This window comes from Hetaerina americana, unplaced genomic scaffold (assembly GCF_022747635.1).
Source record: "Hetaerina americana unplaced genomic scaffold, ioHetAmer1.1.p SCAF_5, whole genome shotgun sequence".
NCBI lineage: Eukaryota > Metazoa > Arthropoda > Insecta > Odonata > Calopterygidae > Hetaerina > Hetaerina americana.
In genome coordinates, this window is record NW_027287095.1 from 61,758,451 (window position 1) to 61,821,183 (window position 62,733).

Consider the following 62,733-nt stretch of genomic DNA (forward strand, 5'->3'; position numbering starts at 1 on the left):
CCTCGGAAACTGCAAATTTATCACGCTGTTCCTAAATCTCTGCCTTACCTTAATATAATCTAACTGATACCTTTCTGAGTCATCTGAAATTTTCCATGTACACCTACACAATTTGGGTTGTCTAAACCAAGTGTTGATTGATGCCCATCTCTCAACTCAACTATGGAAAATAGATATGATGCCGTACAATTGCTACTGATATCAGTAAAATAGTGATTTGTTTTGTACTTTATCAAGATATACTCATTCATGTGGTTTTAAAATAAATTGCTTTGTCTTGAACTTTCAATGATTTAGAATATTATTAAGGGTTAAGAGTAAAATCTGGAAGACATTTCTCACATCATAGAAAGAATCAGTGAAACTGTGAGGATGATGAAATATGTGATAAGTGAAAGCACCTGTGATTATCAATTTCTTTTTAGTCGATTTTGAACTAAATAACATGGCATTGATCATATATTTCACTTTAAACTACGGTTTCCAGGCAAGGAGTTCATATTTTGTTCGCAATAGGGTAAAAGATGAGTTAGCTGATAATGCTCTTAGCTACTTGTTTAAAAATGAGAATTGTAATCCTATGGAATTCTGCTAAATATTAAAAATCAAACAAAATAAATTCCATTATGCTATGATTATAATATGCAATTGGTAAGCACAAGTGTATATACATTAATACGTAAGCCACAAGAAATCACAATTTGTTGAGTAATTACCTCCTTAGGTAATTCAAAAATACGGGTTTTGTTCAACCACAGGCTTCCCAGTCCTTTAAGATATCCTATCTCTGGTGGAATGGCATTCAAAGGATTATGACTCAGGTTCAACCCTGATAAAGTATTTCCCAGACGTTTAATTTCCTTTGGAAGAGTTTGGAGATTATTATAATCCAGTCCAAGGAATAACAGGTTCTAAAGAGAATGATGCTTAAAATTAATTACTGGGGCAATTTCAAGTCACATTATGCACGCGAAAATTGCTCAGAACGCCAAAAGGTGGTTTAAAAATTGTAATAAGTTTTGACAGAATTTCCTTCAAACATTTCAACGACAAATAATTTCTCAAATGACCTTAAGGTTTTTAATTTGTGGGGATATTTCACGTATGTGATTGTTCTGGAGATGTATACTCTCTACGTTCTTCAACTCGTACAGTTGAGGTGGTATTGAGGTAATTTCAAAATGGCTAAGATTAAGGGTTAATATCTTCTTCTCTGCAGCTAATTCCAAAATAGCTCTGACGTGCAGCTCCCTCAGGAAATTGTACAAGCCATCCATGTATCGTAATGCTTTAATTGCAGGACTGAGCGTTGGTAAAGAAAAGCGAGTGGAAAAAAAAATTCATTTTATTAGTATCAAGCAAAACATTAACATGGAGGTACCTTGACACTTATGTACCCTAGCTTTGATTCCAAGAACAATAAAAACGCTGAAAATTAAAGTCAATTTAAAACACCTTCGGAATGAAAGTGCTCATTATCTTCGATTGATTGAGGCTCAAAAAACTTAGTATATTCGGTTTAATGTGGAATAATAGAATACGTCAAATTTCATGTAATTGTTGCCATGGGTAACGCCACCACAAATATTGACACTTAGAAATAAACGTGAAAATATGTCTCAAGTTTTATTGCAACAACTAATAATAACATCAATGCAGTTTTCAATTACCGTTAAACATTCAACAATATCTAATTAACAGACTACATATCACTGTCTACATTCTCTCTTTACGGATTTGTCATCCACCTAATAGCACCATCCACATGACATTCACGTTACACACGTAATTATGTGAATTTAGCTCTTCTGTTGCTCCCCTTGCAGTTTTTTCACGAAGTCCTCGTCTTGAACGGAGAGCTGGGTGAGCTTCTTGCCGATCCTCTCGTGGACATCAAGATATTTGGCAATGCAACGATCAAGACACACTGATTCACCTTTCCCAAGGTCCGCATCTAAGTACTTAGGAGGAATGCATTTCCGATGGCATGAGGCCGTCATTCGATTGTACATGTCGGACATCATTTCTATTTCCAATTCCTGCACCAGTTGCATTTTTGCAACATCTAGTTGCGGCAAACCTCCGGCAGCCATTATTAAGTCTTTTAGGAAACACAAGAAATTATTTACTTAAAACACAAAGTCGAGAACCACGTGAACACTTCTTAGCCGTTAAACTTGCGGTAACTCTCAGGGTATTCTCCGAAGTTAGCCTTCCTCATTCGGTCCCTGGCTTGCATATTCTCCAACCTTTTCTGGTCAATGCTCTTCTTAGAAACTAAAAATGCTGATAGACCACCGGCGATCACAACCACCCTAGAATGATGATTTATTTTTAATTCACGAGTACTAATACAGGTCACTTTGAACTTCCCATGTGCCGGTTAAGTACATACCATCCAATAGCTACTTTACCGACGGTAGAAACCATAACTTCACTAGATGAATATTAGCATGATTATTAGCAGGTAAAACGGCCAAGCACAATGAATTCAACTCAGAACTCGGAATGTGAGTTTTTGATAAAGCTCAGTTTCTTACACAATTGTAACAATTCACATTCGTTACATCTCTTATAATATCGATGCTTTCGATAGTTATCACATCGATGTCAATATATCGCCTATTCTGTCTGTAATATATCGATTCTATCGACATGTTTGTGTACAACCGGGACAAAAGGATGTGTGGTTCCGGCGGTGTTATGATTGTATTTTCGTTATTGCATTTGTTATAAATGAATAAAGTTATTGAGTTATCCTTTAATAATAAATCCATTAGGAATTTTTTCAAATTGTAACCGGAAACAGTTAATGTGCTTGACTGTAGTATTTAAGTAGGTTTGAAAGTCACATTGCGTTTGCTGCTTGGTTTTGTTAAAGTTAATGCCTTATATTCAGTGAAGTTATTTATTGCGTTAGTCACAAAACTTTCGCATTTGCTTCCAAAGTAAACTGTTAGTCCCACGGACACAATGTTTTCAATCTGCAAATACACTCACCCACCCACTGCAGTGGAGCATGCCATTTCATGTCACTTTTTTAATAGAAATGAAAAATCTCTAGTTGTTGCGGGTGCTAATATAATCAGGGTATTCCGATTAATACCAGATGCAGATCCAAAGAAGAAGGAGATGTTTTCAGGTATGCTCATTTTTTGCCAGATTATCGTCTATTTGATGCATTACCACAGAGTGTAACCTATATTTAGTATTTTGTTGAAATACCACTCAATGCATCGTCCCAAAGATCATGCTATTCACATCAGCAATATTTTTTGTTGCTTGTTATCTTTTATTATTTAAATATGTAGTAGCTTTATTCGGGGCGACTTTGACACATGAATGCTTTTCATGTTCAGCAAAATGACTGCGACACCTGTAATAATGTATATTTTTTTCTAGTTAAACATCCTCCAAAGATGAAATTAGAGTGTTTGTGCACATTCTCATTGTTTGGGAATGTTATGAGTATTCAGAGTGTCGCCTTAGCTTCTTCTCCGCGAGATGCCCTCTTGCTCAGCTTTCGTGATGCCAAGCTGAGTGTGGTAGAATATGACCCCGAAGTTCATGATTTACGCACTCTTTCTCTTCATTACTTCGAGGATGATGAAATGCGAGTAAGTGGATACCATTCAATTATAGATTATTTGAATAACTTATTTTTTTGGGTGTTGTTACTTTCTGCAACATTTTTCTTGTGGTGAAGGGTGATTTTATATGAAATCATCTTTGTTATATGGTTGGCTTGTTTTTTGTGACGGAAGAGAAATCCATGTTGTGTTCATTGTTAGCATATAGAAGATACATACTATTTTCCTTTAAAGCCAGCGAATTTGTTCAATTTTTGTTATTTGTATGCATTACTCTTAAAACTTCAGTTTTAGTAATGGTCATGATATAACAATAGCTTGGTTATGTCTTCCATAAGAATTACCAATCCAACTCGTCATCCTTTAACTAGATTTCGACCTACCATGCTTATAGGGTGGTTGGACTCATCATCATCATATACCAATGGTACGTGTGGATCCAGAAGGGAGATGTGCCGTAATGACTGTGTATGGCCGGAAACTAGTTGTGCTGCCTTTTCGAAGGGATGTGCCAGCAGATGATCCGACCCACCCTGGGCTTGGATCATCACTAAATGACAGTGCAAACTCACCTTCACGGAACTCATCCTCATCATTTGGAGCTTCTCTTGGTGCTGGTGTTACTCCTTCTGGAACCTCGAAGGTTTGACATGTGTTAAAGCATCATTTAGTATCAGAAGTTATTGTTTTTGCCTTTAATTTCCCAGGCATGCTGATTCCAAATCCAGTCCCATTGGTTTCATATGAAAGGGTAATACAGATCATCTAGTACTTAATGCTTTGGAATGTGTGATGCATGTCAAGGTAGATAGGCCAATTTCTCCTTATGTACCACCTGCTGTTACGGAGAAATGTTTGGGCGTTATTTCTAAGGTATAAGTCGATTTTCAAGCCCTCTGTATGGTTTTGTTATATGAACCTTTCGAATTTGGATTGGGAAAAAATATTTAAGATTCATTTTAGGAAGGTAAACAATTCTGATGATTGCTATTTGAGCAGGTGATGGTAAATGGAGGTTGGGAAGATGCTGGGAGAGAGTCGGTGTGTACTCATTCTGATGCAAGTGTGGTGGTAATTTGCTGTTATCAGATGCTATTTTTGAAGAGAAGTTATATTTCTTCCAAAAATCAAAATTTTCTCAGAAGTAACTTGGGCTGAATGCTCTTGAGAAAGGTGATAAATTGATAAAAGTGCTTGCCAACAGGTTTCTGTCAACCCTGTTTGCTGAGTGAGAGAACCCATTTATGTAATGAAATACCAGTGTGGAAGCATTTGACAATCTCATCAACAATACCTGTTTTGGAAGCTTATCTCCAGAGAAGCTTTATTGCAATTATTCATTTTATTGGGTGAAAAAAAATGCATTGGTCTCCATTGTTAAGTTTATATTAAAAAATGTAGTTGAAAGCCGACCAGGAAGCCAGTTGTTTTTATCATTTAAATTTGAAAACCTGCATTGAATCAAACTTTTATTTGCTTATATTTTCTGCTTAATAATGATGTGTGGAACATGAAGTTTTGTGGTTCTTCAAGAATGGGAGACATTTAAATTGAGTGTGTTACTCACTCAAAGGACATTTAAATAAAATTACTCTTTAAAATGCAGCTTGTTTAAAAATTCATCATAAATGAATGAAGAATGACTTTGCAGATTTCATAGGACTATTTATTTTCCGGGATTGGTGTGGTGGCTATCGTACTGGCTTCCCACCCAGAGGGCTCGGGTTCAAATCCCGGCGGTGTTGAATATTTTTCAGTGGTATCGCAATCCCTACTTGAGGTGCTTTGTGGAGGGCACTTTGAGTGAGTACGCCATCCGTTGGATGGGACGTAAAGCATACACACCACAGTATACAGAATAAATAAAGGCTTTTAAGGTTTTGCCAAGGTCTTTCAAACTGCTGTCTGCATACTAAACTCATTTTCAGTCCATCAACCATTGGTTCAGCAATCACAGTTATTACATTCATAAATATTAAAAGGATATCATTTGAATGGATTCCAAAAGTGAGGGGATCGAGATGGTGCGGGGGCTAACGTACTGGCTTCCCACCCAGAGGGCCCAGGTTCAAATCCCGGCGCAGTTGAATATTTTTCAGAGGTATCTCGATCCCTACTTGAGGTGCTTTGTTAGTGAGTACGCCATCCCTCGGATGGGACGTTAAGCTGCGGACCCCTTGGCGACTTTCGTAAAGAGCAGGCCAATGCCGACGCCAGGTTTCTCTCCACCCTTCCCATCCTTTCCTGTCCATCCCCTATGGTGCTAATGACCTCAGCAGTCAGTCGCCTCCCCTAAATACTACCACTACTTTTTATTTTCCACGACCATGGTTTCATCGCATGACCTGATAATTTTGCCTTGCGACAAAGCCATGGTTGTGGAAAATAGAAAGCCCAGTGTAATATGGAAAGTTAATCTTCCTTCATTTACCATGAAAGACTTCCACCAAGTAACACCTGAGACAATGTCTTATGAAATTCCTTACTTTCAAACGCTTAAAGCATCCAACGTAATTGCAATACTCAGCTAATTGTGGTTACTTAATGCCTGTTTTTCAAATCTTATTATTTCTGAATTATGTGACGTTCTTCCATAGATTCTGATGACAATACAACTCTGCATGGTACCTCAGTAGATATTTGGAAATTGGAAAGGCCAGGATATTATTCTCTTTTTTACTGCTTCTCCCTATGGAATTGTTGTTGATCCTCTTTATTTAGTTGAATTCTTTCAACACAATCTTTGCTTATGTTTACTTTTTTGTAATCTGGCAAGTGCAGAAGGTTATTAAAACTGCCTACCTAGAACATCAGCCTTGACTAAATAGTGGCTGCATTAGGTGTGTGGTGTCTTACTACATTCAGCTGAAATACTTTATGAACACAACTCACAATATTTAACTATCTACAGGAGAAATTAACATGAACACCAATAGTGTTGGTGGTACTAAAGTATCACATAGTTCGTAGGTCTTAAATTTGAAGCCTTGCTCATCTAGTAAAAGGTACTGAATTGGCAGAAAGTATTACTTGAAATTTTCATTTAGGTCTGAAATTGACATAATATTTATATTAACTTGGAGGAATTTGTCATTCTTTTTCTACTAAATTCAGGAATGAATGAAATTGCATATGGCAGGCATAATAGTTTCAGGCTTAACTTTGTGGAATTCCTTCATGATGAGGGTAGGAAAAGAAACTTCTTCCACGTAAACATTTAATACTTCACACGACCATGGTTTTGATGCTGCGCATCATCATCAGGTGACATACATGAACATTTTTTCAACTTATATGGCCTGACTATAAGAGGGGAGGAAGGTAAGGGGGGGTTCTTTGGGAGAACAGTGGAAAAAAACACATTTTGTTCATCATTAAATGAGGGGGGGGGGATGTTTGTCCACAATGGTTTGATCCTCATTAAGGGACAGTCGAGTGCAAAGTTTCTTTTTCTACCCTTGTCATGAAATTGCATATGATCTGAAATTTGCCCCTTGAGTGCACATCACCTAAGTCTGGTGTCAATATCTCATTTGTTGTCTCAGGCGTAACTTTGTGGAATTTGCATAACATATTGAAATGTAATGAAATAATTACAAAGTCAATTATTTCATTACATTTCAATATCAATATCTCATAGTTCTCATGTTTGAAGAGTTAGTATTTTTTTAATCATTGATTGTGAGTATGATAATGTTGGTTTCTTTTGAAATGGTGATTTGCTCCATGAAATCCTTATCCTGCCATAATACACTTGCTGTCACATTTTAATGGGTATTAAAAGTGTATATTAATAGTTTTTATTGTCAATTGTTTAAAAAAAATTCCTTCATCAATTAGTAACTCAATTCACTTCAATACTCGAGTTTCCACAATCTTTCTTGGCACTTTTCTGTTTTTTTTTTGCAAATTCTGTGTTTTTATATATTTTTATTCCATTCTATATATTTATTTTTCAATGCATGGAAATTATTTGATGATGTGATTTAGGTCAATGCAGTTTTATTAGAAAGTGATATTCAGGTGGGTGTCAACTATGATGGCACCATAAAATATTCATTTTTAAGCTGCTATCATCCTCCTAAAACATTATTTTGTGTGCCATATAGGCATTAGACTCCAATTCTTAGTCCAAACTGAAAATTCCATCTGTGCCTGGGTCTTGTTACAATTGACAGTCCAGAAGGCTGACATTAATTATAGGACTAGATACATTAGATATTGGGGCTAGCTGTAATGAATTTCATACATGAATAAATTTTATGTAGTGCATTTCTTATATTTTGTTGAGGCAGGTTATTCGGGATATTTTTGATTTAAAAACATTTGATGGCATACAACTGCACTAGAGATAGGTTGAATTGAGTCAAATGGGTTGTGCTAAAGCATCCCATCACAAATGGTTCCACCCACTCTTAACTGTGTGTGTTAAAAGGTCTAGTGTGATAGAAAAAAACCTCAAGAGAGAAAGGAATAGGGGGAAGTAAATTAGTGATTTGATCATATTTGTGATGGGTTAGAGTGAACTTCAGATTAAAACATGATTTTGGCAATGGAAAATAATTATCTGAATCAAGCAAAAAGCTTCTGAACCTGATAATTTTATGAGTGCCATTCTAATTTGTTTACAATAATTGCTCTGCAGGTAATCATATCTTTCATACATAAACTAAGTGATTAACACAAATATCAAAAATATATTATTAGCCCAAATAAGGATGCATGGTTGCATTTCCCATTTTTTGAACTTTTATTAATCAGTCTGAAAGGTCATGTTATTGAAAATATTTAGAGTATTTAATTCTAAGAAAATTAATTTTTATTGGCTGACCACAATCTTTGATATAATCTTGTTTTAATAAGTTCCAAAGTTCTATTATTATCAGTTAAGATATGTCTTGTAAGTTTTTGAATAAAGCATGGCAAGGAAATTTACAAGAGCTAAAAATTGGCAATGGCTCCCGTTGACATAGGATGTTTTAGTATCAAAGTATTATTGCATGGCTGCCATCTTTTTTTTATGTGGGCCATTTTTTGCGATTTTTATATGCATTCCACAGTTATACTTAGATATATGTATAGTTGAGTGAACACATTTTAATATTTTGGTATTGAAAATTCACTACTGTTGATGCAAAAGGTTAGAGTATATTTACAAATGTATTTCCCATTAAATCCCTCCTCAATCCCAAAGAATTATCTCTTCGATGTGTCGTCAACTTTAGCTTTTGTGCCTTTTTCTCAGCAGTGCTTGTACATACAGTGTGCCAAAGATTGTTGTAAACTGCAAAATGACATGTCTTGATTGTCTGTAGGCCTAAAGTAGTAGTAGGCTTCCTTTTGAAAGTAGGCCTGGCTGCATAACTACATTCTTAGGGATGCTGTAAAATAAAAATGAAGTGAATCTGGTCCTGAATTTTGTAATATTGAGGGAAATTAGTCGGCAATTCGAACATATTTTCAAACTCCTGGATGCTTCTTCCTGAATGCTCATTAACTCCTCCATTGAATTTTCTCTCTCTCTGGAATGGTGGCAAATCTTTTACCCTTGAGCAGGGTTTTTAATTTGAGGAACAGGGAAAAGTCACATGGTTCAGGTCTGGTGAATAGTATGGGTGGGAAAGCACAGTGGTCTTGTTTTGGGCTAAAAAATCCAGTTCTGAGAGACGAATGAGCTGTTTCGTTGTCATGGTGAAAAAACCACTTGCCGCTCCTAAAACGTTGGAGCCATTTTTGCCTAATTACCTCTCTTAGGTATTTCATAATCCACAGGGAGTACTCTGTGTTGACTGTCTGGCCTCTAGGTAGGTATTTTTGATGCACAACCCCCTTTGCATCGAAAAAACGATCAGCATCACCTTTGTATTTAAGCAAACTCGTTGAGGTTATTTGGGGTGGGGTATATTTCACCAATCCATTGTGAAGCTTGCACTTTTGTTTCAATGTCATATTGATGAACCCATGACTCATCACCTTTATGATCCTGGACAAGAAAGTGTTATCCTCTTCAGCTCAATCAAACAGTTCCTGACAGACTCGAACTCAATGTTGTTTCTCGTCTGCTGTCATCAGGCGAGGCACAAATTTGGTGGCAGCTCAGTGCATCCTCAAATTTTCAGTCATGATTTCGTAGCACGAATCAATTGAGATGCCACACTGCTACGAGTTTCATGACAGTCAAACGTGGATTTTCATGAATGAGGTCGATCACTTTCTTAGTCTAGGGGTCATCAGTTGACATTGGTGGTCTTCCGTTATGCTCATCGTCTTCCATTGATTGCCACCCCTCTTTGAACTGAGTAAACCACTCATAACATGCAGTACATTTCATAGTGTCCTTACCATAAGCCTTGGGAATCAGTTCTAAGTTTCCTTGAAGGATTTGCAGAATTTCACAGAAAAATGCTGCTCCTTCAAAGAGCTCATTTCCACGGAGCAAATTTTTTCAGCATTCCACGAACACCCCTTCACATAAATGGGCGTAACTGATCAACCAAACAAGATATTGACAAAATGGTTGAAAGTGGTCATTTGGGAAGTTTCAGCTGAACCAATGCCTTCAAGCAAATTAAAAAATAACCAACTGGTGGCTTGCCATTCAATAAGTTCTGGAACTTTTTAAACAGTAGTCTTATCTTTACTCATTAGAGGTTTGTTTGGGGGACTCTATGTGTAGATCATTGGCATGATTTGTTTTCACAGCTTCTCCTAATTTTCCACAATTCACCCTTTATGCAGTCACTTTACCACAGGCTTTCACATGTATCGTTGAGGTTTTGGAAGTGTCCTGATTATATTTAGATGATGCACCAACTGCATTCATTGAAGGGTAATTTCACCTCACCATATCTAAGTATGCCTTAGGTGCCTAACACTGAACCTCACTGACAAAAGGGACTTGTTTTTTCATCTTAGCAGCATTGTTTGCATTTGTGACAAGGTCCACTGGCAACTTACTTAGGCACTAACTTCATTTTTGAGGAGCTATATCTGCAAAGATTGCATTTTCACAGACTCCAAATTCCGACTGAGTTGCCACCATGGAGTCAAATTTGTGGGTGCAATGTAAATTTGGCAGGAGGGCTGAATCTTCACATTGACATATTCAAGTGTGAGATGAGTTAGTGGCATTTTGTTAGAGTGATGCACTGAATGTGGAAACATGACATATACCATGTGGCTCACAGAGGAAAATTACAATATTACCATCAAATATTTCAGAGCAAATTTTGCACAATTCTAACAACATGTTGGCCATCTTGAAGAAACAAGGGATCCATTACTTTGTAATATTTAAGTGGAATACTGTTCAATTTAAACTAGTCTGGTGATTGTAATCAGATATTGGTTTCTACAGGCTACTCCAGTTGTGTTATCTTCATATCTAGTCGTTCTGAAAGACCTTGATGAGAAAATGGATAATGTGATTGATGTGCAGTTTCTCCATGGCTATTATGAACCGACTTTGCTGATCCTATATGAACCTGTAAGAACATTCCCAGGGTGAGTACAATTAGATAGGTAGATATATGATTTGTGACTCACTGTGAAAAATATATAGGTTTTCTATATGATGTTGCATGTTAATTTTGAAAATTTTAAAAACATTTAGCCAGAATTATATTTAGCCAAAATTTTATTATATCTCTGTATTTATGCAATTGTGTTTACCATTTATAGATGAAATATGTTAATGCAGTCATTTAATCAATTTTATTTAATAATTTTATTGCATTAACTTGAAAATTTTTTACCTAATGAATTTCACTCTTTCCACAGGCGTATAGCAGTGCGTAGAGACACTTGTGCTCTTGTGGCTATATCCTTGAACATTCAGCAGCGGGTCCATCCCATAATTTGGTCAGTATCAGGGCTGCCTTTTGACTGCCTCAGGGCTGTGCCTGTCCGTCGTCCCATTGGGGGGACACTAGTCCTGGCAGCAAATGCTCTGCTGTACCTAAACCAAAGTGTGCCACCTTATGCTGTTTCGCTTAATTCCGTTGCAGATAGTTCTTCAAATTTTCCCCTTAGTAAGTTATCTAATTTCTCATTCTTACTCAGTAAATGTGTTTTTTCCTTCGGCTAGAGAAGTTTCCTTCAGAGAAGGTAAAACTTTAAGCATGAAATTTAAGTACCTAACTTCTACATCTAGAAGGCTGGCTTAATTTGACTGCCATGATGTATAATACCAGAATAGATTCTAGATAAAAATCTGTGGTGAAAGTTTAATTTATAAAAGATATGAGTTACTGCCTTCTGTTCATTTTGTCTGATTTGAGAGGTTGTTCAAGATTTACATACTTCTTACTGAGGGTATAGGCCAGCTTAGGGGTTTCAAATAGAGTCAGAGATTTATTGGTATTGTTTGCAAAGAGCTGCTTCTGGTGTTCTGAGAGTAATTTTAGTAAGATAATAGTTCAAACCATCTCCTTGAAACTTCTAATGCCGTAGGAGTTATGATTTGCTGTAGGTTGCTGAATGGTCACCAGTAATTGAGCATCAGCCTGTTTCCTTTTGCGTACCATTTGGGTGCTTTCAGAATCTTTGAAGGACTTGGTGAGAATCACAATCAATTGCCATTGAAGTTTGGGGTTTAGGGATGTCACATCATAAGCTGTTTAAGAGGAATAGTCTTGAAATTACCCAATGACTTAGGAGCATGGAGACCAGAATAAGCAAAAACCAATTTTCCATTAATTCTTTAATCTTGATGTACAATTAACTCTCAATTATCCTCATTGTTGGATGCAAATGAAACACAGATAATTGAAAAGTAAAATACATGGAAAATATAGTCGTGGTATAAATGGATATACACGGAGACTCTCCTTTATATTCCTGGTGATTGATTTGCATTTCTGTTATGTGAATGCATCATTTATATGATGCACTTTTGTCATGTAGTAATTGATAGCATTTTTTTACAGAGGTGCAAGAAGGTGTACGCATGACACTAGAAGGAGCTCAGACAGCTTTTCTGTCCCATGATCGTCTTGTACTTTCTCTGAAGGGAGGTGAGCTCTATGTACTCACCCTCTATGCTGACAGCATGCGGAGTGTCCGCGGTTTCCACTTTGACAAAGCAGCTGCTAGTGTCTTGACTACATGTGTGAGTCCTATTTCTTAGGAAATCAATTTACAATGGAATGTCCTTTGTCTGGTCCCTTTCATATGTTGTGTAATCAGGTATGTGATTACAATAATTCACATATGGTGATTTGAGTTCCTTGTGCAATGCTCTTAGTATTACTGTAAACTAGGGTAATTTCGTAGTTATTATTGACAGTCCATCATTTAGGATAGTTTTTGGATGGGCACAGACCGATGATAGCTGCATTTCTTAGCTCTGTCTTAAAAGGCTACCTGGCACCGAACCCTAAATTTTACCGCTTTTCAATTCTGAATACTTTTCTATTTCCCTACATTCGGTACAACATTCCTATGCCTTTCCTCCCCCTACCTTGTTTGCATAACATCCTCCCCTTGCCCTCGTAAAGGGCTTATTACAGTCTTTGGCATTCCATCACCAATCAAAATACTTCATATCAACCGTCCTCCCCTACTAACCAGGGCACTTTATTGCTGTATTTCCTTTCTCTCCACCTTACCTTTTTATCCTTCTTCAAACCCACATTTAAAAAGCCTTCAATCCGTGCCTATCATATTGCTTCAATTACCATGTTTCTGCATGATACTAAATCATGCTCCATATCATAGTTTTCAGTAATGTTTTCTTAACGTCCATTCTCAACTACCTTGTCGTCAACTCTCTTCCTAGTGGAAGTTTCTTGCCCGGCTTTCTTTACCTAATGCGATTCTTCTTCTTAGTACTATTACCAACATGGTGCGAAATTTTGCCAAGATATGTAAACTGTTGCACTTGCTCTATTTTTTGGCCTAACTTCACCATTGATCACCTCTTCCTCAAAAACCTCATTACCTTTGTTTTGTTTACATTTAATCTCATCCCATATCTATCACACTGATTTCTTAATGTGCTCAGGTATGATTGTGACTTCTTGGCTGACTGGCTAACTAAAGCCTGGCCATCCGCACGTCTACTGATTTTATAAATATCGCTGCCCACCCATTACTGATTTTATGAATTTCTCATGTTCAGTTCTTGTCATATATAAGAATGACAATGGGCTCCCTTGTTTTACTCCACTTCCTAACACTGCCCACCCTCCATCCACCATATGTGAGCTGTGTGGGACATATACAGGTTGCAGATAAGTTGTTATCTCTCCAGTCCACTCCTATCTTCTAGAATGCATTCATCAACTCTAACAATTTACTCTATCAAATGTCTTCTCAATATTTATAAAACAAGTGAAAATATCACAATCATGCTCTATGTTCCTCTTTATTAGCAATCTCATTACTCCAATGGCATCACACTTTCATATCCTCTTCCTAAACTCTGATCATCCCTGATGTATTCATTTACCCTCCTCTCCATCCTCTATTGATGGTCCTAAGTACCACCTTAGTTGCATACAAAATCCAACTTATTGTTCTTTAGTCCTCACATATGGCTGCCTTTCCCTTGTTTGTGATAATGATTAACTAATAATGATCTGACAAAATCCTCTGCCAATCCCTGACTCATAAATTCTATGAATTAACCCACTCCATCTGAACTTTCCTAAACCCTTAAGCACTTCCTTAGGGATGTATTCTATCCCCAAGGCCCTATGTGATTTCAATTCTCTTAATGCTGTTTCTATCTTGCAATCAAATCTGCAGGGGCCTAACCTATCCCTATCTATGCCATTTACTGTTTTAATGTCTAAACTTGCTGGCCTAATATACTTAAAATGTATGGGATATAGACCTGTAGATGTGTTTATTCTTTCCATATCTCTAGAGTCTTTCTCGGTTCAATTGAAGTCTTGTCGTCATGCATCCAATTTTTGTCACTGCAGACAGCCAGGATGCAGATAGCCACCACATGTTGTCGTGCCATGTTTGCAGCAGTAAGCTAAACCTGGCGCCCACTGTCTTGTCATTTATCCATCTCCCATCAAAGAAACATTGCCCAGGTCATCATCATCTTCTGTTTACATGTAACACTGCTTGAATCTGAGCTTTCCATATCCTCTTTACACCACATTTCCTTTGCCCTACTACTTTCTCATGTTACTTTTTTATTTAGCCATTAGTACTTTCTCCTTTTCTTTCACCTCATACATTCTCCATCCTAATTCTGTGTTTATGTTTGTCCATTTCCTTCCATCGTTAGTTTTTCTAATCACTTCTTCTGTAATCCATGGCTTCTTCATCCACTCCTATTTCTCCTCCTAACTCCTGGTCTCAATTTCGCCCAAATAAAGACCTATATATATAATATCTATCTATCCTATTTCATTTTTTTATTGTTTCCTAACTACCCTTTTGAGCTGTTTCTACCTTTTTTTCTACTCTGCCAATCTTCTTGTCCATGCTTGCATGATCGAGGTGAATAATAAATCCTGGTCAAGGCAAATGATTTTTACACTCTGAAATCGTTGCGTTGTAAGAAATCATGAATATATATTGGTGCACTGTCTTTTGAAAACATGGCATTGTTTTGGAACTTGTGCACTTGTATCTAAAACAAATGTCACTGGCCCTTTAAATATTGTAGGGCAACATTAATGCAAAGTTTCTGTAGTTCAGTAATAATGTGCTATTTGGTAAAATTGTTTTGAATAGTGTTGCAGGGAGAGAAATCAGCATTGAGCTAATGTGTTCCCCATTTTTCTCCCGGCAGATGTGTCTCTGTGAGGAGGGATACTTGTTTTTAGGTTCACGCCTTGGAAATTCACTTCTCCTGCGTTTCACTGAGAAAGAGCAGTTGGGTGGGAGTGGAGAGGGTGAGATTTCCATAATTCCAGCATCCACAAATCGTGCCACTTCAGGAACAGAACCATCAGGGAAAAAGAAAAGATTGGATACACTTGGTAAGTTAACATTAGTTATCAGTGCTTTTCATGGGTGGTGAAAGAATATTTTGGGCCAAGAAATTCTTTAAAAATTCTTATAAATTTCTCTGCATGCTTCGGTCTTCTTTTGGGCAACCAGTTTTAATGCTTTCTACTTGGTATTGTTTATACTAGCATGAAACTTTTGAATGTTTGAATTAGGAAATGTATATTGTGAGAAAGCCATTTAATTTGAGAAGTGGAAGTAAAGAATCCTTATCGAAGCACCAAGGTTATATCTGTTGATGAGGTGCTGGTGTTCACCAATATTCATTCCTGCATAGCATATGATTCAAATGGGTAGAGTGTGATTTTCTGGTGAGGGCATTGCATACATAGGCACTTACTCTGTGGAAAGCATGGCATCAGGGAGGAAAAATGAGCATGGTAGGGGATAGTTGAGGGAAGGGAGAGCAAATGGAAGGCAGAAGTGCAAAATTACTGGCATTAACTCTTGAAGAAAGCATGCAACCATTTATGATATTCCCGGAAAACGTTTGCTAACAATGATATATTATGTCTTCACATAAATACATTTGCCATTGTATTTATTTCCATTTTTGCAGTTTCGTAATTTCCTTAGCACCTGTACATAATTGGAATAGTGTAGCTCTGTCAATGTTGTGACAATGTCGGTTCCAAAAATAAGAAGAATAAATCTGGGGAAAGAATTTATTGCAGATCAAAGTACAAATTGCTAAAATTCTTAATAAGATCACCCTTGTGTGTTGACCCACCAATGCCAGTGCCTTTGCCAGTTTTGGTATGCCTTCCGTAAGACATCAACATGACCCTTGTTCAGGCTCCTAGTCATGGCCTTTTTAGCATAATCCAGTGATTAAAAATGGTACTCAAAGACCCATGTGTCGTCACCAGTAACCAACCACCTAGTCTAAAAAATTCAGGTCACTTTTGCTGTGGTCCAAGAGATCCAAGACCAGATTGTCATACAAGCAGTCTTTTGACAGCACCTTGGGGACCATCTTGGCACACCTTTCTCATGGCTAAATCTTCTGTAAGAATGCAATGCACTCTTATTTTCTGAATAGTCCACTCTTCTACTAACATCCTGACTCTTGGGAGCCAATCAGAATTGAGCATGTGTCTCACTTTTTGCAATTTTCATCACACTGTGATGTTGATGGATGCCCAGGGCATTTTTCATCATCAACCTCCTTCTTACCCTCCTTGAACATCCTGTGCAAGCAGAAAACCATTTTTGGACCATTTTTCCATCTCCGTAAGCATCCATAACAATGGTCAAGGTCTCCAAACCTGATTTTCCAAGCTTAATGCACAATTTTATCGCATATCATTGCTTCATGGAAAGTGTTATCATGAATTCGTGATGTGACCGTTGAACAGGGATCCTGTGTAGCAGAAATCCATGCACTGCAAATGCCCAAAGTTAACTGATGTGGGTTGTGTTGCTTTCCCAAGATCTCTCATTACCTTTCCGACCACAAATCACCCCACTCCAGCCATCTGCACTGGTGGCAAAAAATCATTCTATTTATTTTTGGGAAGACCCTGTATATGCAAAAATCATTACCCTAGAATAACTCAGATTATAACTCATAACTTGTAAAATAGGAATGTGTGATTTCAATTTTGAACTTAGAAACTTGCCATAAGTGTCTGAATGTATATATTTGTTATGCCCTTTTGGTGTTGGTATTATTTTTTCTGTGGTATTTTTAATCAGTCGTCACCCTGTTCTTGCCATTTTTATATTTAGATAAGTAATTATAAAATTTAAGGATAGTTAACCATCATGGAGACAAATCACTATGGAGAATAAAATTGACATAGTATTTCAACCAAAGGCATTTGATTATGTCTAATTTAAAAGGACTCCAAGATGTGTTTGCAAGGATGCTATAAATAATAACTTGAAATAATCCTGCCTGCTATATTGTGGCTAGCTGAAGAGGCCTGACTCTGTATTATGGCTCAAGACAGAGACATTTGCCATATTACATTCATTCATATCAGTATTTTAATTCTTCTAGTATATTTGTCCTTCTGGGAAGTAATTCTTAGTTTTTGAACATTGTTTCTTTAGCCATTTATGATGTACCCATCTTTGAAATATGCAGCATTTCAATTAGTAGAGTAAGTTCATCAGCAAGTTCAGTAGAGTGAGTAAGAACATTTTAAAGTTGGGGATAAGGAAAGGGCCTGCAGGTACCCTGGTGGGCACGCACGCAGTGACTGCCTTCTCCTCAGCATTGAGCAAGTTTTTTAGACAATCAACTCATATGCCGAAAAGTGACTCCTGCACAAATGCCACCAAATTATGTGATGCCTATTACGGGAAATTCATGGGAAACTTAATGGCCGTGTGAAGAAAAGTGCTCTGCCCCCCCTGCCCCAACCCTAAATGAGTGCATTTTACCTACCTAGGTTTAGGAAAGGTAGGTTTTACCCTCACCAATTAAATCCAACCGCAAGGTTAATTACTTTAGGAATGGCATTGCAATATTAGAAATTTTGAATACGTTAAGATGGGTTTCAAATGGAGTTGCAGGAGCTGTAAATCATTCATGTATAGGATACGGGTTCCTTTCCTCAAAATGGTTTGAATTTGTTAAGTTACAAATTATAGTCCCCTTATAGTATGGCGAAGTCTGTTAATGCTCAGTCACTTTTCACCAACCGAGGAATTGGTCTGACCTAATGGTCCTCATCATTAAGAATAGATTGATGAGTCTCATAATTGATGTTAGGGAATGATGGTGATGTTTGTTCTTTGAATCTTGCATTTGTTTTTTCAAGATTCAAGATGGTGCAAATATTATTATGTAGCATTTCCTGTAGCCTTCTGTCAATTATGAACTCAATGGCTGGAGTTCTAATTTCCCTTTCAGCATGCCCTTGGGGAAGCGCAATGTACACACTTTCTCTGATATTTTTCCCCTAGTTTTTATTCATACAATAGATGAAATCTAGCTCTCCTTGATGGTGCCAATGACTCTGGATTTCCTCAGTGTAGTATGCTTGTGTTATTTTGTTTGTGTTTACCTCCTAGTAAGCGATACATGTTACTGAGAGCAATAAATAATAATGCAGCCATATTTTGGGAACAAGTATATTTATACTTTATTCTGGTTAACTTTTCCTCCGCAGCTCGTAATTCCTTTTCAGCTGAGATAGTATTTCGGACTAATATGTTCTTGATTTAGTTTGCTGTAAATTAGTACATAGTAGGTATTTTTATAATAAAAAATACCTTTACTTTTCCACTGATTAGTTCAAGCTTTACAAAAAATAATTACAAAATTCATTCCTTTTCTCACCACTATTTATGGGATATAATGAATTTACAAATCATTCTCTCTCCAGGTCTCTCTAGATCCCTTTCCTTAGGTCAGTATAATGTTTCATTTTGGGAATGTTACATGTTTTGTTTGCATCTTACAATATAGTATGTATTTTATTGCCTCATGTAAGAATTTTATGGATAATTATATTCTTATTGCATGCATGTATCTGACATGAAAAGTTTTCAATTCTGCATGAATGATTCATGCATGATTGATATTGTTAATTATATTTGTGCATGTTTATGTGCCTAATACAATTGTTGTTTTTAGAAACTCAGTGGGTTCATAACTTTTGTATTTATTTCATCATAATCCTACTTCATGTACTTATTCCTAATTATTTATAATTATCTGATGCACAATATATCCTAGGCTCAGATAAAAATTTCTGTTAATTATTATACGGTTGCATGTCCAGACTAGATTTAGTTTTTAAATGCACAAATTCTTGCTCTAGTTGCTGAAAAGAGATTCATTTGCTCAGACTTAGAATGTCTTTTCCTCCAAAAGTTATCCTAAACATAATGAAATTACAATTATTCATTTTCCTTCATTTTTCATTGAGAGTCATCTATTTCATAATGGTAGTTTTCATGTCCTTTTGATAGGAATGAAGGAAAAATTGTTTTGGGTGAATATGTTCTATCAAGTTTTTACAAATATTTGTTGAATTTAATAAGAGTTGGTTTAACTTCCAAACAAATAACCTTGTGGTGTACTATACTATAGTAATGAGTTATGAACGATTGGGTGCTTTTATGGCAAGTGGCTTGCCTCATTTCTGTGTTCTGCCCAAAATCTCAGGATTAAGCTTTTGGTCTCCAGGGCATATCTACATGATTTGTGCAAAAAATAAGTAGAATAATTTTGGGGAAAAAGTTGATGGCAGATCAAAGTACAAATTACTTAAATTCCACCCTTGTGTATCGACTTTCTGATGCCAGTGCATCTGCTAGTCGCGGTACATTTCCTGGATGGCATCGATGGAAATCTCATTCAGACCACTTTGACACGCCTCGATGATGTTATCCAGCATTCCAAAATTGTTGCCTTACAAACTCCTGTTTTTATTAGTAATGCACTCTCTTCTTATCTCTAATTATTCCAGAGTGTCCATTTTTGTCCCTTTTCCTCATAAAGAATTTTGTTTGGAACAAAGTCACTGCATTGACCCATCTCCCATAGTTGTTTGGCAAAATTGGATTGGGCGATATTCCCATTCCAGAGATTTTGCTTGGGTTTCTTGGCACATAGCTTGAACGATCTCTCCATTTGTCCTGTGTACACTGTGCTGCAATCTGTACATTTCATTGTAAATACCACTTTTTTTCAAGTTTTCCACTCTGCCCTTGATCCTATTTAAAAATTTTTGCAGGTTGTTTTTGTTGCAGTGTGCAATCCTAAATTTATCTTTTGAAAATAGATGGCAGAAGATTCTAAAAAGGGAACCAAACACCTATGATAGCCTTTCCCAAAAATTTTAGAGAGCTGAGTTTCAATAACCATGGGTTGGTAATAGTTAAGATCTAGAGTACAACATTTTTTCTTATATAAATGAAGTATTTTAGAAATTTGTTAATCTTTAGGAAAGATGCCATCAACAAAAGAAGCATTAATGAGGTGTAATATAGGTTCCTTGATCAAATGAAAACACGGAGTGATAACAAATTGAAGCGAATCATGATTGCCAGCACTATTAATTATAATTCTTATTCCCATATTCTATAAGTTTGTTTTCAGCACATGGAGAAAGAAATAGTGGTGTGGTAGAAGACATTGTAATATTCTGGCAAATTGGCTGATAAGTGGGCAGGTCAATAGATGGAAGAGATGTACAATGCTTATTGAAATCTGTAACTGGTATTTCTGGATTTGGATCTTAGCTAATGGATGAAGCTCTAGATTTTTTTGACTCTTTGATAATCTTCCTTATTTCACTAGATTTTTAAGAGCATTTTTATAATCTTTTGTCTCCATAGGAATGTTGGCATTATTGAGAAACAGTCAATATGATTTTTTGAGTAGTTTGTGCTCAACTTCCCAATTATTTTTACCAGAAGATTGAATCAGAGCATATAGTTCCTTAAGAGTAACCGTAAGAATAAAACTTAAGAATTCCATCTGTGAACTACTGTTTTCTAGGATCCCTGACATATGACTTGTGTCCTCACGATCAGAGGAAATTCAGCATTTAAAGAAAATTAAAGCTTGTCATAAAATGCAGGGAAATTTGATTCAAAGTGAGAGTTAAGTGGACACCATCTCAAGTCACAGTTTTAAAAAGAATAAGCATCATCAAGCATTGATATCAGAATAAATTCTGTTCTCACACCTCTCATTTTAACTGCAATCATAGATCTCATTTTAAGTGATTAGTAAGTCATGATGGGATAGTGATCAGAAATGACCCACCCTAATAAATAAATAATTGTCGGAATTAGTAACTTCAGGTTTTGTATCTTGAGCAGTTAGACTAGATACAGTTCTGACATGCAAAGATGAAGAAGAGAAATTTAACACTAGCGACATCTGCAATGCTAACTTTTTGGTTGTATGACCTAGACAAGTTAAGAAGAGTTTTCTGATTGTTGCCATCTAGGAACAGGTACAGAAAATCATGCAAAATATCAAGGTTTTGCCTAGACAATTGAAAATCACCTATTGGTGAGCGATAAATGCAGATGCAACACATTCCTATGTTAAAAAACATAGTGAGTACTTAAAATTTTTCTTGGAAAGCAAGTAATTTGGTACAAATTGTGGGGTCAGTGGAATTAAGCCTTCCCTGAGTTGAATTTCAGTACCACCATTTGTGAAAACATAGCAACAGAAATTGCCATCTATTGAGTAGCCAGTAATGCACAGGTGTGAGACATCATCAGAGTTCTCAAAGCTAACATAAGTAGAGAATAGAAGAGGTTTAAATGAGTTCAATAGGACTTAAATCCCAAGCAACTTGTTTTTAAGGCATTGCACGTTAAGGATGAATGCAGGAAAAATCAAGTCTGTGGCTAGTCGCAAAGATTTGGATTTATTGTTGCAATTCTGCATACAACTTGTTGAGACCAAGATTTGTAAGATATGTAGTATTATGTGTCATAAATGATATTTTTAGAAAGTAAGAAGAGTGATAGTTTAAAAAAAAAAGAATCTTGAAAGTGTCGGTTAAAAGTAATTCCTCTGAAAGATATGTCACCGTAATACCTGAAGGCAGTCATGATTAAATGAAACCAGGGGTTTATCAACACCCCAGTCATGGAAATGGAATATTATGCTCATGATTCAAAGAACTCCAGAAGATGCCTCAACAGTAACTTTTAATGAAGTCTTCCACTAATATTCATTAGAATGCATCAATTTCAAAATAAAAAATAATTTGCATTAACTGGGATTCAAATGTGTGTTCCTTGATATCCAGATGAGTGCTTTAACCAATTAAGCTACCACGTCATCCTCTTGCAATGTGAATTTCTAGAGGCTTAAAAGTTTCAAAATAGTTTCACTGAAATGGCAAAATCATTGCTTGAATCTAGCAATATTTAAATTTTTAGGTTAGGCATTGTTTAGTCGTAATCAAAAACAAAACCAAAGAAAATGCTTGGATGAGGGGTCGCAAATATGTCTTTTCTTGTACATATATGTATTTACGTGTCAACTAATCCAGGAATTCAACATTACTTTTAACCAGTCCAATTGAACCTCTAGTCAGCCTTTCTGCCTGATGGACAGTCCATACCTGACCCTTAAGTTTTTTCCGGAAATTTATTGAAACTAAATAATAGTTTCCAGTTGATGTAAAGAATGTTAAATACCTTTACCATTTTAAAAATAAAGACATTAAATGATTGTACTTACAGTAAACTGGAATGTCAATAAATGATATAGGCCACTTATGCCTATCTTCCTGGTAGTGATCACTGTGTTGATAGAAATACTACCTTGATCAAAAAGTTCCCGGAATAACCACCGTGTGGCACTCCCATCGTTCCGATTTGAGTTCTGTTTTTTTGTTAAATTGGTACATCTGTTGTTGATATTCCCTTTAAATCTTAGTGTCATAACTTGACATTTGCAAAAGTTACGTAGCCAAGAGTACATCTATCTCTGTGTGTGTTGGCGATTTTTTACAATTGCAGAAATGGATTTAAATTTGAAACAACGAACTTGTATTAAATTTTGCGTAAAAAACGGATTTAGTGGCGCACGGACGTTGGAAATGTTGGAAAAGTGTTTCGGCAACGATTCTCTAAAAAAAACGGTCGTTTACCAGTGGCACGAGCGGTTCAGAAGTGGTCGTGAGTCAATCGAAGATGATGAACGCAGTGGCAGACCATCGACATCGAAAGTCGGTGAAAAAATTGATAAAGTAAAAGAAATGTTGGTCAATAACCGCAAATTAACCATCAGAGAAATAGCGGAGGACTTGAACATTGCCTATGGATCCGCCCAAGACATTGTGGTTAATGATTTGGGTTTCCGTCGTGTAGCAGCAAAGTTGGTGCCAAAAGACCTCAATTTCATGCAAAAAAGAGACCGTGTTGACGTCGCAAAAGACATGATTTGCGAGGCTGAATCCGATCCCACATTCATCAAAAGGATCATTACTGGAGACGAGACGTGGGTTTATGAGTACGACACGCAATCCAGACATCAGGCAAGTGAATGGCGTTCACCAAATGAGCCGAGACCAAAAAAACCACGTCGTTTTCAGTCAAAAAAGAAGGCAATGCTGACGGTTTTCATGGATTACAACGGTGTAGTGCATCGAATGCGAATTTTTGCCAGAAGGCCAGACAGTAAACAAAGAGTATTATTTGGGCGTTATGAGACGTTTGCGTGAAGCAATTCGCCGAAAGAGACCAGAAATGTGGGCAGAAAACTCGTGGATTTTGCACCATGATAACGCACCGTCGCACAGTGCTATCATTATTCGTAATTTTTTGACGAAAAATGCAACAAATACCATCCAACAGCCACCGAATTCACCTGATTTGGCTCCCTGTGACTTCTTTCTGTTCAATCGAGTTAAAAAACCATTACGGGGAACGCGTTTTAGCAGCCGAGAGGAAGTAATGGAAAAATCGCAGGAAGCACTGATGGACGGATACCGAAAACCGAATATAAAAAATGTTTCGAGGATTGGATCAAGCGCTGGCATAAGTGTGTTGCAGTCGATGGGGATTACTTTGAAGGGGACAATATAGATTTAGATGAATAAACTTGTATTTTTAATTTTCTGAATAAATTCCGGGAACTTTTTGATCAAGGTAGTATGTATTAATATTAGAAACTCATTGTACATATGTTGGCTCATTTGGTTAATCAAGTTTGGGTTTTAAAGAATGTGTTAAATATGAGGATTAATGTACATGAAAGTGTAGCAGAGGTAACATTTAGGAACACTTGCTTAATCCTGCATTTCATTATGTATACGTAAGTGGAAATTTCCACGTATTTTGAAGGTCATGCATTTTACACAATTCAATTTTTCTAGTTCTAGAATATAAATAGTGCTAGTATTTTTTCTAAATGTCACATTTTCCTTCCATTTTTCCAGGAAGTAATTATTAATTTTTATAATTGGATAATAACTATATTTTTTGCATATATGCACTTGAGTTCGGCTAGTGTTTACATTTCAGTCAAGGCTAATGGTTTCTTTTCACTGTGGTTCTCTTTTCCAAACAGAGAATTGATGTGTAGAAGAATGTGATTATTGAATATGACTGTGTGTAATTCTTCACTTTGCGGTTTTTTAACTAATTTTTTATTTTTGTTTAATTGTGCATGCTGTGAATGCTTTGTTTATTATTAAAAATCAAAATTGAATTTGGCCCTGAAAAAAGTGCATAATTGGTATTCCTTGCATAAATGTTTTTTATGGTTCTAAATTGTACAGAATCAAATTTTTGAGTTGATCATTTTATTTTTAGTCACTTCAAGGTAATTTGTAGATCGCTAATAGAGTGTAATCAAATGAGTACCATAAAAATAATGCAATTAATAATAATTTTTTTAATGGTGTATGATGTGGCATATGATGTCAAATGTTTTTCATGTATAATTTGTTTTTTATGTATGGTCTTTTAAGAGCAAGCTATATTTTGTTTGATCAAAGTTATACATTTGAATGCCATGTTTATGGTGTATACCACCAAGCTGGATTTGAAGCATTTTTCATATAGTTTGTTTTCTCTCTGCTATGTTCATGTCAGTAACATTAATTTTGTTTGTGCAGGTGACTGGATGGCTTCGGATGTGTCTGATATTAAGGATTTGGATGAGTTAGAGGTTTATGGCAGTGAGGACCAAACCTCCGTCTTAATTGCTTCTTATGTATTTGAGGTAAGAACTTACTAGACATGCACTTGGTCAAAACGTCCAGTTTTTTTAAATATAATAATAATATTTGTCTGTACATATAAATACTAGGCTAGTCAGCGATAATTAGTGCATATAGTTAATTATAGTAATATACATTAAAACAATGCTAAATTAAATCTATCTATCTATCCAAATGCATAATATAGCCAACAAAGGGTATAGGATTGGAATTGGGCCAATCATATTCGTACCCTTTCATCAGTTGCCTAACACTATCCCCTCTATCACAGTCTTCATCATCCCATTGCCAATCAAAATGCTCTGCATCCATCTTGCCTGTGTCTTTTTGATTACTCCCAAAACTCTCCTCTCCCACCATGGCATTTCTTTGTTAGTTCTCCTTTTGGTCCACTTCACCATTTTTTTCTTCTCCAAACCTACATTTCAATAGTGTTCGGTCTACGCCTGTATCAATGACCATGTTTCCACTCCGTATATAACTACACTCCATATCAAAGTTTTAATCAGCCTTTTTCAACATCCTTACTCAACATTCCTGTCATCAATTCCCTCCTCCTTGTGAAAACTTCTTTGCCTAATGCAATGCTTCTCCTTATGTCCCTGCTACTTTGACCATTTTGGTCCAAAACACTTCTGAGATATGTATACCATTCCCCTTGCTCAAATTTTTGCCCTCCTATTGTAACATTTAACTTAGCCTTTCCTTTCTTGGAAACCACGCATCCTTTGTTTTATTTATATTTATCCTCATCCCATATCTACCGTACTGAATTTCTAGTTCACTCAGCAATGTTTGCAGCCCCTTGGCTGACTGACAAACTAGAGCTTGGTCGTTGGCAAACCTAACTGATTTTAAGAATTTCCTGCCGACTTTCAACTCCTATTTTCAGTTCTTCCCATGCCTCTTTAATCATTTCCTTCATATATATTTTGACAGCACAGATGATAATGGACACCCGTATCCAACCCCTCTTCCTAACACTGTCCATCCGGACTCACCATCCCCAACTCATTTACATTATTCACTTATTAGCCAAAGGGACCATATTTCAGTGGCACGTATTGACCTGTATAAAATATTTTTATTTGATCTTTACTGTCTTTATAAGTTCTCATTTTGCTTTTGCACAAATTTTCCATCCATATGGAGAATATAATTTCATATATAATTTTTGTATTTTCTTCTAAAGGTGTGTGATAGTCTTTTGAACATTGGACCCTGTGGTGATATATCCATGGGTGAGCCAGCATTCCTCTCGGAGGAATTTTCCAATGTACAGGATCCTGACATGGAGCTGGTCACCACCTCGGGATATGGCAAGAACGGTGCACTGTGTGTTTTGCAGCAATCTATTAGACCCCAGGTAAGAAATTTGTGTTACTTATTTGAATTTATTCTTGGTGTGAGGAAAGGAATTCGTTTTGAGTTGTTATTGGTATTTTGGGTGCATTGCCATTAGTAATGGTTTTTTGGGAATTTTCATCAGCATTTCCCATCTCTTATTATGATATAATTGATGGTTTCCGGCATGACTTTATGGAATCAATTCATATTGAAAATGAAAAAATAGTAACTTTGTGATTCCACTGAAAATTTATTATGATACGACCCAGGTTTCAACATTCAGCGTCATCTTCAGGTTGACAAAGATCACGTTGAATGTTGGAACCTGGGTCGCATCATAATAAATTTTCAGTATTTTCACGAAGTTGCTATTTTTTCATTTCTTATTATGATGTTATTACATTAACATTAAAGCATAGTTTAATATCAATGACCTTGAATCATGCGTGTCTCTTATAATAACTCCAATGATCTAATAGATGGTGCTCATGGTATCTGAAAGAGTATGCTTTCAGTAATTCTCTTCTCTTACTGGACTGCTGTTTAAGTTTCACCTACACCTATCATATGGTTTCATTTTCATAGTCAATGGAAGCAACAAACTTTCATTTATTTAGAAAAATGGAAAAAAAATAGTTTTGTGCTGTGATTAAACACTTCTATTAAAAATGCTTAACAGTAAAAGAGATTAAAGTCAAGTTAAATGGACTTCATGGCACATATACTCCTATGTTTGCCACTGTTCACAATTAGGTAAATAAGTTAAAATGTGGCCATGCCTCCACAAATGATGAGCATCATTTAGGGCATCCAGTGGAAGAGACTTGCAACATTCACAATATCGTTTTGAGTGATCAATGAAACAAAGTTTGCAAAATAGTTGAGGCCACAGGAATATGACTAGTTAGTGTTTTCAATTTTACACATAAAATTGGGTGTGAAAAAATGGGCAAGATAGGTGCCACGTTTGCTCTCAGTGGAGAATAAATGCTATCATGTGGTTGATTTGGAGGCTGGTGTGGTACGTCTATGTCGCAATCGTGATGAATTCCTGCATTAATACGTAACTGTGGACCAAACATGGTTATACTACTACACTCCAGGGACAAAGTAAAAGTCGAAAATGTGTTTTCTAAACACGATCCGGCTCCAAATAAGGTGAAGACAGTGAAATTGTTAAACGAGGAGATGGCCATGGTTTTTTGGGTTGCACATTTGGAATCATCTTTGTGGAATACTTGTAAAAAGGACAAATGATAAATGGAGAGAGTTATGCATCGTTATTGTACCAGTTGAGCAGAGAAACAAAGGAAAAAGTCCTCATCTGGCTAGGAGAAAAATTTTTTTCCATCGTGGCAATAATGCACAAGTGCACACATGTGCAGTTTTGATGGTGAAAATTATGGCATTAATTGAAATTATCACGACATCCACCGTATTAACCATATTTGGCTCCCAGTGACTTTTATATTTCCAAATGAAAAAATGGCTCTGTGGAAAATGATGCACGTCGAACGGGGAGGCTATCACCTACACAGATGCCTATTTTGAGGACCTATGTTTGAAATGCCACGTTTTTGGGTGGCTATAAAAAAGTTAGAGAAATGCTTGAAAAAGTGTATAAAGCAAAAAGGAGATTATTTGGAAAATAAAAAATGTGTCCCCAAAGTATTTTTTTTCTATTTGTTCCTAAGGACATATTGAATAACCTGCATAGAATATGTTCTCCCTATTTTCCCTAATTATTTACTGTGGCATACCAGTCAAGACAGGTTTTCGAAGGGCCCGGGAAGGGGGAATGCTATTCTTCCAAGATACCAAACAACCGCACTAATTACTTTTTAACCTTACATTATGATAAAGCATTTTTAGCTCCAAGTACTCCACACTTCCCTTTGTTCCATCCACTAGGCTTGACTCTTTTCCTGCCTCTACCTACTTTGCTAATATTCTCTATCACAATCTTCAAAATTTTGTTGCCTGTCAATATGCCCTGCATCCACTTTTTTGGACTTTTTTTGGATTCCTCCCATCTCTTCCTCCTCTCCTACCATGCCTAGCTCTTCTTTCTTTATTCCTTTCAGCTCACTTAATTTTTTTCTATCCTTCTCCACATCACAGAATTCCTCTTCAATGACTAGACTTTTGTAGTAGTAAATAGCTATGCTCCATTCAAAACTATCACTAATAATCTTTCCTTAATACCATTGTCATCAAATTCTTTGTAAACACTTAATTATATATAGTGATTTTTCTTCAAAATGGCAATGGAAGCATGGGAATGGCTGGAGTGAAAGTAGGTTGGGAATTCTTAAAACAGATATATGGATGATCACATATTATTTAGCCAGTCAGCCAAAAGGTTGCTATCATTTCTTGGTACTTTTTAGAATCGATGTGATAAATTTGGATTGAGAATTAATCATGAGGAAATGAAGGTAATAAGATTCTCAGGAAGTTGGAAGGATAAGGTAAGTATTGAAGTTGGTTGAAGTAAACTAGAACATTTCAGCAGTTAACAGCATTCATCTGTAGAAGCTTTACTAAAATGGAAATCATAAAAAATGCAAGCAAACACTCTTATCATGGATATCCATTGGTCAATGGCTGGATAACTCCATTAACAACATTTATCAATAGAAGTTACACTAATCAAATTGAATTCAAGAACCAAACTAAAATTTTGTTGCAACACCACAGAACATCTGCTTTAATATTCTGAAATATTTTTGCAACAGCAACCAATCATGCAAGCAAATATGTTTTGATGCGAATGGCAAAATTGAAGTATACGAGAAAACAGTCGTGACCGGACGCTGTCATTGCTACTGAAAATTGCAAAAGATAACTAGTTCCATTATTCAGAAATTAAACTTTTTTTATTTGAATAAAAAGTTGATTGATTAATTATATTAGTTGAATAAAGTGAAAAACGAAATAATGAGATAATTTGGTTAACCCTTACGGTATCACCCCATTTTTGGTCTTCAAGCCCAGAAAGTTCACGCATTATTTCTGCAAATTTCAAGTTTTTTAAATAATTTTTTAGCCTGTTTTTAGATCAAGGATATTCAATTTTTTTCTTAAAATGGCAAATATTTTCGTTTCTATTAAAAAAGTTTTTGGATGTGTCTAAATAAAAAGTAATTTCATTAAAAAATATTTAATTGAAAAATTTTTTGATGAACTACCAAATGTTTTTTACAAATAATATAACTTTAAAAACCTATTAATTTATTGAATAATAGGCCATTTCTTATTATATTTTAAATATTTAGCTCTATCATATTCAAATTTGACGCTAATATTCCTGTTTGTTCATAAGATATAACGCATTATATGAAAAAGTACTTTTCACTCTATCACTATTAGTGTTTGGTCAAAGACTCCCCATGCAAGCCTTTATTACATCTAATGCAGACAGTTCTGTCTGTTTTTCTTTTATTTTTAGAGCTGCATACTCAACACTAAGCCTGTTTTTGCAACCAGTTTTTGTACTCCTACTCTTGATGAACTGTCTCTAATTGAGACCCACTCTTTACCCAAATGGTCTCAATGATACTGATTAAAAATGGTAGCCTTGACTGAGGTTTTCCAAGTCCTTTGTAATATTCCGAAAATAGAATATTACTATTCAAAATCATCCTAGATATTATATTGAAAGCAAATTTCATCCAATATATTATGCACTTTTTTCATCCATTAAAGTATATAGCATCATTTCAGAAGTGTCGATCCCCACCCAATAAATTTATTATAATGGGAAATTATTTCTAGTTTCTGCATAATTTTATCGTTCACATGTGCATTAGAATTTATGTCCTCATCCATTACAGTTGTTTGACTTGAAAGAAGAAGAGCAGACCCTTTTTGAGATCATTTTGCCCAGAAACCACAGGCAAGAACAGGTCCTGACCGACAGTATAACTTCTACCCTACTAAGAAATTCTTTTTAAAATTTTCTGGAAGAAATTTATTACAATGCAACAATTTCAGAGTGTAAAAATCATTGGCCTTGACTGGGATTCAAACCCAGATCCCTCAATATCCGGTCGAGTGCTTTAGCCACTTAAGCTACCGAGGCGTCCTCTTAAACTCTGAAATTTTGGGGTTTTTAAAGGAACAAGATGTTGTGACGAAATACCGTACATGCAATGTCACAATGTTAAGAGGACGCCTCGGTAGCTTAAGTGGCTAAAGCACTCGACCGGATATTGAGGGATCTGGGTTCGAATCCCAGTCAAGGCGAATGATTTTTACACTCTGAAATTGTTGCATTGAAATGCACATTAGCGGATGACTTCATTAAAAGTTACTGTTGCGGCATCTCCCGCAGTTTCTTTGGAATTTGTCAAAGAAATTTATTATTTTTTTTAATTTTTTTCTTTTATCTTTTTTTATTATTTCTTATTATATTTATGTAAGTTCCAAGAGATTAAAGTTTTCAAGCAAGTGGAATGTACATAAAGAAAATATCTACAAATTATGGCAACCCCTCTGAAAATAATTCTCTCTTTGCAAATGTTTTATTGCCACAGTATATTTCAATCCATGCTCTTGTATTTCAGTTTTGCTGTTTTATACTTGACTCTTCTGTATGTGAAGAACGCAACTTGACTGAGAATGACCCAGCATTCAGAATTTGACCCCCAATCGCTGATGTTTCTTGTTAGATAAATGTTGCGATAAGCTTTTTATATTTTGCATGTTGGTTGTTCTATTTTCCTGTTATTTTTTATGAAAAGAAAGAACGGAAAATTTCAGCTAGTATTTTGTCTCACATAAAGTATCAGACTATGAATGATAACATTGAGGTAGAAGTGCATGGCAGGCAGTTAATACAAAATGACTGAAGAAGAATGAAAGAGATAATGTAATGTACATAGCGAAACCTACAAAGTGAAGATAAAAAAAATTTGAATGATGATTTGTAGTCGATTAGTTGCATCTGACAATAGGAAAAGGATACTTACATGTACAATTACTTTTGTTAATGTAAAATACATAATTAATTAAAAGCCCTCCCATTTTGAAAGAATAAACAAACAAACATATTGTTATCAGTTTAACAGAGATTAATTCTTAATTTGCATTAAATAACAAATTTTAAACTAGTTTAAAACTAGAGTCAATGTATCGGCAACTTGAGCTTTTAAAGGCAAATATGGGAAGCTGATATATCAGCACCTTGAGCATCTTAGAGTTAAGGGCTCACTTCCATAATTTTTTTTCAAAGAACCTTATGATTTATGAACAACTTAATTTTAGGAGAAAATTGATGATAATTTTTATTTCAATAATTTTGCTGGGAGGACTTTGTTGGTTGTGGAAGGTTTGAGTTGGCAGATTAATTAAAATCCTCCTCAAAAGCACCAAGTACAGGAAAGAATTAGAAGTGATTAAACACTGGTCAAATGCTATCAATCAATACTAATTAGTAGACTATAAAATAAATCCCAGTAATAACTAGCCATTTCATTGGTATCATTGCTGCCCCGAGAAGAAAATCCAACAAAGTGGTGTAAATTTCCAATTTTAGGAAACATCTCCGAAGTAGTGTCCTCATGTTTCCCTAAACATAAATATAAAATTGCATTCTACCTTCCATCAATCATAAAGACTGTATAATGCCTAAGATTAAATCCCTAAACCAAAAAGAAGTGGAGCGTACTTGTTTTAGTGCGATGACTGCCTAACATGGTACATCAGTGAGGTGAAGGGCGGGTGTGGATAACAGAACCAATGAATACAAAAATCTTTCCTCTGACAGATTAAGTTAATCATTTTCATAATAATTGAATATTAATTGCAAAAAAAGTCTATTCATTAAAATTTTTTCAATATTTGTGTAAGTATTTTGATTTATTTATTCTATAAGGTTGTGACCACTTTTGAGCTACCTGGCTGCATTGATATGTGGACAGTCATTGGAAGTGGAGCCCCGAGTACTAAAGCAGCGGATGCAGATGCCCCTGGAGGAGAAGAACTCATGCATGCATTCATGATTCTCAGTCGTCCAGATTCCACCATGGTGAGTGCACCATTCCATAGCTTGGTTGAAATCAGACATAACCTTGAATTTAGTGGTTGCCAAAGTCATCCAGAAATCAAAGAAAGATTGTGGGGGGTTTTAAAGAATCTCTATACTTACAATGTACTCTATTCTTACTAATGGTGTTGTTCACTCAGCTAACTAAATATTATGCATGATAATGGCATCTTAAGGAGGGAAGTATCTGTAATTATAATTTTTTATTTATATTTTTTAATGGTCACAATTTCAAATCATTTGTGCTTTGCTGATGCAGTGGACTGGAGATCTGAAACTATATAGTATCTTTAAGTCCTCATCCTATTCCATTTTGTACTTATTGAGTAGATGTCTACTCCCATTGTGTATTTACAAAATATGTGATCAATTTGGAAAATATTTGTGAAATTATAGCCTATGGATTCACAATTGAACCTCATAAATCTCATATCCTTATAACTTAAAGTTTGAAAATTCTGCATTACTTTAATTGCTTAAGATATACATATGTGCACGGCAGCCAAGTATGAAATTATCCACTCTGAGTTTAATGACACTGAGTAGAGAATTATTATTATAGATAATATACCATTTAAGGTAGGTTTTGGATTTACACAAGCTACTAAACTCTTGTCCCTCCCAGCATCCTACTCTACAAAAATCCTTTAACTCATTTTTAATTTATTTGTCGCTACTTGAGTACAAAATTAGGCAAGATGTGAGAAAATGTAATCTCAACATTTGCCTGTCCATATTGTGCAATTATTGCTGTGTGTTTATATTTAAGGATTATTCCATTCAAATATTTTCTTGGAAAATTCCTGAGCTCTTCTAAAAGTTATTTAGATGGTTGTAAAAATCCTTTTCAATTTCAGATCTTAAAAAAGAAGGATATTTAAGGTATAATTTGAGCTTAGCCTCCAGTGACAAATAAGATATTCCTGATATATTTCCTGAGTTTGCAAGTGAATATAGTTGTTGCATAAACATTTGCATAATTTATCATCAGGGAATTTTGTTATTACTGAGGTGTCTAATTGCCCACTCACTGATGAATTGAAATACGTATCTTTGAATTTCATGGAGATTGGAAAGCATGCACTAGTATACATTTTGTTTTGTTTTTCACTGTATATAGAATTTGAAGATCCATTTCTGTGAATCTCAGAGTTGCCCAGTTTGCATTAATCTGGATGATATTACGTGAGAGGGGAAAAGAGAAAATACCTATAATACCTTGTAGTCATAAGCTGTATCATTGTTATTTGCCATTAAGGAACATCAAGAGTACAAAATGGTTAAAAGCATGTCCTCAATTATTTTATTTTCACACAGATTCTGCAGACAGGACAAGAAATAAATGAGGTGGATAACTCTGGATTTAGTACCCAAGGACCAACTGTATTTGCTGGAAATATTGGTTCCAATAGGTATATAATTCAGGTAAGCATTCCCTTTTTCAATTTTCAATCTTAAATATTGTTATTATTATTATTAAAATTTACTAGTGTAGATAGACAGTGTCAGGTGGCACATAAGTCCCAAGTAATCACCAAAGATAATAGATAAAATCAGTCAGTTGAACAAAAGTACACATAAAGAAAACTTCCAAACACAAATCTCTAACACAAAACAAGAAAATCCCCATCTTATCAACATCAATCGATCAGCAAGAAAAAAAAAGATAAAATAAAAAATTAAGCTGTTTCATATAATTTCACCCCACACATCAATCAAATTATTACATAAATTGCTTACATCTTTTCTTAAAAGTAAGCATTCTGTTAGGAAAGGGCTCAAATAGTTTTGCAGGTAAGGTGTTCCAACCAACAATTGTTTTATTTAGAAAAGAAAATTTTTTCTATTCGTTCTTTATGCCAGGCAATTTACCTTGAATTTGTGGTCATTTCTCCCTATAAAATTTGGATTTCCAGCCTCTTTCCTTAGATCTGCCCAAGATCCAAATGTGGAACATTCTACAAAATCTGCTTATTTTTCTTTTACTGTGTAGAGGATCCCAGCCCAGTTGTTTTTAACATGTCAGACATACTCCTATGTTTCCCCAGTACATATCTGGCAGCCTTTCTTTGTACCTTTTCTAGTTTTTTGATGTCCTTCCTTGTTATGCATGTATTTACATATTGAGGTAATGTTGTGACTGTGACCCTGTGGTAATAATGATTTTAAAATATATTTATAATATGGCATTGAAAATAGATGCTGAAATTTCATGGTTGTCATTCAAAATATTGTATTAATTAATGGGAGGTTTTCAGCATGCCTTTTTAATTGTACTGCCCTCATATTAAGTCATATCTCTACTTTTTCAGTGATTCCAAATTCCATTTCAACTTTAAAAATTTGTATTAGCTACAATTCAACATTTACTACAGTAAAAAATACCAAATAATAAAAGCATGAGGAGCATTATTTTCGTATAAAAAATAATTAATTTTTTAGCAGTTTGGAGTTCAATTAAAGGAGAACTGTGTTCAGTAATTTTTAAAATAAATAAAACTAATTATAAATTACAATCACCTGCATCTAAGGAACACTTTTATTTTATGATTTTCAGTGTTTTACTTTAGTTTCGAGTGTAAATGTTGACCTGGAATTTTGTTATCTCAAACATTTCATTACTTGGTTTTTACCATGTGATAAATGGTCTGATACTTTTCACTGGGCAATAGATTTGAACCTTTTTTGGTTGTTTCAACTAAATGAAGTATTTCCTGTATAGTATCCGCCCTCACTTTGTGGAAACGATTCATAATGAAAAAGAAATACTTTGTTTTTCCACACAAACTTTATTTTTACGACCGGGTTTCGACGAGGATCGTCATCATCAGGTAATTATTTCAGAAATATACACACATATATATACCCTTGCAACGCTTGAAAATATGAGGTGAAGGGGTAGGGGACAGAGTTATTGGTCAGTATGGCTAGGGGGGGGAGGGATTACGGGTGTAATTTGGTCGGAGAGTGGGTGGGGACGGTTAGTCCTTTGGGCAGGCAGGTAGAAAGAGGAAGGAGAACGGTGGGGCGTTTACGTGGGGCAAACGGGAAGGAAATTCAAGGAAAGGCTCAAGGAACACCAAGCCTCCTTCAGAAACAAGAATGGTGCGTCCCAATTTTCGAAACATCTTTTGGATAAAGGACATTCTAGTGATTTTAAGCTGGAAATTATGCATGTGGAAAGAAAAGGACCCCGGATGGACGCGCTCGAACAGATGGAGATCATCAAGAGTGAAAGGACCAAGTGCAAAGTAGTTAACGACGTATTATACACCTTCAGATCTCCTCTCCTCGACCTTTCACTCCCACATCAACCGTTTCCCTCCAACAGCCCCGAGAACAAGGGGGACCCCCCCCCACCGTTCTCCTTCCTCTTTCTACCTGCCTGCCCAAAGGACTAACCGTCCCCACCCACTCTCCGACCAAATTACACCCGTAATCCCTCCCCCCCCTAGCCATACTGACCAATAACTCTGTCCCCTACCCCTTCACCTCATATTTTCAAGCGTTGCAAGGGTATATATATGTGTGTATATTTCTGAAATAATTACCTGATGATGACGATCCTCGTCGAAACCCGGTCGTAAAAATAAAGTTTGTGTGGAAAAACTAAGTATTTCTTTTTCATCATTGAAGTATTTCCTGTTTAAAATAAAACTTTATTTCCATACACTGGATACCTCTTTTGTAATTTGCTCAGCTGAGAATAAATTCACATTATGTTGTGTTCTGCCAAGAAACTAGTGACTTGCTTCATGATAGGAAATCATGAATTATAATAATAATTCATTTATTTGTCCAGAGGTGCATATACACATGTATGCAAATATAGGACACATCAGATATAAATTTCACAATTTAATAAAAATTACTATATGTATACATACCAATATACTATTGTATTTACATATTGTTTGGTTAAATCAGAATTGATGTGTAGTGACAATTCCAGAAATTCATTTACAGAATGGAACATGTAATTTTTCAATAGGTTGAACAGCTTTTTCTTGAAAACAGGTACTTTTTTTTCATATTTGATTTTATGGGGAAGTTTATCGAATAACCTTCACCTCATTGCTTTGGGCCCATGAGCAGTATTGTGTGTTCTGACAAATGGCTGGTGTAGGTCATTTTTGGGTCCTTATAATATGACTATGGTGATCGTGGTTGGAACTGTACTGAGAAATATTACCCTTTGAATGCAAGATGACATTAAATATATAAATGCAAGGTACTGATAATAAACCAAGTCTTTGGAAGAGAGGTTAACATGGTGCATCACAAGGAGCATTGCTCATAATACGTATAATCCATTTTTGGATTTTGAAGATTATGCCCACATGGGGAGAGGAACCCCAGGAGAGAATGCTAAAAGTAACACGAGAATAAAATCCACCGTAATAAATGGATAGAAGGATCTCTAAATTTACAGAATATCTAATATTTCTTATGAGGAAGCGTTGGGAACTTAACTTTCTTCGTAATTTGAAAATGTGTTCCTCCCAAGACATGTTTCTATGCCAGATAACTCCCAGGAATTGGGCACTGGAATTTTGGGAAATACTTGCACCTGCTGCATCTACTAAGATTTTCGGGAAAAATTCGTTTTTATTAGTAAAATAAATCTGGCTGGACTTTCTGAAATGGGTTTTAGGAAGTTAATATGACACCATTCATTCAAAAAATGGGCCACGTCAGCTGCTCTTTCTGTCCTACTGTCCACTGAGGAGGCTGACACAATAATATTTGAATCGTCAGCATAAAATAATGGGTCTATTCCCCTTGAAGGACTTGAACTTATTTGGTAGATCATTAATATAAATTAAAAGTGAAATAGGGTCAAGTACAGAACTCCTGGGGGACACCCAGTGTTACTTCTCTGCTAGGGGAAACAAATTTGGAGCTATTTCTTGAGAACTCCACATGCTGATACCGTTCACTTAGATATGATTCAATCCATTAGTAGGATTTGCCTCTTATACCATAACGCCTCAGTTTATGTAAGAGTAGCTGATAATTGATGCAGTCACAAGCTGTAGTGAAATCAAAAAATAATCCTTAAGTTTCAATTTTATTATCCAAACCTATAAGCATTTGATTCACCATGTGATATGTGGCTGTTTTAGTGGACTTGATTTTTCTAAATCTATGTCGAGATTTGGAGAACAGGTTGTGTGTCTCAATGCATCGTACTAGATGACGATAGAAAACTATTTCAAATATTTACCCCGACTGGTTCCACAGTGATATTGGTCTATAAGAATTCATGGCAATTTTGCAACCTTTGCCTTTGTATATTGGCACTATTTTGGCTGATTTAAGAGGGCTTGGGAAAATTCCAATATTTAGAGATTCGTTAATTAAGAATAACAGCTGATCTATAATTGTATTTAATGACCTTTTCATGACCATCCCTGTAATGCCATATAATCCAGGACTTTGGTTAGGGAAGTTATTGATACTGTTGGTCAGTTCCATAGCTGAACAGGGAAATAGATATAATGAATTGCATGTGTCAGGAGTATGAGAATAATTAGCTGAATTCACTGAAACTGTGGGATTTTGATGGGGCTGTTAGAAATCATTCAGAATGGAGGCCATTTAAGAGTAATCTGAAATGGACTTTCCTGCGGAGTCATGCAGTTGAAGACCTGGTTGTAAATTATGTGTACCCTTGGATTTGTTAATAATTTTCCAAATCTCTTTAGATTTATTGTCTGCATTGGTAAGTCTATGGTTGTTGAAAGATATTTTAGCACACTGTAAGGTTTGGCGATAACTTTTCTTGAGTACTGAATATTCCTGACAGTCAGCTGGATTTGATTTGTCTTTGTAATACACAGCTGAATCTTTCATGTTCTTTGAAAGCCAACAAATTTCTTCTGAGACCTACTGGCTTTTGTATTTAACAGATGAGCTTTTGTTTTTCATATGCTTCAGGGCAAGGGGAAAACATATCAAAGTAGTGTAACTAGGTGGACTAGAAATATTCAAAGCTTTTGTCTAAGGACTTCAAGTAAAACAAATTGGACCACTCATGGGAATTTAATAATTCACAAAGGTGATCATGTTCTGATCAGAGAAATACCTTTTGTAGTATTTTTTGGATGTAGACACAACAATTTTAGAAAGAAGTGGGTAGTGATCTGATAGGTGGGTATTAATGATATTTGTTTGCACAAGTTCAAGGTCAATATTAGTCAATACATTATCTAAAACAGTTTGAGAACTAGCATTCACTCTAGTAGGTTCACTTTTGATAGCATAAATTTTTAATGAAGTTAGTAAATCCATAAATTCCTTTTTAGCTTTAAAATCGTCCATAAAATTACAAATGAAGTCACCTGTAATTATTATGCAAGGCTCATGCATTGACCTATGGATCATTTCCAAGAGTTTCATTAGTCTGGTAAGGAAAACATATTTGTCACTTAGGTGAACTCTTTGAAATTTTGTTTAATTTAAGAGTTGAGTGTGTCTGCTGCTGCATTTCCAAAAGTTCCTTTCTACCTAGTCAGTATAATGAATATTATTACATGTATTTTCTCTTTTAATTTATAAGAACTCTCTTCTCTTAAAAAAGAATCGACTAAAAGGAAACGTTCTAGATTACAGATCACTAGGCTTTATTGCATTTGCCTATGGCCTCCTTACTTTTAGAGTTTCTTATTCTTCCCATGCTCTGTGTTAGTATTGCATGCCCTCATCCTGCAATTTCTCTATCAAATTTCAGGTTTCACAAATGGGAGTGCGATTGTTGCAGGGTGTTGAACAGGTGCAGCACATACCATTGGATGTTGGTTCCCCTGTCATTCATGCCTCATCAGCTGACCCCCATGTGGCCATTTTGGGGCGTGATGGTCAGGTCATCCTGTTGACACTTCGAGAAGCACGTTCCACCGTTGGTGGTCATCAGCAGCCTGCAAGGCTCACGGTCACTCGACCACCCGCACAAGTTGAAGCGGTAGGTCATCTTTTGCCGAGTTTACTGATGGTTACGGTTTCAGTCCATGTCTGTTAATTATATGAATTGAGTGGGACCTTGTTTACTTTCAGTTGCTGATGATATGATTTAAATTTAGTTTACTGAAATACTGTTGGCATTTGTTTACATTCAGGGTCTGTCCCAAAAAGTAAGTAAAATGATTTTTCCAGAGAAAGCGGACAATTGGAGTGGGAGAATTTGTGGCAGAAAAAATGGTAAGAGGTCTAGGGAAAGCAATGCGACCCATGTCAGTTGTCTGCAGGCTGTTACAATGTGCAGATCTGTTCAAGCATTGCATCACAAATTCACGATGTCATTTTCCGTGGTGCATTGATAGGGAATACTGAAAAATTTTGTGTTAAGCCCAGGAAATCGGGTTCGGAACTCATGACAAGGTATCAAGGGTTGATTTTTCACTGGCACTAGTCGTTCTGGTAGGGGAGGGAGAGAGGAGGTTATAATGAGGTACACCCTGGCAACGCAACAAAAATGTGCAAAAAGTTTTGACACGATCTTGGCACACACTTTCCCATGCTAAATCTTCTGTAAAAATGCGATGCACTATGGTTTTTGGAATATTGCACTCATCTGTTAACATTCTGATATTCAGCATTTATCGAAATCAAGCATGTCTCTCACTTTTTGCACTCTTTCATCGCACTTTGTCGTTGATGGATGTCCAGGGCGGTCCTCGTTGTCAACCTCCTCTCTACCCTCCCAGAACATCTTATACCTGTAGAAATCTATTCCTCATTTATTTCCTTAAGCATCCTGAACCATGGTCAGGGTCACCGGATTTAATTTTCATAGCTTAACACAAAATTCATTGCTCCATGAAAAGTGACTTCTTGAATTTGTGACGCAATGCTCCCACAGTGGTCCAGTCTAGCAGAGATCCGTGCACTGTAACGGCCTGCAAAAAACTGACATGGGTTGTGTTGTTTTCCCAAGACCTCTTACCATTTTTTCCACAACAGTTGTCCGCTTCGCCAGGAAAAATTGTTTTACTTACTTTTTGGGACAGACCCTTTATGTTAGTGCCATGACTTGTCCTTTGGGAATTCAATCCTTAGTTTAGATGGAAGTTAAATCTTTTCATGATAGGTAATGGCGGAGAGAAGTTATTTAGTCCCAAATGCATTGTATAGAAGGCTAAGAATTCTATACTAACAAAGTATTGTTTGCATGAGAAATATTCCCTTGTGTCTGGAGTGCTCATGATGAATTTTTTGTGGGCATGATGACTTGAAAACCTTAACCAACTGCACATTTACTTAAGCAAGCTGGATAGTTATTAAGAGTAGATTTAACTGATTAAATTTTGGCCAAAAAATCCTTTGGGATGATTTTTTTTCGATGTTTTGTCATTGTATCACCAAAAAAATTAAAAATAATAGTAGATCTGTGAATAATTTTTTGTCATGGGCATTACCCAAAAAAAAACAATTTAAAATAAAGTTCACTTTGAAGCTGGTATCAATTTCTGTGTCGCAATATTTTATTTTTCACATTAGAATATGAAAAAATTGGGTAACTGACGAGTGTCATAAATATTTTATTGATAAAGGATTAAATTTTGTCATTCTCTTCGCCATTTATTGTATAGTGCATGAGGCATTTGTAATGAATGTCATTCTTATGTGGATTTTGAGTATTGTTTTCCCAGTGTGGGCATCATAAGAAACTCCATTGTCATTGTTGATTTACTCTCCACAATCAGGCAAAGAACAAATCCATGCCTCATCAGAAGGAAATTATTACTGAAAATACCGATAAATTATCAAGCAAAATCTAAGAAGAGATGATTTTGAGACTATTCATACATTTTGCATTGTGGAGATATTAAGGAAAGCCTTTACTTGACCTTAGTAATGCAATAAATGACTGTCAATCAGTGATGTTATTCTTAGCTTTGATTATAGAAAGAAAACCATGTGTGGAAATTGTTGTGGGATTATCAGACTTTTAAGTAATTGTGTAATGCTGATTAAAGGGATGTATGGCCCATTAACAAGGGGATTAGTTGGCTTGAAATGAGTCATAAAAAATCAGAAGCCAAATAAACAATCTGAAGGTTTTTAAAAATTCACTTTTGCAAAATTGCTGGTTTTTTTAGTGACAATTATATGAAGCTGTATATTACAAGAGTTGTCATTATGAAATTCCATGTTATTTAATTCATTAGTTTTCGGTGTGTAAAAGATATCACAAAACATCTAATTAAGCCCTCGCATATCACGATGAAAATGTTCAGAAAAACCACTGAACAGATAGTTTTGGTGGACCTTATGTTACCTGGTCCTAATGGTGGTCCTAAGGTGGACCTAATGTTTATTTTTGTTCATAAAAATTATACTTCTCCATATAGTATGTAGAATGATAGTGAAAAGGTAAAATATTATGTTTCAAATATGACACGCTTTAGATATTTTATGTTTTTATGTATAAAACATGAAATTCTGACAAGAGATTTATTGTGTGACTATTTCAGGGGTCACGTATTGTTACACTGTGTGCATACAGAGATGTCTCAGGTTTGTTTTCTGCGAGTGGGCCAGAGGGAGATAGTGGATCATCCAACTCCATGACAACAGGAACATCTACTCCAACCAAAGCTAATGCCAATGCAGGCTCCAAACTAGGAGGAACCTTCATCAAGCGGTATGTAGGAGTTATTGCCTTGGAGTATTTACATAGATAAAGGAATAGGATAGTATTTTTTTTTAAATGACATAATTAAATTCAATTAGAGCATAAATGAAGTATTGTCAGCCTATATATGCAGGCTCTTGTCTTTTGACAGAAGTATGTTTAAGATGATGTTTGTTTCTACCAATCTATACCTTAGCATGGCTAACAATGAAGCTAATCGGAAGATAGTTAATTGCAGACTGACTTTTGGCATTGAAAAATCCTGTGGAAAGTTTTAAATTGGGTCATTCAAGTTTCTTCTTTGCGTACTAAAATTTCTATTAAATCCTTCATCATTAATAAACTAATGGCAATATGGTAAGCTATTTAACTATCAGTTTACTTAAATTAGTATTTACTTTTCATTAAAAAATTACTGTTGGAAATATTTTAATAAAATTCTAATATCTATACCATACCTGTCTTAATCAAAGTCTCTCTTTTCAATTTGATTTAGCTTATGCATATATTTATATATCTTTTTAGTGAATATAATTTCCCTGTAGAACCAAGCCTTTCCTTTTTCAATAAAAAATTATTGTTATAATCATAAGAAAGATCAATACAGTAAAAATGGTTTACCTGTCGATACAATATGCATATGCCACGCATGAAGTGTAAAATAAATGTTTGTTTTTAGTCAACTGTTTTGACAATCACCTAGGTGACTTTTGATTTAATATTATTTTATTACTTATTTTGCTTATTGAGTATGTGATATTAGAATTCAGCTGTACCATACTCATAATTAGTACCCTCAACTCTTTAGTGTAATTTATAAATAATGAGGCCAAAAAATATCAGAATACCTGAGAGGAAAGAGCCAGATGACCAGAAATGTGAGAATTTCTGATAAAATAATATTAAATATTTTAATGCAATTTTATGTACATGTAAAGATTGTGTATTCATTCTCTTGAATCCAAACATGCAAAGTATTGATCAATGTGAGTACAAACTCCATTATCCTCATGAATTTACTCGTGTATCCATTTATTTTGGCAGTGAAGTGGATGATGAAGATGAGATGCTGTATGGAGAATCTGACGTAACAATCTTTGACCATCCCTTACCCAATCCGATTTCTGAGGCTAGGAAGGAGAGATCTGTAGAAAATGGGGGTGATAGTGGGAACAACTCACCACCTTGGTAAGATTATTATTACTCATGGTGAAAGTGTTAAATAAACACATATATGTGACCACTGTACAATTACTTATATCAACATTGACAATGTGATATTAGTAACAATATCAATAGTGTTATCCCGTTTATTTGATCTATTTGCGGACATTAAGAAATTGGTCAGGTTTTTGTTTAATAAATCCAAATTTAACTTTAGAAAATTGTGCTAGCTTTATTTAGTAAATTTCACCTATATTGACTCGATGCTTGGCTAACTCTGTTCTCAGACATGCTTAAACTATACCATATTTCCCAGCCCATAAGATGTGCTTTTTTACTCCAACAAGTTCAGGCCAGGAAGTTCTGGTACCTGAAAAATCACACAGCTGAGGGTATCCAGAGAGATGTGCTCGGGAATCGAACCTGGGCCTTAGTAGTCCAGTCAGTAGTCTTGTGCTCTATCCCTCGACGACCACATCCCCCAATGTAATCATATCATTTCTCATTTCAGGTGGCAGCATCACTTCCGGGAAGTTAAACCTACCTATTGGCTTCTTTTAGCAAGGGAAAATGGGAACCTAGAAATATATTCACTTGCTGACTTCCGACCATACTTTCTTGCAAGGGGATTGGCACCCGGTCCGCGAGTTCTAGTGGACACCCTTGGTGCTACTCCTATGCCAGTTGGGCCCATATGTTTGGATGACGATGATGATGATGTCTCTAACATCGGTCCAACTGCTGGATTATCAGGTTCAACTCGAACAAATGTAGGTGATGGGGTTCATGGTGATTACCATTCTATACAGGTAAGATATGTATTGGTGGACAAATATTTGTTTAATTAAAGGTTTGCCTTCATTGGTGGAGCATGCAATGGAGTGTGACCTAGAAAAAAAATGTCAATATAAAATATCAGCTCATAGCCCAAGTATATAGTTTCATTAGGCTATCTATGTTCTTCATTAAATTTGTGTTTTTTCATGTGTAATAACACATGCCTAACAAAATATTGTAATAAAACATGCCTAAAAGGACCAAAACAAATAACGTTAAATTTTGCTCTTGCTCTTTTCATGGCTGATATATCCCTGTTCATCTCATTTGTATTTGTGGTTGTAATGGTATATTCTAACCAGCAATAGGCCACTTATGCCATGCAGAAGTAACCACAATTTGATCTGTTTTTGAAGCATCAGCAGTCGGTATCTCATAATGGGTATCCATTGCTTCATCGTTCTCAATCCATAACTTGGTACTGCAATCTCAATTATGATAAAGATTGGCACTTTTTGGTCCTTTTTATTTTGAAAAAAAATGAAATGACCTTCACAATGGGAAAGGTTTGTGCTACATAAGCGGCAATTTTGGTGGAATGGGATTTTAAGGTGATAAGTTTTCTAATAGGGAGTGCACTAATTTCAATTTTCAGGGAAATTTTTCTTTCAAATTTGAAATGATAAGTAAGAAGTAACCCTGTTTTGCTCTCTTGAAATTGATGAATTGAAAATGTATTGAAATTTTGCCATCTTTTCATGGAATTTCAAGTGTTTTTTTAGAGAAGTGTTGGTATATGCACAAATGGATCTGCAGTATTACATAAGTTAAACTCAGTTATTTACTTGGCAAAAGTTTGGCTGCATAATTTTCTCATTGAAGTAGAGTCTATTTGTAGCATCAGACATGCTTTTGACCTCATTTGACCCAACAATAAATGCCATTTTAATTTAGGAATCTACTTGTCGCTTATCTATATAAGATGCTATAAATTTCCATCTTTGCTTATTAACTTAGTTGGTGTATCATTTCTCTGTTTTTCATTTGTGCTCAGTTTTTTAATGGAAATTCATCACAATGTTTTTGTGATGAAACATTGATGTTGCACTTATGAAAAGGTTTCATTGGTCATTTCTGTGTATTCTCAATCTGAAGCAATGTTAATCTTGAGGAAAGACTACTGTCCATCACCTTAAGCTTATATAATTCCAATTTGTCTTCAACATTTGAAAATATATTGTTCTTCTCTAAGATAGTATTCTGTTTACAGATTCGAGAGTTACTTATGGTTGCATTAGGCCATCATGGAGGACGTCCCTTGTTGCTTGTTCGTTTGGACAGTGATGATCTGCTCCTTTATGAAGCTTTCCCATTTCCCAGAGGTAGTCTTCACCTTCGCTTTCGCCGAATTCATCACGGTCTTCTGACCAGGTATTCTCAAATTTTTAGCTCCCTCTTTTGTTTCCTGCATCAGTTAATGAACCATCAGGAAGTCACTCAGAGGTTTTATGGGAAACAGAGGCAAGGAATACTTATTGGTCTAATTAGAATGGCACTATAATACAAAACTTTGATGCAGTTTAATGCCCACTGGTGAATCAAAGAGGAATTTATCTTTATGATAATTAAATCAACCACTTTATATTCCACAATTTTATTTATCATACAGATAATTATTTAATTCTAAAAAAATTATATGAGCCCACTTCATGGTGTGCTACATACAATCCTACAGAGATACATGCAATCCAGAGATTGCATCCTCAATTGTTTTCTCCAAAGGTGGTCTATCCTTAAGTTTTCCCTTCCACTATGTCCAAAGTGTGGGCATCCAAGTCTCCAGCTTCTCCTTGTACTTTCACCCTCCCTCTTTCTGTTAATGTATATATTCTTGCTAATATTATTGGGCAGTATCCTTTGGACATATCATGACAAGCATCTTGCACAGCAAGTAATTCACATAACAAGCAAAACAACAGGCTAAATGAGATGTGGAGGTCATGGGAAACAATTGCATTGTACCATGCGTACAAGGCATCACCCTAATAAGGCAGCAGCGTTGCGCACCATAAATTTACTTAATGATCATTCTGAGCTGCATTTATACCAAGGTTTGAACTGTCGGTAAAAAAAATATCCCTAGACAGCTTTTTTAGTAATAAGGAATATGGTATATAACATAAATAATTTATTTCGATTCTTTTTTGCTATTACAAATGATGCTCAGATTCCCAGTTCCTTCAGTGCAATGGAAGAAAAGGTGAACTTGATCCATGATCCTAAACAATGTATAAATAATTTCCTATGAATAAACCTTTTTAATAATTTTTTTTGGCATGGAACGCTTTATTGTTTTTACATTAATTTATATGCAAAAAGTTGTTTCACTAAATGAGTGTTTCACTGTACGAGGAAGGTCATGGAACAGATTATGCTCGTATTATGAGGTTCCAGTGTAGTTTTATGTGAAATGAAGTTGTGATATTAAATATTTACTCCCAGCAAAAATTTTATCTCTTTTCTAGGTTTACATGGTTTCTTATCTGTCTTTTAAAATCATTTTGATAGGGAGGTTGGGTCATCAAGGACTTCAGGTGGTGTGAGTGGTCACGCCAAGAGGAGAAAAAAAGATGGTGATGGGTCACTTTCTGCCGAGAGAATCGGCAGAGCTTGCCAGCTGAGGTATTTCAGCAATATTGCAGGGTACAATGGTGTAAGTTGGCTTGCATAAAATATTTCTTTTATCTTGCATAATATACATTATATGAAATTATATGTATTTGAAAATACATGGATTCAACAATAATTCTGTTATTTTTCTTCAAAATAAATCCGTGGCTCATATTTATGTCAAGGACAGGATGATAGATAATTTTTGTATTCTTTTTTAGCCATAAAAAAACTTTATGCATGCATAAATTGACAATGAATAGACACAGTCATTAAGACAGCTTGAAAGTGAACTAATATCATTAAGTTTTAAATAAAAATTTTTTCATTATCATATGATACCTTTTTTACAAAGTAGATAAATTGAAGTTGTTTGTTAGCCATGTATTGAATAATTGTTTCAAAGGTCAGTCATAGAACTCCGAAGTTGAACAAAAGTTTTCCTATGTTTGTTAAACTGCTAATTATAGTTCAAGAATATGTATTTGGTAATTATTTTCCAAATGATAATTTATTCATAAATAAATTCATATCTATGCATAGTATTTGTATGCATAGAATTTTCCTATTCATAATGTTTTAGTCCCCTGCAGCCCAATTTATTCCATCATGCTGTTAAGAAGCACGACCTTCGTTATTTTCATTGTTCCTGGTTAATTGAATGCAACTGAAAAAGAAATATTATTGGTACAGCAAATATTGATTCTCACTCAAATTATAATAGTTTGATATTTAAGAGTAAAATGTCTCATTAACGATAAAAATTGTCTGTTACTGTCATATCCTGCACAACTTGGTTAATACGCCTTCCATACCTTGTGAATTACTGAGCAATATTGTTTGATGGAACCTTTCCACGAATTTTGAGTGCAAATGAGCCACTTTTTGTTTTTTATAGATTGTTTTGATCGCATTATTTTGTGTGTTTTATGCTTAATGGTGTGTATTAAAATAGGATATTAGAAGGAATTTCCCACAGATAAAAAAATATATCCTAAAATAAGTTAGTTGATCTGAGGGCATGAATCTCAAAATTTGGAAAACATGTGAAGTTTTATTTTTAGTGTGTATTTAACCCTTTTGAGTTTGCAATTGATTTATATCTTTCGTTTAATAATGGACCAATCATGATTGATAGGTATTCATTTGTGGACCTCATCCTCATTGGCTGTTTTTGACCTCGAGAGGAGAACTAAGGGCTCACCCAATGAGCATCGATGGACCAATCACTTGTTTTGCCCCATTCCACAATGTGAATTGTCCTCAGGGATTCCTGTACTTCAATCAAAAGGTAAAACTTTAATCTTAAAAGGTAAAAATCAGCATATACTAATTTTTGCTGTTTCCATGAAATTTTGGAAAACTAAATTGCTTTGCATTCAGTATTTCCTCTGCAGTGCATTACTTTTGAATTATACCCTGACACAAAGGTACCAGCAGAATGTTTGGAGGCATCATTATCAACCCAAGATAACACAGTATGGAGGGGAGGGGATCTCAAAAGCTCAGTAGCTTCATTAAGGAAAAAGTTCTTCAGAATTCCATTCTTTGATTTTTAACACCACCATTTAAAACTTTCACCATAATTTACCTTTGGAAATTGCTCCTTGGCATTTTCTTCTTTCAGATTGCATTGATTCTATCGTGACATTTTTCATGCAAGGTTAATATACAAGGTATGTCCTGAAAGTAATGTCAGTGATTTTATTGTGACGTGACTGTACATCGAATCGTAATCGGACCGATTGAAAATGATAGTGAGGGAACCCAGCTAAGCAGCATTCCGTCACTCAGTGTGCTCTGAGCATCTGGAGAGAGGGGACGGGCCTGTCTGTGAAAGTTGTTTTTTGATCTTGTGCAAGTGAAAATCCAGTGCTTGTTAGAACGTAGAATTGCGATCAAGTTTAGTGCGAACCTTGGCAAGACCACTATTGAAACTTTCCATGATCAAGATTGCTTACAAAGAAGATACCCTGTCAGATCGGCAAGTGCTTTGCACTTGGCAGAAGGCCTATTTGGATGGCCGGGAAGAGGTCAACGACGAGGACCATGGCATGAGGACGGCCATCTACGACAACCATGACCGAAAATGTGACAAGAGTGAGGGAACTGTTGAACTCAGACTGGCGAGTGTTCGTTCAATGGCTAACATGTTAAACATTCCAAAAACTCAAGTTTATGAGATCATTATGAACCATATTGGCACGCGGAAGGAGTGCATAAAAATGTTTTCAAAAGTACTCATTGATGACCAAAAGTCATACTGCATTGAAACATGCCAAGCAAACCTTGACCTGTGCAAAACGTGATCCCAAATTTTTGGTCAAAGTCATTACAGGTGATGAGATGTGGACGTCTGAATATGACCTAGAAACCAAAAGACAAGCATCGGAGCAAATCAAAGGTCAAGATCATGCTCGTCATGTTTTTTGACATCCATGGGCTGGTTCATCACGAGTTTGTAGAACCTGGAACCACTGTAAACTCCAATAATTAGGTGGAAGTCCTTAAAATACTGAAATTCAGGGTTCAACATCTCCAGCCGGACTTCAGAGATAACTGGAAGTTACACCACAACAATGCACCGACCAACGGCACCTTCATCGTCACCGACTACCTGGTCAAAGCAGGGGTGCCAATGATCCCACTGCCCCGTACAGCCCGGATGTGGCTCACTCTGACTTTTTCTTGTTTCCATGCCTAAAAATACTCCTGAAAGGCAAGCATATTGGGCAATGGCTGTGATCAAAGCAGCTTGCACTGCGACATTATTGGATATTCTGAAGGAGGCCTACCACAACGCATTCGAGAACTGGAAGTCCTGCTAGAGCCGATGTATGGGCAAAAAAGGAGCCTATTTTGAAGAGATAAATGATTAGTAATGGACTTACTGGCAGTACTTTCAGGACAAACCCTTATACATATTTTGGTGATGGTGTGTAACACATCGTGTCTTATTCTTTCCTCATAATGCCAGTTTTTCAGTGGGTGGGGTTTATAGATGGACTGACATTACATTGAACACATCAAAGTGCTTTTTTAATTAGTTTGGAGAAAAACTATAATCAAATTTGAAGTGTAGTGGTACATCATGCATCAAATTTTGAACTGGAATCGAAAGTAACTGGTGTAATATGAAATCATTAGCTGCGGAATTAGTAAAAACTCTACGTAGACATTTTGCTTGAATAACCAAACAGATGAGAAGTACTGTATGAGTCCAGGCTTATGGAAACTTCCTCATCAGAAGTTGACCATGACTAGAAAATTTGTGCTGTGATTGCTGGAAATTATCAGAGAAGTTTCTGAGCTAGTGGAGGTCAACAGAGTGTATTGCTATCAAATTTTGAATGAAAATTTTCAAAGGAATGGTACCGTTGAAAGGAATGCACCATGTTTGTTTATTGGTGCACTTTGTTGTTAATCCAGTGGACAGTTTATACTCATGCGTATTCCAATAGGTATGGCTGTAAGACTAGTGATTATAGCAAAATGAAGAAAATGGTAGTTAATTGTCAAAATCTGCCACTAGACACCCTCGGTAGCCTTTTGCATATGGTATTGGCCGGGTCTTGTACTGTTCAAATGTTTGGTCTTATTTTAAGCAGACATGAAATGTTTTATTTGACATCTGAAGACTTGATTGTATTTTTTATTATTGTATTATCCGTACAACTTCGCCATTGGATGAGGCAATGCAGTAGAGCATCTTTTAAGTTCTCTTGTGTACTGCTGGGACTTAACCTCCAGTTATGCTTACAGTGTAATAAGCAAATGACCCTCAGTGTTTACTAGTTCAAATGTTCAACCATCTTCACTTCACTTACATACATGGTCATATCTTGGGTACGTATTGCCTATAAATGAAATTTTTTGTTAAGATTAATTTTTGATGGTTGAAGTTCAATTAATTTCAATTGATGGCATTAGCATTGAGCATTCTTGTGCATAAATCAGTGACATTTGAGAATGACCTTAATTCTGTATTAAGTCCCAATTGTGATTCATGGTTTCTAACTCTCAGGAGCACAAATTCAAATCTTGACTTCATGGTTGCTATAATTGTTTCATGTCATGATAATATTGTTGTAAAAGTGTGATTTTTATCATGAGATACTTTTGTGCCTGTTGAAATATTTGTTGCATAATGCTTGTACTGGGGACGTGGTAGTTCTGTGGAAAGAGTTTTCGACTACTCACCGGAGGGTCCACCAGGTTCATTTCCTGGGGATGCCTCTGGGCACCCTCAGATTCGTCATCCAAGCTATGTGATTTTTTTGGGTAACAGATCTTCGTGGGAAATCATTAGTGGCACAGGGAAAGGCATTGGCCCCCCTACCCTGATGTGTGCATTTCACTTGACTTTGGGCTAAGTACTAGGTGAGCTCTATCCTCACCTATCAAACTGTCCTTCAGGGTGGTAACTGTGGTTTGGATTTTGGTTTAATGCTCATACCACTCATCTTGTTCATTTTTTTAGGCTGAACTTCGTATATGTGTCTTACCCACCCATCTATCATATGATGCTCCGTGGCCAGTTCGCAAAGTGCCTTTAAGATGCACCCCTCATTTTGTTACATACCACTTGGAAAGTAAAACTTACTGTGTAGTCACATCCCTTGCTGAACCATCCAACAAAGTCTACAAATTCAATGGAGAGGATAAGGTGAGACATTCTACTTGCTAACTTTCCTGCGATTTTGTGAAGTTCAGTCTTATATTCAAGAATTTTTTCATGAGTAGCAGGCATGCAACTGACTATGAAAGAGCCTGTATTTGTATAACCTTGGTGAAGTGATTGTTTATCCACATATTTGCATACTTGTAATTGAAAGCCTATTTAGTAATATCTGAATTTTTTCTGAGAAGAATATGATCATTTTTGGAAGTGAATGTCTTGGATAATAAAATTAAAGGATCATGCAAAAAAAATAATGATATCAAATATTGAACAGCATTCAAAGTTAGATTGATATATTTGGACCAAAAAATGCAACAAAATAAATAGTTTGCAGGTGCTCATTAAATCTCATATAATCTTGTTGCAGATGATCATGAATGCATCTAGCATTGTTTTATTATTGAGCTAAAGAAACTCTTAAAGTGGTCAATTTTTCATTGTTTTTTCACCCTCAATGAAAGTTTTATAATATTCACCTTTTTGAGATATTGATTGCTGAGGATGAAATTTTTCTGTTGCTTGAAACAAAATCTTAAAGTTTATGATGATACTTCAACTTTTGAGAATACTTGCATAGGTTACATTGCCATTACTCAAATTTTGAGTCTTGGGGAAACCTTTCAAATTTTATGTCTTATGTTTATAATGTTAAGCCCTGTGTTTCTCTTTCCTGTTTTTCACCTTGAGTATTTCATGTGAAGTGAATGAGACATTGCACAATTGTACTCTAGTGGCTCACTTGGTTGTCAAAAATGTTTGTGTGCTAATTGTTACTGACTTCAATGATGGCTGGATATGAATTATATTTTCCTTATTTCACAGAGATAGCTAAAAACTGAAAAATTAATTGATTCACTTGAATAATGAACATTTTGCTCTTTTGCCCTAGATATAATGCATGTTTGCACATGTCTTGGCATATTTTGTCCCTTCCTTTGCTTAAGGTGCAAGCTAATTGAGTGAAATAATTTTAATCTATGATCATTATTATGATTTGCTAAATACCAGAGTTAAACATTTTCCTACATTTGCACAAAAAATTATATCTCCCTGAAAATGTTGGTGCCTGCCAATCATTTTATGGCAGTTACCAAAATATTTTTCTGTCTCCCTCTGTCGTCAAATAATTTTATTGTAATGCACACTGTTACTGCTCCTGTTTACTGTTTTCTTTTTTATTTGTGACTATCATTTGTATTCAAACTCTAATTGTAATTGCATTGTGTCTGTCTGGAATATTTGCAATTGATTTGACATGCTCCATACCTCTCTTCTTAGAACTAATAAACATCTTCATCATCATGTATGCATAATTTTCTACAATCTGGCAATTAGTACTTCGATTTTAGGATTTGCATTTTAGGATAATGCATTTATTCTGTGGGTTTTTAACAATATTCCTTTTTATCATACAAATGTTGTCCATATTTTGTAGAGTTACTATGGACTTCTGACCAGAGAGCCTGGGTTCAATTCCCGGGCAAGTCATCTCTGGGCACTCTATGCTTTACCAAAGCTTTATGATTTTTCGAGTACCAAATCTTCCTGGGAAACCATAACCAGCACAGGGGAAGCAGCTGCCACCCCCCCCCCCTTACCTGATGTGTGAATTTCATACACCTTCTGGCTTAGTTATCGGTTAACCCGATCCTTAACCTACCAAACCGACCTTCTGGTTGATTACTGCGTTTTTGGTTTATGCCCATAATTCATGTCTTCATATGTTAATCCTAAGCTATACTATTTCAGGAACTGTCTGTTGAGGAAAGAGGAGAAAGGTTTCCATACCCTTTGCAGGAACGCTTCAGTGTATTACTTTTTTCACCTGTCTCTTGGGAAGTACGTATGATAATTATAATTATTTATGCTTTTTTGTAGTAGTTAATGCATTTTAAATTTCTGGAATGCAAGATCAAGTGAAAAGAAATGTATCCATCATGAATATCATTTGCTAATCATAAATTCAAGTAATGATAATCAAGTTTGGCTATTTCTTTGTTTAATGGATATTATGCTGATTTCCTGATATCATCACCTTCTGGGTGTGATTGGAAAGTTAAGTGCAGATTAACATGGTCGCATTTGATTTCAAGTGTTTTATGGAACTACTATAATTATGGAAGTCCTATCCTTGGAAGTCATGGCATTCAGTATTGAAATGTGTTGATAAAATATTTAGCCGCTGAAACTCCATTGTGATGTTCATAATGCTGAGCCTCTGACACCATGGGAGAATTAAATTTAAGTTTTGGAATAAACATTGTAGAGCACATTCATTTATGCTCCTCAGATTATATGTGTACAAATTCTGTTCATGTCCAAGTGCCACAGCCTAATGGCTCCCTAATAATTGACCAAGCATTTGAGAAAATAGTGGAAACAAATTTAACCTTGCTACATTTTAAAATATCTAATGTGATACAATCTTTATGGTTGCTTATTTTGTCAACATAAATGGCCTCCATAGAATGAACGGGTATTTTTTTGCTTTAACTTAACATAAATTGTGAAGTAGTTTTGCATATTGTTCTTCAAAGTTAAAGAAATATTAGAGAACTCTCTTGAATTCTGGTTGTTGTTTGAATTGTTGTTTTTTTCAATTAACTACCATGTTTTATGGTATATTAGATCCACCTTTTTTACCTATTTTATGGTTAACAAAATCACCTGCATCTATATGTGAAGGGTCAAACTCCATGGGCTAACATTCAGTACCGAATTTTTTTTTTAAGCCAGATGGTCAGTCCTACCCATTTTAACTCTGATACATTTAGATCATCATATTTATTTGGGTGTAATATTTATGATTCAATTTGAGAATGCTGTCAGCTGCAACATTTTTTTCCATTAGCAATACAAAGAAAACTTTGGCAGAAATGACAGAAAATGCCATCTCATGAGTGGCCGTTCAAATAATATAATAAATTCAATGCTTATACACATTCAAAGTTTGCTTCATCAGGTAATTAAAGCTGCCAAAAGTAAAACTAACACAGAAAAATGTGAATATAATTAAAATTCATTCGATATAAACTTCATACTTAAGTAAAGTAATACATGATTGAGATGCTTGACTTAGGTCATGATCTAAGTGATAAGTACATACATGGAGCATGCAAATGGGTTTATGTAGATACTGTGTGAGCCCATGGCATATCATTATTTTTTGTCCGATGTATTTATTTTTCCAGTATATTTGCATAAAAGCTCTTTTTTCTCAACATAAATCATTTTAAAGCATGAAATTAGCCGTGGATACTCTCATAAAATGTTCAATTAATGTCCTGAACCCCAAACTGGGTAGTGTGTTCTCTATATTTTGAAATTATTCTAAATTATTTTGGTCTCCAGCGATTTTGGAGTTTTTGGTATTCTCTTTTGGAAATTTCGCCTTTGTTACTTTGATCTTCCAGCTCTATCTAATATTCATTCCTCATTTCCTTTGCATCAAGAATTTTAAGAATTCAACAAAATTAGTTGCTTCACCCCATTTAATTGTCATGCCTTTCCCATATCCAATAGTTCATCAATAAAATTTTTTCTGTTAAGTCATCACTAATAATGTAGCAATGCAGTTTATCTGTCTGCTGTCATCTGTAGTAGATAAGTTGCACCATCCTATGAGCCAATTAACTATCTGCTCTTAACCTGTGCAGGAAGTTCAAACTACAGCATAGCTAATAAATGACATGTGATTGAGGATCCTTCTAGATCAGATTCAGACGAGTTAGGCCCTTTAATTTGTACAATCATCTTGTCTTACATTTGCATAAAAATGGCATGAATTAGTAAATATGCTCAACATTTATAAAGGTATTGGAAATTTAAATGTTAGTTTGGAAAGTAATGTCAAACTCATTGTTTTATCCATGTTTCCAGGTAATTCCAAATACTAAGATGGAACTGGAGGAATGGGAGCATGTGACATGTTTGAAAAATGTAAGCCTTGCATATGAAGGAACCCGCTCTGGACTCAAGGGTTACATTGCCTTGGGTACTAATTACAATTATGGTGAAGATGTGACGAGTAGAGGAAGGGTAGGTATCGCCGTTATATCTTTAATTTTTGGCACATTAATAGCCATAATATATTGAAGTTTACTGGACAATGAGGTCATAAGATTTACAAAAAACTCATAAAGACAGATGTGATTACATATATAATATTTAACATGAAATAAGTGCATGAAATGTATGCATTAATGAGTTTCATAATACTTCTTGTACTTCTATCAATTTTGCTTTATTTTACAGATACTAATATTCGACATAATTGAAGTTGTACCTGAGCCTGGCCAGCCTCTCACGAAAAATCGCTTCAAAATGGTATACTCAAAAGAGCAGAAGGGGCCAGTCACTGCCATCACCCATGTTGTGGGTTTCCTAGTGTCAGCAGTGGGACAAAAGGTCAGTGATTTTTGGGGAATATTGTCTGTAAGTCAACTAGCTGTATATGTAGGAGGATTGTGTACAAATTTTCCTCTAATTTTGTTGTTTGGTAATGGATTAATTCTAATTCAAAATTGTTAAATGAATTAGACAGGACTCAGACTTTTGTGTAATGCATCAACCAAAGAAATTGAATTGGTAAATGTACACTTGACGGTTGCCAGTTTTTTAGGTGTAGCCAAAAGGATGAAAATCATGTTCAATACAAGTAAATGTAGTCATTTCAATTTTTATTTTTAGTATCATATTTGATGGCATACAAGATGCACTGGCCATCATTTCAGTTGGGAGCACATAAGAAAAGATGTTCTAGCATTCTGTAATACCCCACTGACTTAATTTTTGGTAATTTTTTTAAACAAATAAGTCCTCTCAGTAAGAAGTTCATATGATGTTCTATAATAGTCAGATGTAATAAAATACCTATTTTGACATCGCAGAAGTGACCAGCACAATATTCTTATCACATAATAGCAATGAGATTAATAATAACAAATCCCAGCTACAACACTCTTTATTGAATGACAAATATTTTATTTAAGTAACTAGAATGGAGTCAAAATGGGTAGTATGTACTGACCATCTGGGGTAAAAATAACATTCAGTATTGAATGCTAACCCATGGAGTTTGAATCTTCACATATAAGATGTGTGCGATTTTTTTTTAACCATTATGTTTGAAAATATGTCTTATATGTTGCCAAGTATGGTAATTTTATTTTTGTTAATCTAATCATTTTAAATATTGTGGCTTTATATGTAACTTCAATTACACCATATGATGATGCCATTCATTTCTCGTCTTTACAGATATACATTTGGCAGTTAAAGGATAATGACCTTGTTGGTATTGCATTCATTGACACACAAGTATATATTCATCAAATGCTCAGTATAAAGTGTCTTATTCTTATAGCTGATGTTTACAAATCGATCTCTCTCCTGAGGTTCCAGGAAGAGTATAGGACTCTTTCTCTTGTGAGTCGGGTAAGTACATATATTTTTTTTTCATTCTCTTCTTAATTTGTTTCTCAATTAATTAGAATTTCTCTTCTAGCATTCTTGTGCTGAAAAAATTATTTCAATTGTAAAAGTATGTCACTAAATATGTATGTATTTGCTGCATTAACAGTTACCACAACTTGCATGAGTTTTGCATGGCTGCAACATATTTAAAGATAATAAAGACAATATATGTTGTCATACCCTCCTATATTTTTGTGAAGAATGTCATAGTCCACTGTGTGTGTAAAAAAATTTAAGGTTCCATCTGAATTGCATGAATACCTAACAATTGCTACTCAGCTGTAATGTTTATTTAATAGGTTAATAAAAATGCAATATGGAAAAAAATTAATGCAGCAAAATCTTGAATTTACAAGACATGCACATGCATTAAAAAAGTCTTTTTTTTCATAATTGTGTTTGCTCACATATATTTTGCTGTCTAAAATTCTGGTGGGCAACTGAAATTTCTCAAAATTTTGTGTTCAAAGTGAAGTCATCTGAGTAATTATAATCGGAATCCACATCTGTTCCCGGGAAACTGTGGAATAATCATGCTGTTCCTGAATCTTAGCCTAGTTATACAATAGTCTAAATTATATTTCTCTGAAACCCCAGGCATTCTTGTAAATTAAGGTGTGAAAACTAAGTGTTTGTTATGATTGAGCTGTATCTCCTGCAGAACCCTAATTGCTTTCTCCTCACGGTCATTCCTTGTTACTAAACCATAGTTCCCTCTCTAACTACCATCTCTCCCTTCACATGCAATTGCATTCCAGTCCCCCATCTCTTACTATCAAATGTTTTCTTTCAGGAATACCCACAATTATTTCCGCTGATTAATTTTATACCCTGTCAAATTCTTCCTCCCTATGATGACTGTCTTAAGCTTTCCCTTTGATGATGTGTTGACCTGAACAATGACCAAGTTCATTGCTTAAGCTTTTACTTTACTAATAATATTCTATTACTCACCTTCCCTATTTTTACTACACTACTTCCTTTTTGTTCAATATTACTGCCACCCTTAGCTGACTCTCTCTACCACACTGCTTTATATCACTCTATAAATATTGCCCTAGTGTATTGCTCTTGCTCCAGTAAATTAGATATATTATTATTACATAAGGAGTTTAAATGTGATTTGTTTCAAGAAAAAATCAATTGAACTGTCAAAGAAGAGTGTTCAATAGTGCTCTTCAATGAAGAAAGAATCATGATATATTATACTTGGTCATTGACTTACAGCATATTTAACTGACAGCTGGCCACAATCAAAACAACAAAAATTTTAAGAAGGATTTAATTTAGAAAACCATTCATTTTTTACTAGCGTGTGACATAACTTTTACCTCCTGCAGTCACACAGGCTGTGTACTGTACTGAGAATGAGATGAAATAAGTTTCTTGCATTGTTTGGCATCTATCACAGGGGCTCCTACCTTCAACCATGTGGATGAAGGGAAACAATCATTCAATGTGTGATGAATGAGAAAAATGTTCGAATGGCAAAAAAGAAATTTCTACTAAGTTGTGACACAAGGGTCATATCAGCACATATTAAGTTAAATTCTCGGGCTAGTGCATAGGTGGTACCACTGTCATTGCTAGTTCATAGACATATTTATGACAGAGTAAATATGTTGATCACTTTAATTCTAAAAAGGAAAAACCTTACTTATATTGCCTAAATATTTTTACTGTGCAAAAACTGTCAATTATGTCAAGGACACGCCCCATGGTATATCAGTGGTAATGTTTTTTTTTTGCTTGCTAATGTTATTCATTTCTGTGTTGCACATGATTTAATTAAATATTATTTTCGGTTGTTTAATTAGGATTATCGGCCAACAGAAGTGTACACCATAGAGTTCCTACTAGACAACTCCCAGATGGGTTTCCTTGTATCAGATGGAGAAAAAAACCTTGTTTTATACATGTATCAACCAGAGAGTAGAGAGAGTTATGGAGGTATGTTGATCACATTGACAAAATAACCTTGTAAATTTTACAGGTAGTAACCTGTATTAAGTAGAGAACAATAATAAAATGATTTTCACATATTTTTTCAATGGAATGGTTCACTATCTTTAATGGTTTCTGCCCCCACGAAATCATTATGGCTTGAAGGAAAACTAAACTATCATAGTTTTTTCTTTAATGAGTTTAATTGGTTTGCTAAAACATTGTTACATTGATTTTATGGTTAATGTAGGCCAACGGTTGCTGAGAAGGGCTGACTTCCATTTGGGTCAACATGTCAACACATTCTTCCGAGTAAGATGCAAGCAGGTTGAAGCAAGTCCTGAGCGACCCCTTACAGTCTCTCCTGAAAGGAGGCATATTACAATGTTTGGTAAGATTTACTGTTTAAAGTTGACATAGGGCAATATGTTCATTATTTAAACTCTGAGAATATTTTTAAAAAATCCAAAGTATTATTTTGAATAAAGTGATCAGTGTTACTTTTCAGTTTTAATGTAATATTTCTTTAATATTCAATTTTCCACATAATTATTATTAAAAAAATCTGCTGGTGTCTTGTCAGTTGAATTAAGTTCTTCCTACTTTTGCTAGTTATGTAGCAGTGGAATCCAGAAATACACATTTTTAGTTTTTAACATGTATGATGTATTTAGGATAATTTTGGAATGTGAAAATTTTTGAATCGCGCAATAATTTTAGGAGCTCACTTAAAGTACATGATACATTTTCATTCAAGAGTTCACTCTCTTATACCAGAAGCCATTAAATGGTTTTATCATGGCATTTTTTTAAATTGTGGAATACAGCTTGTAATAATGGTTGACAAATATAATAATCATAATATTTATTCTTTTTAGCTACCTTGGATGGTGGAATTGGGTATTTAATGCCTGTCCCTGAGAAGGCTTATCGCCGCCTTCTTATGCTTCAAAATGTACTTATAAATCACATAGCGCATACAGCAGGTCTTAATCCAAAAGCTTTCAGGTAAATATATGTATTCCTTAGGGTATAGTTTGTTTTTATGAACTCTGCATAATGGCTAATGACCAGATTAACTGAGAGCCTATGAGCTTTATTTATTTTCTGTTAGATATATTTCCTTATGGAATAAGATTGCATATTATTTGCATGCCTGCATTTGCCACTACATCCTGCATTCACTGTGCTGCATTACTAATATTGAAATTTTTTACAAAATATAGGACATTCAAGAGTTCAACTAAGCTGTTAAGTAACCCTGCAAGAGGTGTGATTGATGGAGAGTTGGCATGGCTCTTCCTAGGGCTCCCTTATGCAGAAAAGCAGGAGGTGGCACGGAAAATAGGCACAAAAGTGGATGAAATGATAGAAGACCTGGCGGACATTGACAGACTCACCTCTCATTTTTAGAGGCTTGGGTGCCAACCCCTTGAAAAACTGTTTTATTATGAAGCATTCCGTTGGGGAAGGCAAATTGTAAATAGCAAATAAATGTTGTTTTTTCTTAAACTATGGATTTTATATATATATATATATTCAACAGATTCAGGCGAGATGTAGTGGAAGTTCGCCATTAAGAGAAAAACAAATTTGCACTTTTCCATTGATTTATTTGTACATTGAATTACCTATACTATGGATTCTTGTAACGTGGGATTTCCACCTTAGTTTTATGTTATTGATGACAATGTTCATCTGACATGATTCTTTTTACAAATATTTTCATGGACTAATTGCTATTTCTAATGCTAAAAATCCCCAGCATGATCTTTCCCTCCCCTTAAGAAAAGAGACGTGAAATATGAGTGATTGTAGCATAGAAAATATTTGTTTGCAAATCACATTGAGTGGTAAGGTTAGCGGCAAGCTTTTTCATGCAGGAATTTCTTGGCCTTCAGTGATCAGCCATAGGCATATTTGGAATCCATTAATGCAGATGTATTTAAAAATAACTAGGTGCTTCTGTTCAAGTTAAAATCTCATATTTTGTTACTGCAGATCTGCAAAATCTCCTATTTTATTACTGGATTCTAAAAGTAATAAAATTGGTGTCTCACGTAGCATATTATCACATTTTTGCTCACAAAAATAATAATATCCAGGTCTATCTAATAAATATGCGAACTGATGCAATCTAGCGGCCATGACGCGGACCATAGCCCCACTAGCGGTGCTAGTTGCCTGAGACCCCATGAGCTGTCTTTGCTTGGGGGATGGTCAAGCTGTGCGTATGGTGCCAGTTATGTTAATTTCTGTTGTCCTTGTTTTTACTGCATGTCGAAAATAGTAATTGACGAAATTGCAGAGCAACGAATCAGCATCAAGTTTTTGGTGAAGTGCGGTAAAAGCTATCAAGAAATTGCTGAAATGTTGACAGCTGTTTACGGTGATAATGCTCTGAATAAAACATCCGTTTTGAAGTGGATTAAGCATTTTAAAGATGGTCGGCAATACGCCATGGATGATGCAAGGCCGGGACGAACTTCAACCACATGTGTTGATGACAACATTGGTCGTGTGCAGTCCCTTGTCCTTGCCGATCATCAAAAAACTGTCTGAATAATAGCTGAGGAACTGAATTTAGGAAAATCAACAGTGCACACTATTTTAACCGAACATTTGGGTTTAAAAAAATGTGTGTAAAAATTGTGCCCAATCTGCTGATGCCAGATCAGAAGTTGAAAAGAGTTGAATCTGTTACTGACTGGAAAAATTCACTTGAAAGCAATGCTGGATTTCTCAATAGGGTAATCACTGGTGAAGAATTGTGGTGTTACGAGTATGACATTGAACTAAAATCGCAAAGCAAGGAGGTGGAAAGCAAAAGATGAACCTCGAACCAAAAAATCAAGAAAAAGCCAATTGAAAATCAAAGTTATGGTCCTGGTTTTCTTTGATGTCAAAGGTGTTGTTCATCATGAATTTCTTCCTGAAGGACAAACAGTAAATGCTGCGTTCCACCTTACAGTTCTCAAGCATTTGAGAGGTCGTGCTTGAAACAGTTTGAGTTGTCCAAGGGTGCTTTTAACAGTGGAAAAGAAGATGGAATAAGTGCATAGCAATGAATGGAGAGTACTTCGAAGGGGGCAAAATCGATGTAGATTAAATTTTGCAAAATAAAGTTTTTATGGCCTCAGTTCGGGTGGACAGATTGCTGCTTGATACTTGTGATGTCAATTTGATTCTGTTTATGACCTTGATTATTCCTGATACCTCAAATAGCATTTCATTATAGTTTTGCTCACAACAATCCCAATAGTATCACTTAAGGTGTGAGGAATATTGAAGTTTTGTGTTAAAAAGTGATTGCTTGTTGATACTTTCTTAACCTGAGGACTGTATGGCTCTTTTTGTCTTCAGAAAGTGGCAGAGGTCATTGATTAATGGTGAGTGTGTGTGTTAGAATTAATTCCAATTAACGTTTATTTTAAAATATTGCAATTATAAATCCAAGTCGCTCAGTTCACAGAGAATGATATATACAGGTATACACCCCAGCAGAAGTGTAAATGTGGTGGTGAATTTTTACATTATTTTTGTATTTTTCATAACAGAAAATATTCCATGTTTTTGCTAATTGGGATAATGCACATTTTGGAGTGTGCAATTGTTTTGCTGTAGTAAAAGTTCATGTTAGTTTATGATATACCTCCTGTCTTTTGACAGCCCTTGTTTTTTTCTGTATACCACCTGCCCCTAATTGTCCCCCCCTCCTTTTCACATAGCATTCACCTTTCCCACCCTAGTATGTCCATTCTCAG

The 62,733-nt window shown here is 35.4% G+C and overlaps 2 protein-coding genes across 4 annotated transcripts; one reads left to right on the forward strand and one right to left on the reverse strand.

The window, feature by feature from the left end:
* Positions 1 to 1,613: 1,613 nt before the first annotated feature.
* On the reverse strand, positions 1,614 to 2,577 carry Tim10 (translocase of inner membrane 10). Its single transcript, XM_071592036.1, has one exon. It carries the CDS (start codon positions 2,091 to 2,093, stop codon positions 1,800 to 1,802), a length of 294 nt encoding a protein of 97 aa, XP_071448137.1. The 5' UTR covers positions 2,094 to 2,577; the 3' UTR covers positions 1,614 to 1,799.
* Positions 2,578 to 2,697: 120 nt separating this feature from the next.
* Cpsf160 (cleavage and polyadenylation specificity factor subunit 1) lies at positions 2,698 to 60,481 on the forward strand. 3 transcript variants are annotated; one of them, XM_071592325.1, is made up of 29 exons: positions 2,699 to 2,835; positions 3,110 to 3,142; positions 3,403 to 3,617; positions 3,985 to 4,233; positions 10,948 to 11,093; positions 11,370 to 11,620; positions 12,518 to 12,699; positions 15,346 to 15,535; positions 18,902 to 18,925; positions 25,121 to 25,227; positions 26,418 to 26,591; positions 32,451 to 32,603; positions 33,939 to 34,046; positions 39,355 to 39,585; positions 42,098 to 42,267; positions 43,303 to 43,446; positions 43,934 to 44,231; positions 45,470 to 45,630; positions 46,768 to 46,912; positions 48,008 to 48,160; positions 51,350 to 51,535; positions 53,300 to 53,389; positions 55,430 to 55,588; positions 55,805 to 55,957; positions 56,810 to 56,986; positions 58,843 to 58,975; positions 59,220 to 59,360; positions 59,848 to 59,977; positions 60,196 to 60,481. In XM_071592325.1, exons 2-29 carry the CDS (start codon positions 3,133 to 3,135, stop codon positions 60,380 to 60,382), a joined length of 4,467 nt encoding a protein of 1,488 aa, XP_071448426.1. In that variant the 5' UTR covers positions 2,699 to 2,835; positions 3,110 to 3,132; the 3' UTR covers positions 60,383 to 60,481. The 3 variants fall into 3 exon arrangements, with proteins under 3 accessions (XP_071448424.1, XP_071448425.1, XP_071448426.1); XM_071592323.1 differs by having other exon boundaries at positions 2,698 to 3,142; XM_071592324.1 differs by lacking the exon at positions 18,902 to 18,925 and having other exon boundaries at positions 2,698 to 3,142.
* The last annotated feature ends 2,252 nt before the right edge of the window (positions 60,482 to 62,733 follow it).

Excerpts from the sequence above, each read along its gene's own strand:
- Tim10 (XM_071592036.1), bottom strand. The coding sequence starts at position 2,093 with ATGGCTGCCGGAGGTTTGCCGCAACTAGATGTTGCAAAAATGCAACTG.
- Cpsf160 (XM_071592323.1), top strand. The coding sequence starts at position 2,974 with ATGTTTTCAATCTGCAAATACACTCACCCACCCACTGCAGTGGAGCAT. Across the intron at positions 18,926-25,120 it reads CTCTAGATCCCTTTCCTTAG|GTGACTGGATGGCTTCGGAT; the intron begins GTCAGTATAATG and ends TTGTTTGTGCAG. Across the intron at positions 55,958-56,809 it reads TGTCAGCAGTGGGACAAAAG|ATATACATTTGGCAGTTAAA; the intron begins GTCAGTGATTTT and ends TCGTCTTTACAG.